Source organism: Paramormyrops kingsleyae, chromosome 4, assembly GCF_048594095.1.
Source record: "Paramormyrops kingsleyae isolate MSU_618 chromosome 4, PKINGS_0.4, whole genome shotgun sequence".
NCBI classification, from domain to species: Eukaryota; Metazoa; Chordata; class Actinopteri; order Osteoglossiformes; family Mormyridae; genus Paramormyrops; species Paramormyrops kingsleyae.
The window spans coordinates 37,181,168-37,240,662 of NC_132800.1; the positions used below are offsets into that span (position 1 = coordinate 37,181,168).

Here is a 59,495-nt window from a genome sequence, read left to right on the forward strand (position 1 = left end):
CTTGCAGCGTGTTCAGTGTAGCACTAAGTGACCTGTGAAAACACATGATGACGTTGATATGTTGAATTTGAGACTTTGGCTCCGCCTCCACACTGCTAGCAACGATGCTAGCAACTTTTGCGATAAAAGTCTCCCCTCTCCTCCACCTCTCCTCCGCCCTGAAAGTGGGCCAGGAGCTGCCTGCGTGGGGGCCGCTGCGGCTCCCAATGACGAGAACGGCTGCGTGAGGGGGATTCTGTTACTGATGTGGGCCAGTACTTTTTGAGGACACCTCCCCAGTGTCACACGAGTGTCACACACATACTAACGAACGGTTGGGCAATTAAGGGACTCCTGGCTCCCTCCTTCGTCAGCCCAAACACTTCTAGCCACATTTATGAGTTTTTTGTGCTCACTGGAGCAGACTGGTCAGGACAGTCTGCGTGTAATAAATGTCTCTACAGAAATAAATGGCAAATGCCCCAGTTGCTAAAAAATTCTACTTCCTCGATGCAGCCAATCAAAATATGGCAAGTAGAGAATAGGATCGTGTTTTGTGACGGAAAGAATAGTCAAGATATTAAATATAAATATGCCTATTGATGCTCAAGGCCTATATAAAGTTTTATAGCTTTTCACGCAAATTCAGCCTCATTTGGGGTTTAAATGACAGCAACACTTGGACAGTGGCTCTAATTGTAGGCAGCAATTAAACTAATTACGGTAATTTGAGAACGAAGTGTTCTCTTTAGAACTCAAAAAGCATGTCATCGTCGAAAAGGAAAATGGCTGAACCACTGGGCTCAGGGGGGCGGGGTAGCTCGCTGCGGCCTCTTCAGAAAAGCACCATGATCCTCTGCTGCACCTCCCGAAAAAGTCTCTGCCCGTAAGGAGCTTCCTCCCCATCTTTGCCTGGTCTCTTGGTGCTCTAATGCACCTCCACCAAGCCGGCAGCCTTTATAGAGGGCGAGGACCAATCAAAGAGCTTCGTGGAGCAGAGTGGGCGGGCCTTCGTAAATCAGCATCAGTGTGCAGGGAAATACACTGAGGTGGACTCCAAATACAGAGCCCACTGCAGGCTGCACATCCAGATCCATTCAGCAAAAAGGTATTTCTCTTTGTTCACTGTGATTACTGTGAGCATCAGCTGGGCTGCATCCTTGCAAGACACTATCACAATAAATGCCTCCTTCTTCACCCACGGCTGGGACCCCGGCAGTCAGCACCAGTTACAGCATGATGAACAGGGACCAAAGGTTTGGCCCAGTTCACCTTTGAGTGCCCACACAGCTTGCCACAGATGTGTCCTGCGGTAGCATGTCAGCGTCCGCTGTGATTATGGAGAACAAACGCATCTCCCAGGAAGACAGGCTCCTACACGGATACGGTTTCACACATAGGACACAGCAGGCCTGAAGGTGCCAGTACTTCTCATGTACCGGATAACAATCTTAGTGTTGTTCTCTAAGCCCATTAGGCCATTTATTTTCATAAGTAGAACAGGGCCAATCGAACTGGCCATGTGTTTCACCAAAAGAAATTCTTGACAGGCATAATAATAATAATTATTTGGTTTTACGGTTTAGGCTGCAGTTTTAGGGAAGAAAAAAAAAATATAATAATCCTAACAAAAACAATAACGTTCCATACCACTACGTGCTTTGGACCCTTAATAAAAATAATATTAATAATAATAAAAATACTGACATAGGGATGCCATCTACTGGAAAACGTGTTTCATTACAATATGTCAGGATCTGAAGTTTACATTCTTAAACGGGATCCGAACTGCGAACTGTTACTAAACAATAGACAATATGTGCATCTAAGAATATAGAAAGATAATATAAGTAGGGTCGTGTCAACGTTTTGTAAAGTTTTGGTTGAACAAAATAGTGTTATAAATCGAACAAATACGCACGGACTCTTGCTCCTTTCACTCTGAGGGGGAGGCGTGGCCACACCCCCCGCCCCGCCCCGGCGTGCTGACGTCACAACGTGCTCGTTTGCGTGCCGGGTGCGTGCCCGAAGCGCAACCTCCGCAGAAGTTCACGAAGTGAAGAAAAGCGGCGGTCTGCGGAGCTGAAGTCGGTGTTCACGAAATCGCGCTAAGGTGAGTAAATAATGCATGGACACGTGAGAGGAATAGCAGCCGCGGGCCTTGGTGCCGCGGGTTTGGCGGCTTCGCTCGACGGCTGCGCATTAGAGGAAGCGGCCGGGTGACATGCCAATTTTTCCGCCGGGAGTGACCGACCTGTGGAGACGCGAGCCCGCTGCTCTTAACGCGTGGCTGAGACCGGGGTGGCTTATTTTGGCGGATGGGAAAACGTGGAGCGGGTAGAGGTCATCAGCCCTGCGCGGAGGAGTCAGCCTAGGGAATACCGGGGTGCTCCGTGTGTGGCGTGCAGCAGTGCGCCGTGACCCGGCAGGCATTTAACGGTGTGAGTGGCTTATAGAGGGAGGGCACATACCCGGGGTTGGGGACTCATCATCGAGGAATCAGAGCTGGTTCCGAGTCCAGCTTCCACTTGACCATGCTGGGTGTGGTAGAGTCGGCTTCTCTTCCATGTGTATAAATAACAGCGGCGAATCCCTGCTGAGGCCTCTTAGCTGGTTTATCTGAGCTGCTCTTTGTGAGTATCAGGTGGGAAGACTACCAGGCTCACCGTTCCCCACTTGTTTCTGCAGTCAGCACAGCGTGCAGGGTGACCCGCTCAGCAGTCCTGCTTGGGGACGATGGCCACGCCTTTCGTTCCGGTTCCGGTCCCCGTGGAGCGAGTCCAGCGAGGCAGGAGCCCCTCGCGAGTCTGGAGGACATCCTCATCTGGAAGCACATCCACCAGCTCAAACTCCCCATCCAGAGTGCAGGGGGATGAGGCGGGACCCTCCCCACAGGCCCAGCCGAACGGGATGGGCTCATCCATACAGGGCTCTGCACCTCTTGAGGTGGAAGAGGGCCCTCAGGGGCCTGGCTGGGAGGAGCGGCCCCTCACCCCAACCCTGCTAGGCTATGAGGTCATGGAGGAACGCGCAAAATTCACCGTAAGACTTAATTCCCGTTTCTCTCAACGCTACCCATGGGCTCAGATTTTGCCCCGCCCTTGTGCCGCTCTTGCATCCCTTTGGGGGGGCGCTGTGTAAGCTGGTATGGTTGGCACGTGTTTGCGCAGGTGTTGTGGTCCGTGGTGGGAAGTTTATGCCTGGGGGTCGGGTGAGTTAACAGGACTGTGTGCTGATTTAGACAGGTGTGTTACATAGTTTTGGTGCAGCTTGCGTTGTGCTGCTTATCAGATACAGCCAAAGGCATCCTGTCGACAAGATGCCACAGATATAAAGCCTTGGCAAGGAGGATGTTGTCATTGTGTGTCACTTCACAGGACAGAAATGTCAGGGAACAATACGGCATGTGAAAAGTACCCAATTAGAATAAAGTGATGTCCAGAGTACCTGTATTATATTGTCATGGATGATGGTTTCGCAGTTTCCCTGGGGGAATTTAGGACACAGATGGACCACGTTTGTTCCTGTTTCCTGCGTCATTCAGCTTTATTCTCATTGGCTGTTCGCTCCATCTCCGAGGCTCTGAATAAAATGGTCGTCTCCCTTGGGCTGCCTGCTTTAGAGCCTCTTCCTCTTCCTGTTGTTCAATAGTCTCACACGGTCCAGAGAGCTACCTGATGGAAAAATCTGAGTCTTTTCTTTATTGTGCCCTTTATAATGCCCATCAGAATTTAACTGGATATGATCAAACCTTGACAAACCGGTATTCGTATTTGTACTGCGTGTTTCACAGGTTAAGAACGGTAAACTGTATTTTATCATGTATGGGTGGGTTGTTGTACCTGGTGGGGTGCTGTGGTCTGTTCTGGTTCGTACTGGCATGTGTGGGGGTTCTGTCGCCTGTCTGGAACTGCACCTGTATCAGGTGAATTACGGTATTTCATTGCAAAGTGCAGCTCCACTTGCTGCTTGTGAAGTTAGCCAGGTCCCCTGCTTTCGAACCTGGTCGTTCACCACCATTCCCTCTGCGTCCCGCAGGTCTACAAGATCCTAGTACGGAAGACTCCGGAAGAGAGCTGGGTGGTGTTCCGGAGGTACACTGACTTTGCAAGGCTTAACGGGAAGGTGAGCTCGCCCTCTGAGGGCACGTGCCTGTAATGGCACCTCACCAAAATGCCCGCTGGTCCAACCTGACCCCAGGCCAGAACGCACCTGCCCCCACTGATGTTTCACTGAGCCCTTAAACTCCGAAGGACAATTAAAATCACATTTCAATGCTGCGTTTATTCATATGTGGAATTATGTTACAGGGGTTCTTCCACAGCTTTTATTGTTTTACTTTCATTATTTATATTTATAGTTATATCATCATCTAAGTGGCAACCGTGGACCAGACAGCACAAGTTGAGTTTTTACTCAACAATAGTTGCTTAAGTGATACTTAAGTGATGCTTTCTGGTATCCAGAAGGTTTGGTTACTGACCTCAACATAGAAACAGGTAATAAAGTATAAAACAATTTCCCACTAAATAGCATGTAGGTATTATAGTTAGACCGGTATTTCTGGATTTGGGAAATGAGAGGGAGACTATTTACACCCTGAGGTGTGGCTGGGGGAGTGAGGTAACCTTTCTTACAGACACTGTTTTCAAAGCTTGCATGTGATCATACAGAAAGCTAACAGATTAACGGAAAGTTAATCATGAAAACGGTATGGGGCATAAAAAAGCCTATGTCCATGTAACGTGGTGACATTTAGCATTTTGTACTGGATCCTTATTTTCTTGGACGCGTTCTCGGAGTCATTTAAGGTAGAACGTGAAAAGGTAGAACGTGAAACCTGAGGCCGTGAACGATCATAAACGAGAGCACATGATTTTGAGTGCGTTTGATGAAAGTCCTCCATTTGTTTGCCTTGTTCCAAAAACCCCTCCCTCCCCCGCCTTGCTCACCTTTGCTCCCTGCTAAATTGTGGAAGTGACCATTACAGAACAGAGAGGCGGTTTTGTACGAAACCTCAGAAAAGTTAAAAGCTCGAAAGATAAACATGGTTGACACTGCCATGACGGAAAGGATTTTAATTTCTGCCGGGTCGTTAGATGGCAGACAGTGTAAGCGATGATGGAAAGAGGACGCAGACCTCTTCCACGACCATGGCCAGTGAGTGTTCGTACTGCTCGTGTTCCAGATTGTTCCGGATGTTTCCTGACTGCCGTACCTGGTGTGTTGTGTCTTTCTGGGTGTCTGTGCTGGCCTTCAGCTGAAGGAGATGTTCCCCGGATTTCGCCTGGCCCTGCCGCCTAAGCGCTGGTTTAAGGATAACTACAACACGAGCTTCCTGGAGGAGCGGCAGCTGGGGCTGCAGGCTTTTCTGCAGAACCTGGTGGCTCACAAAGATATCGCCAACAGGTACGTGTGTGTGTGTGTGTGTGTGTGTGAAAGACCTCAAATAGGGGCACCACCAAATGCTTTTCTTCCCTAAGTCCACTGCTTTCCCAGGCCTTTGAGTGGCCCCGCAAAAATCACTGACCTTAGGCCTGTATTTGAGTGCTGCAGAATAAAGGGCATTTGGCACAGAGCGGTAGGAATGGTCTGTAATCCACACAGGGGAACTTCTAAACCTCTTTGGGCGCAAAGCCGACCGCCATGATCTAAGTGCACAGAATCCCAGCTGGCGTTCTCTGTGGGGGCCGACGGGGTCTGGCCCCGAGAGCGTCGTCTCCTGGTTCAGGGAGTCTGAAGTCACGTGTAAGTGATACTGGGACAGCTAAGCTGAGAGAGAGGACGTTTCAGTTAGCAGGAGGGGTGGCTGAGGGTCATGTGACTGTCATGTGACCTGGCTGAGTCATCCAAGTGAGCACCTGAACATCAAAACGTTACGAGCCTCAATCTACTGGTAACACCGAAAACCATCTAAATTCATCTTAATTTTTTTACAACTATTGAAAACCTTGCTCTCTCTTTGCTGGTTTTTAAAAAAATTTTAATTTATCTTTTTATACTATTTTGTTCTTTTTCTTTGTATTGCGTATTGCCTTTCAAGCACAATCCTGGAGCAGGTGGAAAAAACATTTCACTACACAGATGTACAGTGTATAATTATGTATGTGGCAAATCAAGCTTGAAACGTGAACATTGGTGAGTGGAGGCTGGGTGCTGAGACCCTGCTTTCCTACCCCTGGGCTTTCAGCAGTGACTCCTGTGCTAACTGCTAGCGCCCGTGCTAACTGCTAGCGCCCGTGCTAACTGCTAGCGCCCGTGCTAACTGCTAGCGCCCGTGCTAACTGCTAGCGTCCGTGCTAACTGCCCCTGTTCCCCATCCAGCATGGCTGTGCGGGAGTTCCTGTGCCTGGATGACCCACCAGGTCCCTTTGACAGCTTAGAAGAGAGTCGGGTAAGACCACCACCCTTTGCCCCATGTTCAGTGTTCCCATGTTCCCATTAATACATGGTGGAAATCTCGGCAAAGCTCCTGTATTCATCCTTGCAGCCTTTTTGGTTTCAGAATATGTTTAAAGTTGTGGTGCAGAGCCATATTAAGCACAGTGAATGTTGTGAAGGAGACATAGATTTGTCTTCTGCCTTTGAATCCTTTAGCTTGGGCCTCCATGCCCCTAATCCTCAGAAAAATCTGGGGCACGATGGATCACTTGTGGAATTTTACTCACTTGTGGAGATCGGAATTCCATCTGCTTGTACTCTGGCAGTGGTGTTGGTCCGCTTCCAGGTCCCAAGGGTAGGTTAAAGAGAGCCATTCCTCCTGCCTCTTCTCACTCTCAGGCATTCTGTGAAACCCTGGAGGAGACCAACTATCGCCTGCAGAAGGAACTGATGGAGAAGCAGAAGGAGCTTGAGGCCCTCAAGAAGGTCCTGCTTGAAAAGCAGGTACACATAGATGCTTTGGAGAAGCGGATGAGGTGAGGTCAAACATGGGAGGAGGGGGATGGGTGTGTGTGTTAGCAGCGCAATGAGTGTATGTTCGCCGCATGAAGGGCATGCAGTGCACGTTAGCGCTGTAGTGGGTACACGTTAGCGCCGTAGTGGGCACATGTTAGCGCCGTGATGGGTGCACGTTAGCGCCGTGATGGGTGCACGTTAGCGCCGTGATGGGTGCACGTTAGCGCCGTGATGGGTGCACGTTAGCGCCGTAGTGGGTACACGTTAGCGCCGTAGTGGGTACACGTTAGCGCTGTGATGGGTACACGTTAGCGCCGTGATGGGTGCACGTTAGCGCCGTGATGGGTACACGTTAGCGCCGTAGTGGGCGCACGTTAGCGCCGTGATGGGTGCACGTTAGCGCCGTGATGGGCGCACGTTAGCGCCGTGATGGGCGCACGTTAGCGCCGTGATGGGCGCACGTTAGCGCCGTGATGGGCGCACGTTAGCGCCGTGATGGGCGCACGTTAGCGCCGTAGTGGGTGCACGTTAGCGCTGTGATGGGCGCACGTTAGCGCCGTAGTGGATATACATTAGCGCCACGATAGGTGAACGTTAGCACCGCAGTGGGTACACGTTAGCGCCGTGATGGGAGCATGTTAGCAGCGTAGTGGACACACATGGATGTGCGTTAGCGGCTTAGGTTTTGCGTTAGTGGAGTAGCAGGCATGCGCACAGCAGCATGATAGGCTCACATTAGTGGAGTAGCAGACGCTCGTTAGTAGCTTATCGTGTGCTTTTTAGCGGTTTATTGGGCATACGTTAGCGCCATGATGGATGTGCCTTAGCAGAGTAGTGGGCACACTTTAGCATTGGCGGAGTAGCTGTTGCATATTAGCAGAGTAGGGGGTGCGCGTTGAGGAGCATTCGAGGGCTGTGATCGCCGAGTATGTTGTTGTGCCTTAATGAATGGAGTAGCTGTTTACCTTGCTGATCGCATGTGCATGTATATATGCAGCACAGCCTCCCTGAGCCCCGGCAGCCTGGACAGCCCCTGCCGACTCTCAGGCGTGGGCAGCGAGAGCAGCGCTGAGGTGGACGTGGAGTGTTCAGCAGTCGAGGCCGACCAGGACATGGAGGAACAAGAGAACAGGTACCCTGTTCGCTTCCGCTGCCCACAGTTCGAGCCAGTGCTGGCCCCCGGTGCCGCGCTGTCCTTGGAAAGCTTCAGAAAATCGATTTTAATACCTTGTGGAGATTCTGAGCTCTTAATCGTGAGTCATGCCGCGGATTATATTCCATCATCTCCATAGCAAGTGTAAATGGCAGGTAAGGAAGCTTAGGGTTAGACGAGTCCCGCGCCGTAATGGGACCACTGAACGCTCGTAAGCCGCTTTGCCTTGAGTCGAATCCGCTTGTGTGCGTTTCACCCTGTCGCAGCTGTGAGGTCCAGTTGCCTAGGAAGGAGCATTCAGCCTGCTGGTGCGGACCACCCCCGGGAAGTTCCCCCCCAGTCCTGCAGGTGGAGTCGATGCTGGAGGTGCGGCTGGAACACTGACGGCCCCGCCCGCCTGTGGCCTGCCCTCCTCTCCCACCCTTGCGCCATGGTCTCTCCTGCTATCTCTCCCATTCTGTGGAAGCGATCCTCTGATTTCCTCCGAGGTTCTAGTTCTGGGGAACCTCCCATTGCATGGATGAAGAGGTCGACTGCTCGGCCCCGGCATGGCGCCCCCGTACCTGCTGTTCTCCTCAGCAGGCTGCTCTCTCTGCTCGACAGTCCCAGGGAACGGTCCCCCGTCTGTTCGGATTTCATCACTCGCTCTTCTGGAAGAAGCCGGACGTTCCCTCACAGTTGTGTTCTCCAGCGGAGATGTTTAAGGATCCAAACCTTCTCTGTGACCCGAACTGGAAGGCAGAAGAACCGCTCTGCTTGTCTGAAAAGCCGCAGTGGGAGAGACATTACCTCCATTAAACTGGGCTGTTTCCCCCATGTGGGGCAGCGGAAGCTGGGCCTGGCGTTGAAGCCGTATCACTTTCTCGTTCTGGGGACTGTCTTCCTCGGAGCTGCTCTCATGCTGCTGTTACAGGGACACAGGGCTCCATTTTCTCGCCGGCACTACACAGAACCTCGGTGTACGTTACCCTCCGTGGATGTTTTACGTTAAATATGGCTGCTCTCACTTTATAAACAGTGCGCTAAAAAAAAGGCTGACGGGAGGCCCGGTGCATGCATTTCCCAGTGGTACCACTAGGCGGTGCCTTGGTACAGTGGCACACTGCCACTGACCAGCTTAGGAAGGAACTGCTACCAATCATCTTTCCGTCTCGAGTTTAAATCACAGCCAAGCCAGTGCACAGCACTTTGTGTCATCAGTTGAGTAGTAGGTTTACTCTGGAATATCATTTTTTTTAAAGGATTTATTTTGTGGGATGTTTACTTTTTGGGACATTGAATGTTTTCCTACTTATCGAGGTGACACATCAATGAAGGTGACCCCTTAAACACACTACGGGGCTCTCTGAGTCCCCTTCTTAGCGTACAACCTCCGGTCGACCCTCCTTTGCATCGCGTGACTTTGCTTGTGGTGCCCTTGAGTTCCATATCCTGGAGGTTTCACAATCTGCTTTGGGTTTTACAATCCACAATCGTTACTCATAACTGAAAGTTTCTTTTCCATTTTAAAACACTCCGAGCTGTGGCTCATTCTTGGGTGAAACGCCTTCCTGGGTGTAGGACTTCCCTCACAGTACATGCCCATCAGCTGCTGCCTGTGAGCTCGCTGAGCTCTGTTACTCCCGCTCAGGTCAGACGGCTGCGTCCAGGCTCTCCGGTAGCCTTTGTGGCATACATTCACTCTGTGTCCCGCTTCTCACAATCTCGACCTGCAAAATGAGGTGGCTCTTTAATGAAGTGCCTTAACTGTCTCGTCCGTTTATGTATCGCCACCTCTGTGCCTGATTTATTTTTCCTGGTTTGGCCGTGACCTTTTTCCGGTGATCCTTTGGCCCCCCTCCCTGCTTCTTGCCCTGTTTTTTTTTTGAGTTGGCTTTCTGATAGTAGCTAAGCTGTAGTTTGTCCTCCTAAAATCTGACTGTATGAGTGACTGTATGAGCCAAATCTGGAGATATTTCCACAAAATGCATAGCTGAGGTCTGTTGTGTTGAATTCATTGGAAGGAGGAAAATATGTGAGATTTGTGTTTTAATACCGCGACTCCAATGTGGAGCTGCTGATTTATTTTTAAACAACTTCTTATGCATCATAGTGCCTTCGAGCTCGTTTTCCCAAACGCCCCCTTCTGGTTGAACTTCGTCATCCTTATGTTTTCCGCCACGCATGAAAAGGGGCCCACAGAAGTCAGTGTGCCTTGTCTGACAGTTGGGGGCGCTGCGACAGCCTGGCGGTCTCCGTCTGAGCGGAGTCTCAGTGCGTCATGCTGTCGCCTGAACACGCCTCAAGGTTAGCTTAGGAATGATACGGTGAGACCGTGTGTGGGTGTGAAGTTTGGGGAACACGGTGTACTATCACGCTGTTTTATTTTAACTTCCTCAGGATAGACGATCAATGGGCATGTCTCTGTGTAATAAATTAAATGAACACAATCGGAAAATGTTGTTTGGGGTGTTTTTTTTCCCAATTTAACATGGACAAAATGTGATATTCGTTCAGATGAGTTGGTAAAACAATAAAGCCTCACTGGCCGCGACTAGAGCAGGAGCAAACACGTGTTGTAGCATGTCTTCCCCTAGGTGGCGCTATGCGTAGTGATCTGTCCACCTGCTCAGCAGAAACTTAATCTTTAACACACAGAGCGCAAATAATATTTTAAACCAAAACAAGGGACTATTTAAGGAAGCTTCTCTCGGCTCCTCAGGCAGCTTGGACAGACAACATCCGGAGGCAGGATCCAATTAAACACGCAGCCCCTGGACCAGTTGATGGGTGATCTCATGCTGCCAAGTTTGGCCAGGCCTGGGAGATCCTGCTGATCATTAGAAGGAAGCTCTCAGGATTTCTTGAACGCCAGACTTGGTCCCGCAAGAGGGATGGTAAGCGATCAATCCAGTAGGTTGAAATACTTTAATGAAGCATCAGGTCTCTCAACTTGCGTTTCATTTACCTTTATCTGGCGGAGACGTTTGTACAATGTGACGTTCAGCAGAAGTGCATCTCGACTCCATACTGCTAACACGTTATGAAACGTACTGCTTTTTGTCGGGCTTGATTATGTCAGAAGGTTTGGGACGTCTTTGTACGCAAATCTCAGTACGTGTCGAGCAGACTGTTTACACATAGAAAAGAAACATTACACAGTATGTGGTGTCTCTCATCTGTCAGACTGGGAGAAAGCAGACTCTGCGCTTCTGATTTGTAGCGAAAATGGAAAATGGCTCATTTCAGTTTAATTTCATCCAGTTAGGAAGTGATGGTTGACAGATACTAGCGTGACGTCTCCCTCTATTGGCAGTGAATTCTAATACATCCATTCATTCATCTTTCATATCAACTTTGACAATGAGCCTGGGGCCTACCCCAGGAAGCACAATGCCTTATAGATTCACACCATATTTCAGTCCCCATGTTCAGCAAACGCCCTTGGGAGGAACAGGGCAAACACCTTTGATGGGACATCGGCTCCTATCAAGCCTCTAATTCAGGACGGCTGGCCTACTGTGCCATTTCTACTAGAGAAACAGATAAAAATGAAGCAATAGAATGGGACAACGCAAATAGCTGCAAAAGCGGTCCTAAATGCAGCACTGCTCATAAGACAGGGGAGATCACTGGGAAGAGTGTGTCATACATCGCGAGTCATTAGTGACAATGGAAATTCTGAGGACCAAAGCGGAAGAGTGCAGGCGGATGTCAGCTGATTCCAGAGAGGGGGACATCCCTTCATTTAAAGGCGGGGAGGTCGGGTGTGGGGCAGAAGGCAGCTAGGGACCGCGGGCAGGATGTCTGTGTGTCCGGAGCTCAGCTTCAACGCCCAGCACGGCTACCTGGAGGGGCTGGTTCGCGGCTTCCGAGCGGGCATCCTGAAGCGGGAAGACTACGCCAGCCTGGCACAGTGCGAGACTCTGGAGGGTAAGAGAAAAGCGCCGACATCGCATCCCTCGGGGCAGCATCTCGCCGCCCATTCAGCCCTGCCAGGGTCCTGCTCTCTGACAGGCTGTTTATCCGCTCCGTTGGCCCCCCCGCTCCGATCCCTGGGGTCTGATTGTACCCCATGGGGGGAGCCAAATGCAAGCCGTCCTAGAGGCAGAGGTGGAAAGTTTCGGTTAATCTGTCCTAGAGGCAGAGGTGGAAAGTTTCGGTTAAGCCGTCCTAGAAGCAGCGGTGGAAAGTTTGTGTTAAGAAAGTACAAACCCAGACCAGGATTTTGTTTCAACCAACCAGGTGATTATAAAGGGTCACAGTCGCAGAGTAAGTACTTAGCTGGTTGGTTGAAACAAAACCTTGTTTCAAAATTTGTACTTTCTGGGCCTGAACTTCCCACATCTGCCTAGAAGCACTGTACTTTGACCAGAAAAAAAAAATGGTGACGTGGCAGATTCTGTCCAGGCGCTTTTCTCAAAAAAGAAGAGGGAAGCAGAACCTGTGACAGATGAGTCAGTCAGTCGGATCCTCGAACACGGCCAGCAAGGAACTGCCGGTATAGATAACGAAAGGCTGTTCACGATATTTTGTTGTTATAAGGGAGCATCGTGCATGAAGCTCACCTTACAACTGAAGAAGTGTTTATAGATAAATGTTACTCCCCACTGTGTTTACATTTGAAAATAATTTAAGTTTTTGCTAAAAAAAAAAATAAATCATTTTTAGTGATCAGTCGATTTTCCCTTCATATTTCATGTAATTACGTATATCCAGATCTGAAGGTGCACCTCCAGACCACAGACTACGGGAAGTTTCTGGCCGGCGAGAGCGAGGATCTGACGGTGTCGCTGATCGACGACCGGATGAAGGAGAAGCTGCAGGCGGAGTTCAGCTACCTGCGCTGCCACGCCGTGCGGCCGCTCTCCACCTTCCTGGACTACATCACGTGAGGGAGGGGGGGAATGGGCACGTCACTAACACTGGTACCACATCATATGAATACAGAGTAGGTACGAGTCCCTAAGGAGGGGGCTGTGCTGGGACAGGGCGATCACATGACCACCACCTGGATTTACGGATGCTCTTAGCAGACACCCCCCAGTAAACACCCCCCTCTGCCTTCCTGTCCCTTCCCTGTTCCCTTTTGTTTCCTCTCCTCTCTTTGTCCCCCTATCTCTATTCCTATTCCAGCCCCCCCCCAACCGCCACACGGCCCTGTTTTCCTTCCAGCATCACCCCGAGACCCCCACGCGTCCGTGCTGCTGTAACTCAGTGCCACCGGTCAGACATATTTACGAGTGCACGGCCAAGCGTGTCCTTCAGTCATTTATGGAAGCGGTTCACCCGCAAGCGTTACGGCGTGATGTGAATTTCACGTGAATTCCTGCTGATGGGAGTTATGGCATCAGCCCTCCCACCCCAAAAAAAAAGCTCTCCTATCATAAATGACACAGCCCCCCCTCCCTTACCCACCACCCTTTCAGCTACAGCTACATGATCGACAACGTGATCCTGCTTCTCACCGGGACCTTGCGGCAGCGACCTGTGTCCGAGCTGTTGCCACGGTGCCACCCCCTGGGCAGGTTCGACCAGATGGGGGCGGTAGGCATTGCCCAGAGCCCTGTGGAGCTGTACAGTGCCATCCTGGTGGATACACCCCTGGGTAACACTCAGCTTCTGCTTTCTGCTCCCTCTGGGATGTTTGGCCCAAGCTGGTCTCGTTAGCAGAGTATATAGCATGCTGCTTAAGGTTACAGACCTCGAACCAGAAGGTTAGCGGTTCAAGATCCCCTCAATTATACCCTACAGTTGAACATCAAGGAATAGGACAGTCAGTCGTGCAGCAGTCCCCTGGGCTACTCTAATAACACATATGTTTGTATAAATAACCAAAAACCCCATCATAACTGGGGTGTTGATTGAATCCCAGCTCTAATTATAACTGCCTTAATGTCCCTCGATTCCTATTTATTTTTTTTGTATGATAACAGTTAGTCCCTTAAATAAATTGCATGATAAATTAGATGGGTGTTTTGGGGATAAAAAGTGGGGTTTAAAAAGTGCATAGTCTCATAAAAGTAGGTAAATGAATGTGTGTCTTAATTTAATCCTGATTAAGTTACTTTGATTAGTATTAATCTGTGCTATCACCTGAGGTTAAAGTAACACATTTTATAATCTGTTCACAAAAATACATCCTCGGCTCAAAACAAATCTGATTAATGAAGAGGTTGGTTGGAATTCTTTGATGCTTGTATGAAACAGTGGACATTACTACTGGCATGTTGTACAGCCTTCGGTTCCACGGGGTGTCCTAACACCGCTGGGGAAACTGAACTTCCAAAAAGCCTGCTGATTAATGTTCTGCAGCATTGCGGCTAGAAGTCTAAGTACTGTAGCTGCTATGTGCAGTTTCAGGAGGTTTTTGCACGAGATCTTGGGTAAGATCAAGTCTGTATTCTATGTTTTTCCCCCAATACCAGCTGAGTTTTTCCAGGACTCACTGTCTGAAATGGACCTGGATGAAATGAATGCTGAGATCTTGAGGAACAAATTGTACAAGGTATGGAACCGGAACAAAACCAGAGCTGGATGGAATCATTTCATCAGGGTTTGATTTTGAGGTTCCGCAGTTTAAACCATCACCATTACACCTGAGATGCATACTGTATTCACTTATATCCTGAAATGTTCAGGGATTCAAAAAGAATTTGTAGAATTAGTAGAATGACCTCTGACCTCTGCCCCACAACACCCCCCCCCCCAAGCTCCCTGGCTTAAAGTTCACACACACACGTTTTCACCATGAAGTCGAAGGTGGAGTTGGCGTCCTGGGTCACGAACCACAGCACTGGTCATGCAGGAGAGCACGAGCTGTATTTCACATTCCAGTGAATTTTCATTAGTGTAATTAATTATTTGAAAAAATTTGCATTGAATAAAAGCACGTGTCTCGCATATTTACGGCATTTAAAACTGCTTGTGGGATGCTGCCACCAATCCTGGCTATACTGATTCCTTACTAAATTATATATATTCAGATGGTGTTTTGCATAACAGGGTTTTCACCCCTAAATAAAATGCTTTTAGGCTTATATAGAATCCTTTCACAAGTTTTGCAAAGAAGAAGGTGGATCTACAGAGGAGATCATGTGCCCCATCCTGGAGGTGAGATTGCAGGCTTTTTTGTTGTCAGATGTCCTCTCTTTATGTTTTTTTTTGCTTCGATTTGTCACTGTTTATTTTTCTGCCTTTATTTTGATTCTCAGCCCCCAAAATCTAACATAACTCAGTAAGCTCATCCCCACCAAGTCAATTTTTCCAGAAGTTTCTGTCCTCAGACCGTATCCTGACAAAGACAGTGATACAAAGACCCGTGTGTGTGTGTGTGTGTATGGCAGTTTGAAGCCGACCGCCGTGCCTTCATCATCACCGTGAATTCCTTCGGCACGGACCTGACTCGGGACCAGAGGAGCCAGCTGTTTCCCAGCTGTGGCAGGCTGCACCCGGAGGGGCTCCACCTGCTGGCTGAAGCTGAGGACAACGAGCAGGTCAAAGCGGTGGCGGATTGTTACGCCGTGAGTCTCTCCGGCCACCGCGGAGGGCACTGCGGGGGAGGGAAACAGTATGCGACGGCCTGAGGGACGACGGCCTAGCAAACTGCAGCTGTCATGAGCAGATCGGCCTGATAAACACTCGTTTGTGGTGGGCCGTTAGCGGTTAGCTGCAAGGAGACTGCGGCCCTGAGCAGCCATGTACGCCAAAGCCTTAAAGGGAAGGTTAATTACTGAACTGAGCATATAGCTTTCGGATACTCCAGCACTAAAGCTGTGTAGGTATGCAGCTTGTACTTGCTTCAGTCACGTGGAACGTCCCTTTAATTTATTTACGCTGTTAGTTTGGCAGCTCTGCAGAGAAAGGAAATACGGGGGACCCCATTACAATAGGACACAAAAACTAACTTTTCGAAAAGTACATTTTTGGGGAAACAGCATCTTCTTTCGAGTCCGCCCAGAGGACATACCTACGCTGGCTGGGAACAGAGAGGATCAAATTCATGCAGTGAATATACTGTCTTTCAATGCTCTCTTTTTCCATTAGGAATACAAGCTGATCTTTGAAGGGTCAATGCAGGGATCTGGCGACAAAACACTGGAGGACAGATTCTTTGAACACGAGGTCAGTTTGTTGCATTTATGGATTTATGTGGCATGTTTTGATGGAGCGTGACTGTAACTTACTGTAGGGGTCAGACTCTTGATCACGAGCTGCAGGATAATCTGAAAGACACAAGTTGCTTTCTTGATCTTCCAGGTGAAACTTAACACTCTGGCTTTCCTGGACCAGTTCCACTTTGGGGTCTTCTACGCCTACGTGAAACTGAAAGAGCAGGAGAGCAGGAACATCATGTGGATCGCGGAGTGCATCGCACAGCGGCACCGATCCAAGATAGAGAATTACATCCCCATTTTCTAGGGGGGGGGGGGGGGGGGGTGGCTACAGTGCAAAACAAAAACAACATCAGATGAGTTCTTTGTTCAATCAGAGAGCGGCATGAGGACAGTCAAGGGTGTTTTTGTTCGAAGCGGATTCTCCTGATGGTAATCTGAATGGAATCAGTTCAGTTATTCTGAGAATGTTAATGAGAGCATTCAAGGGACACTTTCATGACCAAAACATTTATCAGTATTTGTCAAAAAGAAATTAGATTAGTCCTTCACGTTTTATTTTGACACCACAGCAGTTGCTGAATTTTATATTATATAAAAATGCCCCCCCCCATGATTATATGTATGATTCTATTATAATCAAAGTATGTCTATAATTTTCAGAAAATTCATACAATTAAGCAGTCTAATACAATGTGATGTCAACCACATTCTATTAGACTGAGGTCTGATTTTTGGAAATAGCTGTAATCATTGCTGAAAAACCTTGTTCTAAATATTACTGGCAAACTCAGTTCCACCTCAAAAACACATACGCCAACACAAAACTAAAAGTTCAGTTATTTACTGAACCGTCCGGCTTTTAGTAATAAATAATAATATGTAGCAATAAATAAAAAATACATATTTATTGTGAGGTATAAATCCATTTATACAGTTTTGCAAGTTAAGAAGGAGCCTGAAGACAGGATTTTCTGTAGGATTGCTGTGCTTGGTGGAACTAACGGCTTCAACGAATAATATAAGTTATTTTGCAGAAGACATCACCCAAAGACTAAGAAAGAAATCGGGTAACATTAAATAATTAAACTTGAACTTCAACTCATGTGCTTTAGAAATGTTCTGAAGGTAAAAGGCGCTCAAAACAACCCGCAATCCGGACTATTTCACCCCCCATCCTGCTATTATTTTTAGTCGCGCAGGCAATGCGATCCGAGCTCGTGCAGGGACGCGCGCGGGGAGCCGGCCGGTCGGGCACGGGCACGCGGACGGGCGCGGGCGCGTCTGTTCCGCAGCCCGCCCGTGGCATGAGGAGCGCGGTCGTGGTCGGACGCGCAGTTAGAGAGTCGCGGCTCCGGGCGGCCGACGTAGAGACAGCCGCTCCTGTGGAGACGAGCGTCGGACAGAGCCGGGCGGGGAGCTGCGGCCGAGGTGAGCGGCGGTACGGCGCCTGCGTGTCGGTGGTCTGCGCCCAGCGGCGCCGTTCTTGTGTCCTCGGAAAGATGGCGGACGCCGGCTAGCGGACGGCGGCCTCGTCTAGCGACGCCAGGGGTGCCAGGGTGCGGGGGGCAGGTCTTGGGCGGGGGATGGGGGGGGGGGGTGGTGCGGTAAACGGGACGTTTTCGGGGGGGGGAGACACGGTCCGGCTTAGCGGGATGACAGCTGCGGGAAACGCGGTGGCTTCGGGGAGGCGAAGCCTTAGTAGTGACGGGACGCTCCGGGGTGCGGAGGGAAGGCAGACGGCGGAGGGGGGTGATTAAGGGGACGTGGAGGGATAGAAATGAAACAGGGACAGGAGATCGTGGACAGCATATGCATATCCGCACAGAAAGGCTCGGGGAGGACATCGTACAACATTATTCACAAGCTGGGAGAGAGTGTCTGTGTACATACAGTGTATATATATATATATATATATATATATATATATATATATATATATATATATATATATATATATATATATGCGCATACAACCATGGAGAGACAGCAGACATCGGAGAGGTATACACAAGGAGGACATGCGGGGACAGAAATTAAAGAAGGACACGAGAGAGGGGACAACATGTTTATATATACAGACATGCATGGAGGGAGAGAAATGAAACGAACAGGAGACAGGGAATAGCATATATACTGCATATGTGTGTGTATATATAAATATATATATATATACAGTCATGCAGGCACAGCAGATTTCAGGGGGTTGTACTCAGTGGGACACAGCAGGTGTACAGGGACAGACAGGGATGGAGAATGAATGAATGAAGGGGCAGAAGTAAAGCTCCACTTTGAGTGTAAATGTTTCTAAGCTTATATAATAAAATTACGTATTAGTTTTGTTAGTTTCAGTGGTTTGGGGAATGGAGGTCTTATCTCTGCTGAATGCGTTACCTTAGCAGGTGCTAGTGAGAGATAAGGTTGTTTTGTATCTGGTTTATGATGATTGCTCTGCAGTAATGCTAATACTTTAAAATATTAAATCGTCCATTTTATTATGACTGCTCTTGCATTTTTTTGTTGGGACTCTCACTTGCTGACGGGAGAGTGATGTCGTGTCCGAATGTGCGTGCTGATTTTACAGACAGCAGGTTAAATGTTCTCTGTATCCCCTTTGCTAAGTCGCCCACGCATAGCTTTTCCTCTCCATGCTAAAGACATGCTGGGGCAGTATTAGGAGCCCAAACATGGCTGCTTAAAATGAAGACATAGTCCTGTGCCCCATCTCCTTGGTTCCTGCTGTTGTGGGAAACATCTCAGTAGAAAGGAGCCTGTTAACGTAATACAACCAGTCACTATCTTTTTTAAAAAAAAAAAAGGTATCAGTCTCAGTGGGCTTTTGCTGATTGCTGTTTTATATCCAAGCCCCGTTTCATCTAACCACACACAAATTAAATGCCACAGTGTCTTTCTCGAACCTTTGCATCTTGCTTGCCCCAAAACAAGACCCTTTGTTTTGTTCGGTTGGCTTGTTTTGAACATAAAGTGAAGGTTCTTTCAACTGCTTTCAGTTGCTGGTCCCTTCCTTTATCTCAAAGCGGAGCCTTCAGAAGCTCCTCTCGACCTCACTGACTGTGCTGCGCAGTGCGAGAGGCCGCGGCCGCTCAGTTTTCGGGGTTTTGATTTCCTTCTAAGGAAGCAGACACGCCTGGTGCCCATTAGAAGCCAGGAGGGGTGGGAGTTTTGCAGATCAGAACTTCCCTGATATTCCCCCGTCGAGCCCCAGGATCTAGAGGCTGCACGACACACCATTTTTCTTTCTCCCTGCTCAGCAGCATGTGCTACGTATTTTAGGTCGTACAGCTTTTATATGCGCCGATCTTCGGCCGCTGCCTTAGACTCTGTCCTCGGGCCGTATCATTTTTGACTTTGTCGACAGTTTTCTCAGCTCAACTTGTTTTGGGTTCTGCTGTCAGAGGTAAGAGACTGAGTGCCCGGGCCTGAACTGCAGTGATGTACAGGCGTCAGAGCATAATAGTACCTCGGCATGAGTCTCTGCGCGTTGTGAAGGTGACTTAGATTATGGGCAATTCGCGGCTCCCCTGGGCCTCTTTCAAAGAGGCTGCTTTGAATAAATATAGTTCCACTATATTCCACCTTTTTATGCTGCTTTATGTTAACATACCGATTGCTCTTTTTAAATAAATCCTTATATCTATCCCCCCTGTTTCACACTGTCCTGGGTTTTCGCAGTTTAAGTACTATGAAACCCTCCTCTTGTCACTTTCTGTTTGTATGTTTCTGCCCCTTAGGTAGCGCTGTGTTTTTCTGTATGCACCTGTATATAGGTGGTATGAAAATGATACAGACCACTTGACTAGACGTTGCACTGATCAGAAGCTATAGTATGTGCTGTATGATCTTGTGATGAATTTGAACAAATCATTTGGCTGCACCTTAGCAAAAGTGGACCTCGAGTTTGTGCCTCCGCTGGTGGCCCTGGACCAGGTGCCGTATCGGCATTTTGTTTTGTTCTCCACACTCAGGCGCCGTTTGGCGTTTTAGTACCTCCCCCATGCAGGGTTTCCCCTGTGGAGAGGGGGGAGCTTCGGGTCGCCCGTGTGCTTTTTTTATTTTGGACTAAACAGCCTTGTTGTTCAGGTGCGTTTGCCAGACGACGGGGGCAGTAATATGGCCGTAATTACAAGCCCCGGAGGCTCCGTTTTGGTTAGTTTCAGTCGGTGTTTTAAAGGTGAGCCTCATTCTCAGCTTTCCCCTGTTGCTTAAACGGTAAACCCTTGGCATGTGGGGCGGTGGATCTCATGTTCCAGCTGGTCAGGCAGCCATGCCCACATGTACCAGGGAGGGGGGTGGGGCGGCAGTGCAGCCTGAAGTTCTTATCGGCTTCTTCATCCTTCGTCTCCATCTTCACCTTTGCACTATAAAACTTTGGTAGTACTGTTTCATGGGGTGATGTACTGGGGTGTCAGCTGGGTACCACTGCGGCCTTGGACTTCCAGGAATGGGGGGGGGGGGGGGGGGTTCAACCTCCACCCCAGTAGCTTGTTTTCTCCATGCTGACTCACAGCAACCTTGCATCAGATAAGCGTTTTTGTAACATGAATGGTTGGTTGGATGGATGCAGCGTGTGTTGCAGTTACTGTAATGCAAGTGCAGGTGAAGCCTGCCTGAGTGTGTCTGTGTTTCGGTATTTGATGCAGCGGCTAAATGAGTACCAATCGAGTATAGCAGGGATACTCTGAATTCCTGTAAAACCCGTATCGGTATGTTGATGGCCTCATCATTCTGCTTGTCCTCCTACTGTCTGTTTTTACCTTGGGGCGTCATACCGGCGAGGAGGGTGGGGCCATAACAGTCAGGGGGTGACATCGTGCCAGGTGGCATTGCTCAGCACGGCTGCCCATGGGGAAGGCTGTCCTCCATGTCACCAGCGTGGCATGAAGACACTGACCTGCAGTTGACCCGGGTACCCCAGCCGGTGCCAGTCGGAAGCTGCCGCATAGTTGCATTCTTTTTTTTAATGTTACTCTTGAAAAACACTGTTGTAACACAGTCATACACTTTAATCCTATTATACATACAGACTAAGGAGTGTTGTATTGTTATTTTAACGCACTGCAATGTCACTGCCGTTATCCGAGTCTTATGGATATTCGATACAGTGCAAGAGATCGTGAGGTAAACAGCGACGGGACAGACGGAAAGACTGAAGTAGGCATACGTATAACTTGTGTAATGCTTTTCTGTATTAATTGTGTTGTTTTTGTAAATGTTTAACAGAATAGTGTTCTTTATTATTATGTACTTCTACTTTGGATTTTGTGTCGGTTATTTGAACGTGTCAGTTGGATAAATGCCAAATTTAAGAGCTTTTACTCTGTCATTAAGTGTATTGACCATGTCTTATGAGGTAGGTGAATAGCAATGACTTGTTTTGGGGGGGCGGTGGTCCTGACTGGTGGAAATCTGTCTCCATGACAACGGTGCATGGCCGATAAGGTATGAATGCTGGGAAGATGCGCCTGAGCGCCTTGGCACTGAGGCTGAGATGTTTGGCTTCTCCTGCGGCGTGCTTTGTAATCTGGAGTCGCGAGGCCCGGTGGGAGTTCTGAATGAGTGCGGTCCAAGGTCACCATAAACGTCGGCACTGATCCGAGGTGGCGCTCCACGTGGGACCTTCTCTCCGTAACCCTGTGGTCGGGATCTGACTAAAAGAGAGAGGGATGCTGCAGATCACGGAGGAGGGATGGCATTACTGCAGCAATGGTGGGGGCTGTTTAATTAGCACATTTTTTTCAATCTGTACTACTTTTTTCCTTCCACAATGTAGTGACAGCAGGAGTTTGTGTCGACATAGTTTTGGAGGAGCGGACGATTAGCGGCTCACGTAACGCGGTAATGGGATATGTTGTGGTGGTCTGGCGGCTTTGGGAGTCTCGGGGTGTGTGTGCGATGGTGTGTGACGTGTCGGGTCGGGTGACGGCCCGCGTTTGGCAGCGCGCTTCGTGTGCCACTGCTCTTGCTCCAGGGCAACCCCCCCCCCAGCACCACCGTTTAAGTACCCCAACCTGTGGTGTTGAGGATTCTTCTGGAGGCATATTCACCTAGGGCATCGCTGAAGAGTCCAAGGAGACAGACAATCCGTGATGGGACGTGTGCCATGCCGTGGGGCCTGATGGTGCTCCATGATGGGGGGTGCCGTCTCGGCTCCCTGTCGAGGTTTGAGTGCAATAGCAGGTGTCCTGTTCCCCTCCCTTGGGCCTGTCAGGTGCCATTAGACAGAGGCAGTATGAACTGGGATGTTCCCTGGCGTGATGTCAGATCAGGTGATAGACTTGGTGGTCAGTTGATTGGTCGCCGTTAGCGACAGGGCGGTACAGGTGACTGGGACACGGGACGAGGTAACGTCTACTCACTTTGGTCCTGGAAGAGGACAGGATGCCCTGGGCGTGCCGAAGAGGGTTGGGTCCGGCTGGTGTCGTGCAGGGTAGCACTGGGAGGTTCGGTAAACAGCGATGCAGTACGTCGTCAGAGATATTCCCTTACCTGTAAAATGAATCCCGTTCACCAGGATAACTCTTCGTTAGTGCCTGAGTGCTGCCGGGTTTGGCCGGGAATGTCTGCAGTTACGAGAGTAATAATGTTGCCTTTGTTTGAGAATTAACTTGAAACGTGAAATGTAATATTTAGCGTGCTTTCTTTTTAAAGCTGGTTGCATGAAGTTGTGCCAGGTGCTGATGACTGTTCTGCACGGATGGTCTTTGACATGGAAGGTGAATCGTGAGCGGTTTGTTTTCATCCATGTTTGTAGCTATGTTTGTTTGCAGCTCTGGCCCCCGTATTTACCTGTATTTGCAGCCGACGTTTGTGACATGTTGTCGGATTGCATTGGATCTCTGTAATTGGTGCATGTCGTGAGTATGAGTATGAGGATGTGATGTCATTGCTAGTGGTCTTGGTATTGGTACTCCTGATCGCAGAGGTGTACTGTATTTGGTGACCTTCCTCATACTCGTTTTACGCAGTGCTTGTGCTCCAGTCCACCGTCTTTAATATCCATTCATCCAGGAGAGGTGGCCTCCCCGCAGCCTTTCTGACACTCATTTGAGCCTTAACCCCACGACACATCTGCATGCGGCTGGCGTGCCCCACGCCTGACTCCACCCCCCTGCAGCGTGCTCAGATGCTCGCCTACGCCTGGTGCGACCAGGTGGGCGGGACCCCGCCGAAGGTGCCCTTTGGCGTTCTTTAATTATTCACGTCTGATAGGAGGAGCTGCTGCTGCATGGAGCCCGGAGGCCCGCAGGGGTGATGGAGTGCCGCGTGGGCCCAGGTTATCGTTTCCGTGACCAGTGATGGTCAGGTCACGCGGTGCGTGAATCGACGGCGGGGCTGCAGGTTTATTCAGAAGAGCCGCCCGCCACCCACGCCCTCCAGGTCCCAGCTTCTGTTCATTAGCTGAACGGCCCGATGGGAGTATCGCACCTGCCTGCCAGGCAAGCATCATGTGGCGCACTGCAGATACCCACACGAGCTGTCGCTAAGCCTCTGGCCCAAAAACCTCGGCCGGGAGACACGGGGAAATGAAACCGGGTGCGTGCTGCTTCCCTGGGGCTTCACATCACCTAGGCACGCAGAGCATCGGCGCGCTGGACCGAGATATCACTGCAGACACGGTGATCTTCTCCTAGCTTTCGGGTCTCTCTCCACAGCTGGAACCGCCCGCTGCATTTCGGCACGCATCCTCCTGGACGTGTTTGTGCCAGCGCTGGGTGGTTCCGGTTAATTATACCACCGAATTTTGTGCCAGGGATGCCTGTCATTTCACGTCCTATGCTGTCACAGGAATGGGTTGTTCCGTCTTTGACCTTATGTTGCCTCTTGAACATGAGCGTCAGCAGCAGGATTAATATTCTATAGCGTCGACGGCTTTTGGGGCTGTTTTCTTCTCCGTACGGCTTGTGGCTGTGACCGTACTGCAGCAGCGTAACCGATGAGCCTGCGATCTGCAAATCTCAGCCTCCGTTCTGATCTCTTCTATATCGTGGAGACCAAGTTGCCTGTCTGTTGATCCCCCCAGCTAACCCCCATGCTCTCCTCACATCAAGGTGTCTCACCAAAAGCCCCCAAAACACCGGCCAGATTTCGGCGCCTTCTTGACACAACTGAGTTGTGAGGATCGTGATCGGGTTGACGTTATTCTGTGCGAGGACATGTATGGTGCCCCTTTCCTGTTTGCGGTCTGTTTTTTTTTTTAATTTTTAACTTCTCAACTTCCTGTTTTGTGTTTCAGGAGAGATATGGGCCACAGTGTGGGCTGAGAGTCTCCAGGGCTTTGTGAACGCACAACTGTAAGTACAGCACGCTCTAAACATGCACTCGCTTGTGAGGGTGTTTACCGTGCACATCTGAGACCCTGAATCTTGTCTTGTCGGCATTGTGGGGCCCCTGTTCATTCCAGGATCTGCTTTGACAGCTTAGTTACAAACGCGGCGCAGAATAAATTCCAGAGCCGCCCCAGCGAATGTCGATAGCATGATGAAACAGCAGATTGTCCTCAGGTGACCTCAGTTCCTGGTCGCTGCTGGGGAACCTCATTCCACGGCTCCCTGCATCTGCTTGTGTGTCTGTCACAGGCCGTAACAGCAGCCTGACATGGCCACAGCCTCCGTGCGTGACAACAGCGACGGCAGCCATGGAGGCAGGTCCCAGCTTCAGGCTGTTGGTGAGTTTAGACGCTCAGCACCACAGCACCTCACTGGAGAGCCCTTTCTAGGGCTGTGTCGGAAATCGCATACTACTTTGCTATGTAGTAGGTGAAATATAGTATGTGAGGTGAGCAGAGTGTCTGAATCCTCAGTATGGATGAGACTATAAGAGAACGATACCCAGACGACATATTACGTTCTGGGAAATTCCGAAGTGTGAAATTGATGGACGCTACACTATCCCACAAGGCTGCTGGAGCTGCAACCAGAGATGAACGTCGCTCGCTCAGAAATTTTTGTCAAGGTGGAGGAGGAAATGCTGTCTCTATACAAATTTAAGTAGAAAACAATGCCTAGTTACGTAAGTTGACTCGGATATATGTATTTCGTTGGTCAGGTAATATGCAAGATGGCAACTGCAGTGTGTCTTGAGTGCACGCATACTGTTGTTGTGCATACTTATAGTACATACTGCATTAACAGTCGAGTAGTAGGCTTCTAACAAAATTCAGTACACGCTGTGCAAGTATGCGATTTGGGACGCATCATAGGTCTGAGTTCATCTGGTAGCTTCCATGAGTTGGTTAATATGTATGGTCAGGAGGTGACTCAGCTTTAATGGACTGGATACCGGGTTTCAAGGCCCAGATGGGCTCCATCCTGACCAGTGTGTCCCTGTGCCCCCCTGTCAGTGTCCTGTGCCAAGCTTAAGAGGAAGAAGAACTGGTTCGGGACGGCCGTGTACGTGGAGCTGGTGGCCGACGGGGAGGTGCGGCGGACGGCCAAGTCACACAGTTCTTCCAACCCCAAGTGGGACGAGCGGTTGACGCTGTAAGAGGACACCACCTTTCTCAGCAGCGCCTCGGCCAACCATACACCCTTTGAAATGGAACTTTTAGCCTCAATATAGTGCGGAGGCCTTCCCGGACCCGACTATTTTAGTTTCGGCTCCTCGCTGCTTCTCTGTCCGTTGGCTTTGATCGCTTGTCTGTAGCTTAACAGGTATCGATCAAATAATGAGGGGGTAGAGTAAATTAAACCCAGGAAAAGTGTCTGGTTGGCCAAGCTTGTGCAAAATGGATGGCAAGCAGATTCACGCAGAATGATTAATAATGGATATCGTGTCCCGGCAGGCTCTCTAAGCGATCCTGCCATGGCCCTTTAGTGTCGCGGAGCTCGCCTTACCGCTGCTCCTCAAATCCCCTTGGCGTCTCGGAGGACATAGTGGGGAAATTGCCAGGCAGTTTCCCCCCCCCCCCGAGCTGGTCCTGGGGGGGGGTACACTAATCACTCTGTAGTATTTAAGTGTAAATGTATACTTAGCACCTAGTCTGGCTGCAGGGTGCCCATGCCGCCCCCCGTCCCTAGACACCATCCCCCCACCCCAAATGAAAAGCAGAGTGTCCTTGAGGTGGCAGCTGGCTTTCTCAGCGTGAGCGCGCACTCTAGCAGGGGCGAGGTGGCGCAGGGGGTGAGCAGCATCACACGCCGGACCCAGAGTCCCTGTGTGTGGAATATTAACGCGGCGACACTGCGGCACGCCGGCGGGATAGCGGGCGAGAGCTGCGGATCGATGAGGACTCGCACCTCGCTGACGGAGAAGCCCGCGGCAGACGGGACTGTCTCAAGACAGGGCGGCGCTCACGTCTTTCCGTATGGCCGTGTAATCCAACTCCGTCCGTCTGAGATCCCCCCCCCCCCCCCATCAGCTAGAGGCCAGGCCTCTGGTCTGCGAAGTCAGGCCGTCTAATGTTCAGCCTCAGGCTGTCTCAACCCCACAGTCCCAGCCTGGCTGTGAGAAACACAGGAGTGCAGCCCCCCCTCCCCCCCCCACACCACGTCCTTGTTTACCCTCTGCCCAGAGAGAGCCACTGGGAGTTGTAGGGACAGTGTGACAGCTGGCCATGCTGCTTGCAGGGTCACCAGCGGGACCAAGTGACAGATCACCCTGAAGCCGCAGACAGAAGCCACCTCATCCCCCCCCCCCCCCCCCCCTGCTGAGACGGCTGTATGTGCATTCATGCTTTAGTCCTCTTGTCCATAGAATGAGTTGGTGGGCGATTACTTGCTGTATGGAATATTCCAGAAGTGGGAATCATCTCCCCCTTCTCGTGCCCCATCTTAGCTATGTGTCTGCAGAATGCCTGGGGGGGTTGGTGGAGTCTTGTCTTGTGGTACCCATGCACGAGTCTGGGGCTCCTGTGGGGGTGGGGTGTGAACGGGGACGTAGCAGAACCTTCCAGCACATACCCGCTGGGCTCAGCTGGCATGGCGAGATGCTTTCCTGTTAGTGTGCAAGCATGACCGCAAGTTTAACCGCTTAATGATTCCATTCAAAGCAGTTTTGGTCCTTCAGTAAGACTCGGGGTTCCTGCGTATTGAACCTGTTTTGTGAATCGGCACACCGGGGGCTTTGAACTCGCTTTCCAGCCTTCCTTGAATCGAAGGGTTATCAGTTTATATCCCCATCTAGATTAATTTCACATCTACTCTAGTTTGGTGCCTCTCCCCCTTTTTGCAGGAATGTATCTCCTCACTCCCAGCTGGACTTCAAAGTGTGGAGCCACCACACCCTGAAAGCCGACGCCCTGCTGGGGAAGGCCACGCTGAACGTCCACCTGGTCCTGGAGCAGCATCACAGGAAGTGTACGTCGAGCACCGCCAGGCCCACCCGCTGATCGAATCCAGCACTTTAAGCTGCCCTGATTGGTGGAATCCAGCACCTTACGTTGCCCTGATTTGTGGAATCCAGTCACTGGATAGCTTATTGGGTATCTGCTAGCCATCTTGAGGTGGGAGTCAGGTGATCTCAAGGCTTGAGCAAGAGGAGGTGGAGAACGTTATACAGGAGCAACGCGGGATGTCATGGCCGAGTAGCTGAGCAGAGAATGCTTCTCACATTCGGCTCGCTGTTCGCTTTTCAAAGCTGAGCTTCAGTGCAGACAGGCCTGCGGCTTTTCGATTTGGGTGAATTACGCTCCAGGAACAGTAGCGGGACCCGCGCTGGGGTCGACAAACATCCCCGGTGACACGCTTCTTCCTCACTATCCTCCTGCAGTGGAGAATGTGAAGGAGGTCATGAAGCTGTACCTGGAGAACAAGTGCGGTGTGCTGGTGCCCACTGGGGAGCTCACTGTCTTCCTGGACGGCCTCTTCCTGGAGCCGGGATCCCTGTCTAATGGGACGGGGACGTCACCTTCTGCCTCTGCCACCAGTAAGTACACCCCCCCAATCGTGATTCCACTTCAGGCTGACGTTAAACCTCACCACCTCCTCATGCTGTTCCTCATCTCTTTATTCAGGTAAGTAGGACCCCTGAATCCGTCGGCTGAGGCGTATCTATCTATCGTTAGTGGTTATCTCATCAAATGCTCGCCCGTACCCATATACTCGGGAAGCGGAGCAAACTCGCCGCACGCATAGGAACAGAGACGAGCCGTCGCCAACGCGACCGCGCGTCTGTCAGCTTTCCGCATCGCTCTCGGTGTCCAGATTGTGGGTGCCGAGTGTGTAAACATCACAGTGAATCAGCCAGTCAGGAAATTTTCACAGGCGGGCTTTTCCCAGAATGCTTCAGGGTGCTTTGCAGCGATGCCATCCCTCACGGTGTACAGGTACTGCCTTACACAGGCAAAATGCAGTAGCTGCGCTCACACTGAGACTTTAAAGTTTTTTGACTGTCCACCTGTGTAGGTAGATAAATGGTAGTGTAACGAATTAATGTGCATTTATGAAGTAAGTAAGATATCTTGTCGTGAGATGAAACAGTGCCTAAAGAGACCCGATTTCGGGTATGACTCAATTTTGATAAAATATGCAGTTATGGTGTTTTGCCTTTCTACTGCAGTGCACTGCATCCCGTGACTGCATCTCTCTCTCTCTCTCTCTCTCTCTCTGTCTCTCTCTCTCTCTCTCTCTCTGTCCTGGCAGAAGTGCAGCAGGACTCGCAGAACGGAGACACTGTCCACGAAAATGGAAGGGGGTCCTCACCGGCTCGAGCTCAGTAAGCACTGTGCCTGTTTCAGGGGACACTAGAAAAAGCGTCCTGTCAGCAATGTCACAGGCGTGGTCAGGGGCTGGCCCCCTGGTGCCCAGTTCCTCTTACTGCGGTTAACTTGTGGTTCTGCACACTAGTTCTGTCTTCCTATTTCTGTTCCTCATAAAGATAAGGGTCACCATTCTGGCTGACTCTGAGGTTTAATGAAAATAGAGACTGCATTTTTGTGTTTGTGTATATATCTGTGTGTCCCTGTGCTCTCTGCTTTCCGTCTGTTTGTCCCTGTGCTATCTGCTTTCCGTCTGTGTGTCCCTGTGCTCTCTGCTTTCCCTGTGTATGTATTCATGTGCTGTCCGCTTTCACTGTGTGTTCCTGTGAACTCTGTTTTCCCTATGTGTGTGTGTGTGTGTGTTTTCTTGTGCTCTCTGCTTTCCGTCTGTGTGTCCCTGTGCTCTCTGCTTTCCTTCTGTGTGTCCCTGTGCTCTCTGCTTTCCGTCTGTGTGTCCCTGTGCTCTCTGCTTTCCGTCTGTGTGTCCCTGTGCTCTCTGCTTTCCCTGTGTATGTATTCAGGTGCTGTCCGCTTTCACTGTGTGTTCCTGTGAACTCTGTTTTCCCTATGTGTGTGTGTGTGTGTGTGTGTGTTTTCTTGTGCTCTCTGCTTTCCGTCTGTGTGTCCCTGTGCTCTCTGCTTTCCTTCTGTGTGTCCCTGTGCTCTCTGCTTTCCGTCTGTGTGTCCCTGTGCTCTCTGCTTTCCGTCTGTGTGTCCCTGTGCTCTCTGCTTTCCCTGTGTATGTATTCAGGTGCTGTCCGCTTTCACTGTGTGTTCCTGTGAACTCTGTTTTCCCTATGTGTGTGTGTGTGTGTGTGTGTGTGTTTTCTTGTGCTCTATGCTTTCCGTCTGTGTGTCCCTGTGCTCTCTGCTTTCCGTCTGTGTGTCCCTGTGCTCTCTGCTTTCCTTCTGTGTGTCCCTGTGCTCTCTGCTTTCCGTCTGTGTGTCCCTGTGCTCTCTGCTTTCCGTCTGTGTGTCTCTGTGCTCTCTGCTTTCCCTGTGTATGTATCCCTGTGCTGTCCGCTTTCACTGTGTGTTCCTGTGAACTCTGTTTTCCCTATGTGTGTGTGTTTTCTTGTGCTCTCTGCTTGTCCCTGTGCTCTCTCTGTCTGTTTCCCAGCTGTTGACATGTTTGCGTGTGGCCTGTGGGTTGTGGGACCTGTGAAATACTAGGGAATCATACTAGGGAGTTAGGAGGACACCTACAGGCCAGGCCTGTCACCGCAGCCTGACACAAGGCTGAGTGAAACTTTGTCTCCCGAAGGTCCAACAGCGGCTCCAACAGTGGAGACAGCCAGGTCCCATCCACCTCTTCCGGCTACAGTGACGGGAGCTCCGCCCCCACTTTGAATGGGGGCAGTGTCTCCTCCCCAGAGCACCGCCCCCCCAGCCCCCAGGGCGTGCCGACACCTGACGAAGGACAGGTCTCCAATGGCACTGGTGAGAGCGCCATGACCAGCTCGCGTTGTGACAAGATTCAACGCCAAGCATGGCTTACCTTCTGCCAGCAACAACACGATTGTTTCATCTCCTGGTGTGTGGTTCAGAGCTGGAGGCTGGCTGCCATTCAGAGAGCAGCCACATGGCATCATGGGAAATTGGGAAATGGGTCGATGACTATATGGAGACTATATGTAGTCTCACGGTATAACATGACAGCATAATGCTGGTATTTGACTGCAATGCAGTTGGTGCCGCCTTTGACATGATGTCGTAGAGACACTGCTAAATTGTGGGTCAGAGGCTGGGTAACGCATCAGTGTTGTTGACACACCGAGCCTTGTTTAGAGAGAGCGGTCCCAACTGCAAGCAGCGGTGGGAGTTTAGAATCTGCCACGTGAGTGTAAGCCGATACCACCCTTTTCGAGCTGCATGGACACTGACAGCGGCAGGCCATTTGACGCAGTCCCGCGGGGGGTCCCCATCAATCCCAGCTATCGGTGTGGTCAGGAGCTTCACGAACTGCTGAGCAAACCAGACTAAGATGGCGAGCCCCCTCTCCCTTAAGTCAGAGAAGGGCAACTGCCTCTCGGATCCAATGAGCACAACCAGCAGACTAAGGTCATTATCAGTAAGCAGTACACATGAAGAATTTCAGCGTGCTGCCAACTGCTTAGAGGCCAGAGGATTAACCGCAGCACTAAACACTATGCTAACCTCAGTGCTCTTAACAGAAACTGGAAAGCTAACCTCAGTGCTAACCACAATGCGCCACACAGAATCTGGATAACTAACCTTAGTGCTAACCACAATCCTAATGTCGGTGTTCCTCACAGAAGCTAGAAAGCTAACCTCAGCGCTGACCACAATGCTAATGCCAGTGCTCCTCACAGAAGCTAGAAAGCTAACCTCAGCGCTAACCACAATGCGCCACACAGAATCTGGATAACTAACCTTAGTGCTAACCACAATGCTAATGCCAGTGTTCCTCACAGAAGCTAGAAAGCTAACCTCAGTGCTAACCACAATGCGCCACACCAGAATCTGGATAACTAACCTTAGTGCTAACCACAATCCTAATGTCGGTGTTCCTCACAGAAGCTAGAAAGCTAACCTCAGTGCTAACCACAATGCGCCACACAGAATCTGGATAACTAACCTTAGTGCTAACCACAATCCTAATGTCGGTGTTCCTCACAGAAGCTAGAAAGCTAACCTCAGCGCTGACCACAATGCTAACGCCAGTGCTCCTCACAGAAGCTAGAAAGCTAACCTCAGCGCTGACCACAATGCTAACATAAGAACATAAGAAATTTACAAACGAGAGGAGGCCATTCGGCCCATCAAGCTCGTTTGGGGAGAACTTAATAGCTCAGAGTTGTTAAAATCTTATCTAGCTCTGATTTAAAGGAACCCAGGGTTTTAGCTTCCACTACACTAGCAGGAAGACTATTCCATACTCTTACTACACGCTGTGTAAAGAAGTGCTTCCTCAAATTTGTTTTAAAATGTTCTCCCGCTAATTTCCACTTATGGCCACGAGTTCTAGTATTTAGACTAATATTGAAATAGTCATTTGGCTGAACGGCATCCAGACCCGTTAGAATCTTATAGACCTGAATCATATCCCCCCTTAGTCTCCTTTGCTCAAGGCTAAACAGATTCAGTTCCGCTAACCTCTCCTCATAAGACATTCCTCTAAGACCAGGAATCATTCTCGTAGCTCTTCGTTGCACCTTTTCCAAGGCAGCAATGTCCTTCTTGAGGTATGGTGACCAAACCTGCACACAGTATTCTAGATGGGGTCTTACCAAGGAATTATATAAGTGTAACATCACCTCCCTTGACTTAAACTCCACACATCTAGAGATATAACCCAACATTCTGTTCGCCTTTTTTATTGCTTCCCCACACTGGCGAGAGGGGGACATGGAAGCATCAACATACATACCGAGATCTTTCTCGTAATCAGCTACCTTTATTTCAGTGGAACCCATGAAATATCTGTACTTTATATTTCTGCTCCCTGCATGGATTACCTTGCATTTATCTGTGTTAAATTTCATCTGCCATGTATCAGCCCATTCGCTAATTAAATCCAGATCCCGTTGAAGCCTCTCTGCTGCTAGATTAGTATCTGCTACCCCGCCCACCTTGGTGTCGTCTGCAAAAAGCTAACCTAACGTCGCTGTTCCTCACAGGAACTAGAAAACTAACCTAAGTGCTAACCACAATGCTAACGCCAGTGGTCCTCACAGAAGCTAGAAAGCTAATCTCAGCGCTGACCACAATGCTAATGCCAGTGCTCCTCACAGAAGTTAGAAAGCTAACCTCAGTGCTAACCACAATGCTAACGTCATTGTTCCTCACAGAAGCTAGAAAGCTAACCTCAGCGCTGACCACAATGCTAACTCCAGTGCTCCTCACAGAAGCTAGAAAGCTAACCTCGGCGCTAACCACAATGCTAACGCCAGTGCTCCTTACAGAAGCTAGAAAGCTAACCTCAGCGCTGACCACAATGCTAACACCAGTGCTCCTCACAGAAACTAAAAAGCTAACCTCAGCTCTGACCACAATGCTAATGCCAGTGTTCCTCACAGAAGCTAGAAAGCTAACCTCAGCGCTGACCACAATGCTAACGCCAGTGCTCCTCACAGAAACTAGAAAGCTAACCTCGGCACTAACCACAATGCTAACGCCAGTGCTCCTCACAGAAGCTAGAAAGCTAACCTCAGCGCTGACCACAATGCTAACGCCAGTGCTCCTCACAGAAACTAGAAAGCTAACCTCAGCGCTGACCACAATGCTAACGCCAGTGCTCCTCACAGAAACTAGAAAGCTAACCTCGGCGCTAACCACAATGCTAACGCCAGTGCTCCTCACAGAAGCTAGAAAGCTAACCTCAGCGCTGACCACAATGCTAACGCCAGTGCTCCTTACAGAAACTAGAAAGCTAACCTCGGCACTAACCACAATGCTAACGCCAGTGCTCCTTACAGAACCTAGAAAGCTAACCTCAGCGCTAACCACAATTGTTGAATCCTGTCTGAATCCTGTGTTTCCCCCCCAGTGAATGGAGAGGCTTCAGCCCTCACTTCTGACGTGGCTCCCGCCATCACAGAAGCTCTTGCCCCTACCAGTGACTTGGAGCAGAGCGGTGATGCCCCCCCCTCCGATTCCTCTCCCAGCATTGCCCCTGCCCCTGCCCCTGCCCCATCTCCTGCCCCTGACCCTGACCCTGACCCTCACCCCGATCCCTCCCCTGCTCCTGTGTCTGCTCCGGAGGAGTCCTCCCAGACACCCGCCATCAGTGCTGCCCCCCTTACCACCTCCTCCCCCTCCTCCTCCTCCTCCACACCTGCTGCGGAGGCCCGCAGCACCAGTCCCAGTACGCATGACGGAGGCAAGCCCAAGCAACAGTCCAGTAACTCCAGTTCTGCTGGGCCCCTTCCCCCTGGGTGAGTTGGCCTGTGGCTCCTCCCACCTGGTTGTTTTTGGCACAGGCCCCGCCCCTTGGATTATGCCCCATACCTGTCCCCCCAGTACTAACCGTGTTGGAAGGTGCTCAGTGAGTAGCAAGCATCCTGACCTGTTCCAGTTCAATCCCGCCGCATTCCTGACGACTGTGTTAAACGCTGTCGCTCGACTCTCTAGATGGGAGCAGAGGAAAGACATTCATGGTAGGACCTACTACGTGGATCACAACACCAGAACCACCACGTGGGAGCGGCCCCAGCCCCTGCCTCCTGGGTGAGTCCCCGTGTCGCCTGGGGCCTCCCTAGGGGCCCGTCCTGGTGCCGAGCCTGTCCATTCATGTGTTCCACCATCCGGAGGGGTTCAGCTGGGAGCGGCGCGTGGACGACCGGGGCCGCATGTACTACGTGGACCACAACACCCGCACCACCACTTGGCAGAGGCCCACCATGGAGTCTGTCCGCAACTTCGAGCAGTGGCAGTCGCAACGGAGCCAGTTACAGGGAGCTATGCACCAGTTCAACCAGAGATACCTCTACTCGGTAACGGCGTGGCACCTCCCGCCTGCCCCCATCATGCCCGGCATGTAAAACCGCCAGCTAAGTGGCTTTAATGATGCCTTTGTGTTCCTGGGCAGGCCTCGATGATGTCAGCAGAAAACGATCCTCTGGGTCCTCTCCCTCCCGGCTGGGGTGAGTTTCCATCTCTTTCTTGTAATGGCTTCATTATTTTAGTTTTTTTTTTTTTGTGAGCCCACCCCCCCACATGCACACTTTGTCAATGCCCCCCCCCCCCCCCCCCCAGAGAGGCGCGTGGACTCCAACGACAGAGTGTACTTTGTCAACCACAACACTAAGACGACGCAGTGGGAGGACCCGCGGACGCAGGGGTGAGTGTGACATCACCGTGACTCCGCCTCTTGCCGTTATTGGCCACGCCCCCTCACTTGCTACCCACCCACCCGCTGCAGGCTGCAGAATGAGGACCCGCTGCCCGAGGGCTGGGAGATTCGCTACACACGCGAGGGCGTCCGCTACTTCGTGGATCACAACACTCGCACCACCACCTTCAACGACCCGCGCACGGGCAAGTCGTCCGTGTAAGTCTGGGCCGCTGTGGGCCCAACCGGCACCTGGGGGTGGGGGGGGCTTCTATTCATACCGCGTTCCTGACGCGTCTGCTCCGATTTCAGAACCAAAGGTCCGCAGATCGCCTATGAGCGCAGCTTCAGGTGGAAGTTGGCCCATTTTCGCTACCTGTGTCAGGTGTGTACCCCCCCCCCTCCCCCACCACACTCCCCGCTTTCATTTCCTCCTTTCGTGTTCTCACTGTTTCATCTTTTCTTCACCTGTCTCAGTCGAACGCCCTTCCCAGCCACGTCAAGATCACTGTGTCCCGGCAGACTCTGTTTGAGGATTCCTTCCAACAGGTGTGTTTGTTTCCAGTTCTAGACGGTCCTTCTCTCTCTCTCTCTCTCTCTCTCTCTCTCACACTCCCTTTCTCGTTTACACCCCTGTGTCCTTCCAGATCATGGCCCTCAAACCGTACGACCTGCGGAGGAGGCTGTACGTCATATTCAGGGGGGAGGAGGGACTGGACTACGGCGGCCTGGCGAGGTCAGTCAGAGGGCCAGGTGTGGACGTCGTGAGTCCTGCTTCTTCGCAGCCCACCCCACAGCTGACCACAAGGTTCCTTCCCCAGGGAGTGGTTCTTCCTTCTGTCCCACGAGGTCCTGAACCCCATGTACTGCCTGTTCGAGTACGCCGGAAAGAGCAATTACTGCCTGCAGATCAACCCGGCCTCGGCCATCAACCCCGACCACCTGTCCTACTTCAACTTCATCGGCCGCTTCATCGCCATGGCGAGTGACTTGCGCACCGTCACACGAGCATGCGGTCTGCCCAGGCCCCGGTTGGCAGTATGGTGCCCCCCCTGGACCCATCACTGAAGACCTGTCTCTTCCACAGGCTCTCTTTCATGGCAAGTTCATTGACACAGGCTTCTCCCTGCCCTTCTACAAGCGCATGCTTAACAAGAAGCTGACCATCAAGGACCTGGAGTCCATCGACCCGGAGTTCTACAACTCGCTCATCTGGATTAGGTACCTTGCCGGGTGGGTTCTGTCACACGTGTGCGGCCACACCTGTGGTCTAATACATCCTGTATGATCCTGCTCACTCAGAGATAACAACATCGAGGAGTGCGGCCTGGAGATGTACTTCTCTGTAGACATGGAAATCCTGGGCAAGATTACCTCACATGACCTGAAACCGGATGGAGCTGATCTGCTGGTGACGGAGGAGAACAAAGAGGAGTACATCGGGTGAGAAGGAGGCAGGACGCCACGGTGTTCTTGAACATGCCTGACACTCTTTACATTCACTACTGTCACTGTCCATTTCTATGTCCCATTCTCTGTCCCCGTCCCCGTCCCTGTCTCTGCCCCATTTTTGTCCCCATCCCTGTCTTTGTCCCCATGTGTCTCTGTCCCTGCTTATGGCCTCATCTCCTTCTCCTTCCCTGTCTCTGCCCCTGACTGTGACTCATGTCTCTGTGCCTGATGCGCTCTCTGTCCCCGTCTCTGTCTCTGCCCCTGACTGTGACTCATGTCTCTGTGCCTGATGCGCTCTCTGTCCCTGTCCCTGTCTCTGCCCCTGACTGTGACTGTCTCTGTGCCTGATGCGCTCTCTGTCCCCGTCCCCGTCTCTGCCCCTGACTGTGACTCATGTCTCTGTGCCTGATGCGCTCTCTGTCCCCGTCCCCCTCGTGTGGCAGGCTGATGGCAGAGTGGCGCTTCTCCCGAGGCGTGGAGGAGCAAACCAAAGCTTTCCTGGACGGCTTCAATGAGGTGGTGCCCCTGCAGTGGCTGCAGTACTTTGACGAGAAGGAGCTGGAGGTGAGGATGGGGGGGGGGGGTTGGTTATAAGGCGGTGCGCCGTCGCTGTGGTTCTGTGGGGGATGGGCTGTGGATTTGTGGCCCCCCGTGACGACCCCCCCCCCCCCATGTGACCGTGGTACAGGTGATGCTGTGTGGCATGCTTGAGGTGGACCTGCAGGACTGGCAGAGAAACACCGTGTACCGGCACTACACCCGCAACAGCAAGCAGGTTATCTGGTTCTGGCAGGTACGGGTCGCCCTTGCCGGACCGCACAGGGTGCGTGTTTACCGTTCCACTGTAAGCGAGAGCACTGTCGCCCCCCCCCGCAGCTTGTGAAGGAGGTGGACAATGAGGTGCGCCTGCGGCTAATGCAGTTCGTCACGGGGACCTGCCGCCTGCCACTAGGGGGCTTCGCTGAGCTCATGGGTGAGTCCAGGAATCGTGTGACCTCCTGACCAGCAGGTGGCGCCTGACGAACGGGGTTCAGTGATGTGCCGGTTTGTGCCGTAGGGAGCAATGGGCCCCAAAAGTTCTGCATCGAGAAGGTGGGCAAGGAGACCTGGCTGCCCCGGAGTCACACCTGGTGAGGGACCCGTATGTGTGTGTATGTGAGTGTCTGTGTATCTGTGTGTGAGCATGTGGTCCAGGTATGCATTACATTGCGGGGACCAAATGTCCCCAGAATGTGATAAAATTTTGATGTTAATTTTATTTTGCATGTGTAGCGAATCTCCCAGCCCTCGGGCAGTGGGGCCTCATTCTGCAGCCTGCAGTGGGCGGGTGGATCAAATTTTTTTGGTCCCCACAAGGGGAAAATCAATTTCCTGAAAATCTGTGACTGCAATCAACAAACTGAAAATGCCAAAGTCTTGTATTTTGTTTAGTTACTTATGGTTAAAGTTAGAGCTGGGTTAGGAGTAAATCGTTTGGATTAGGGTTTTGTCCATAAAAATGAATGGAGAGTCTTATAAATATGAATACAAACATGTGTATGTGTGTGTGTGTGTGTGTGTGTCTGTCTGTCTGTCTGTGTGTGTGTGGGGTCTGAGGAATCACTGCCTCTTTCCTGTCTTTCAGCTTCAACAGGCTGGATCTGCCGCCCTATAAAAGCTTTGAGCAGCTGAAGGAGAAGCTGCTATTCGCCATAGAAGAGACTGAAGGGTTTGGCCAAGAATAGCCAGAGTTCATGTCCACGACGGCGTTCAGCTCCACGACGGCGTTCAGCTCCACGACGGCGTTCAGCTCCACGCCGCTGCTGTGGAGAGTCCCTCTATTACCCAGCCAAGCTAAAGGAAAACAAAAAAAACAACCAAAAACAAAGTGCACAGATAACTACTAAAATATATATATATATATATTTATATATATATATATATGTATATATATATGTGTATGTAAAAAAGCTATTTTATCATTAAGGAGTTATTTTGTCCTTATTTTGCATCATTTCCCTCAGCGAATCCCCTCATTTCTCCCTCATGAATATGCAGCAGGAATCTCAGCTTTTTCTCTTTCGAAAGAGTCTTTATTTTTCATTTTGGTTGGTTTTTAAAAGAAGATCCAGAAAGATGGATTTTATAGTGAATTGTATGAAGAGCTCTAGTTTTATAGAGCTTCCAAGTGACTCTGCTCCGGGCCCTTTCCAGACCCGCCTGGATCCCCATATCGCTGCCTTCTCTGTGTGTGCATGGCTGGCCGTAGAATCACGTCGGAACCGACTCGGACGCCATCATCAGAGCGTCCGAGCCCCTCCTGTAACAGCGCCGGCCCCCTTCTCTAAGTCCACAGCGCCATCCATTAGCCTAGCGCGTTAGAGCCCCCTCTGGGCCGGTCCCGTCTCTGTGGTCGGCATACCAGCCCCCTCGTTCTGCTTCTCCCCCCTCCTACTGCACGCGAGATTATGATTCATGGGGGGAGGGGGGGGGTCATCCAACCAGGGGGAGTTCCTTTAAGGAGTATAGAGCCTAGCAGTCCATTGAGACGTCCATCTAGAGCAGGGGTTTCAAAGATCTGGCCCGTGAGGCGGTTCTATCCAGCATGTGATACGTTTCTATAACATCGCTAAATCTGTCCCGCAAATCGATGTTTCGTTTTCTACAGAGTTTAAAAACAACGTAACTTCGTTCTTCTAATCAGCGGCTGTGAAATCGACATCAAGCTTGGTAAATTTTGCCGTCACCTGGCTGGCTGAAGCTAAAGACGTCCTAGCTAGCGTGGTCTCCGTGTTGCTTGAGTTTGAGACCCCTGGTCTAGACCCTAAGTGGCCAGCGACCCACCGCCCCATGACCAGCATCATAACCGAAGTGGTGACCACGGTCCTCGGCACTCCCCACCCCCCCGCGGACCGAGCTCCCACCGGCCGGCGCTCCGCGTCTCCGGACCGCCCGCTGAAAGCCATATCTCGTACTTGGGCGGTTCCCCGTTCGCTTTCCGTTATATCCAAGGAAAGGCGCTACACTGGGCTCATAGCAACTCCCCAGACTGATGAAGTGTACCTCTAAGGGCACGGCTGGATGGATGTGGTTTTTCTGCTGAGAATCATCAAAAGAGAGCAATTAAAAATGAATGGGTAGAATCTCCACGTCTGGGTGTGTAAGTGTGTGATCCTCTGTGTGATTCTCTTCCCGCCGCTGGCTGGTTTGCGGTTAATGGAAAAAGTGATATACTGACACTCCCTGGGTTACAATGGTCCGTGTTACGATATTTCAGCTTTACGAAGGGTATGATTATTAAATGAAATACATGAGATATTCAACACTTTATAATAAAAAGGCTTTGTGTTAATAATTTTGCCCAACTGTAGGCTAATGTTATAAGCATGTTTAAGGTATGCTAGGCTATGATGTTTGTTAGGTTATGTGTACTATGTTAAAATGCGTTTTTGCTTTACGATATTTTCGATATTTATTGGAACGTAAACCCATCATAACCCTGGGAGCGTCTGTATACGTATATAACAGAGACCTTGTTGGGCAGGGGGCTTCTCAGAGGGACACAGAAACAGGAAGTCTGTTATGACGTTAACATGCTCCAAGCAGGGACTGGTGATGTCATCTTTCTGAAGACTAGGGGTGACATTCCCTCTCGGGCCTGAGTGGGGCAGCACTGAGCAGAGCTCCCGCATAAAGGGGCTACAGTGCGTATGGTGGTTGGAGGAGCGGTCCTGTGTCTGCTCCTGACAGCTTTAGCCGCCCCCACCTCGGTTCATTGCCTCCTGCTGGATCGAGGTAGCTTGACAGTAAATCCCACCCAGCGTGTGTTTGTCCCATATCCCGCCCTCCCCCCTCCCAGCACTAACTCCTCCAAAGGAAGGTTGGTGTTTCTCATGTCACCAGGGGTGTGGGTGAGGACCCACTGACTCCTCAGCGGGGCTCGAAAAACCACGGGACAGGAAGGAGACAGACCCCAGGAGGCCTCGGGAGAAGGTGTCCATGTGTCTTCGGCACAAGATCTAACTGAATCTCTATTCAGCAGGCTTTTGCCTCCAGGCGGTGGTGAGACCACCATCAGGTCACAGGGGAAAAAAACAGTTGTCCTGTGTAGTTTACATTATATCCACCAGGTGGCAGATGTGCTCACTGAAAGTGTAAGAGGCTGCAAAAGTGTATCTCGGTCTCCATTCATGGAAAGCATACACAGGACTCGATTCTGATTTGAGATCAGATTTGACGAGCGTCGTAACACTATTCATCCATCCTTCAATCGTAACTGCTTATCCTGCTTGTTTGCAGGATTACACGTTATTCCGTCCTCGTTTAAATTGTTATGTAAAGCAGAGCAGAGCCATACTGACTTATTGAAACGCTGAGCTTCTTTTAGTCCACTGACACATCTAGGGGGATGGTTTTCTCCTCGCTGCCTTCAGCTCAGTCTGCATCTGCATCTGCATATCTCTAGTGTAAAAAAAAAAAAAATAGTACTCTGAATCTGTGCCAACGGAACATGTACGTGTTTGTAAATTTTACAGATAGATCAGCAAAGCCCTTTGAGAAGGAGCTTTTAGCTCCTGGTGTTTGTAAGTTACTCCAGTGGCAATTTAAGGAAAAATAGTATTGTATGGATTATGTGTTGGGTTCACATTCTAGTAATCGGAATGTGTTTTCTGTTGAATCTCAGAGACACTACATCATAAAATACGGACCTGAGACGGGCCCAGTCTTACAAGTAAGCAGAATGGGAGGTTCTGTCGTGCCCAGATCTCCAGCAGCAAAGCCTGTCTCTATTTCCTATGGATCTCCTGAACAAAAAAACCCAGAGCCTTAACCTACAGCCTGAGGTTTTACCCAGGTGGTTGAGGTTAAGTACCTGGTTTAACCCCCTCGACCTTCTGGCTGTACATTCACTGTCAAGCTGAGCTAGCGAGTGGGCTTCAGACAAAACTCAGTGTCTGTTGGGAGCATCCATTCTGCATGGCCACTAAGGCCTCCCCAAGGTTTGTACTCCTGCCATTTTAAGCATTCCATTGCAAATCCATCACAAACAGGAAGCTTTGCTCGATGATCATTCAGCTGACTGCTTCATGGAGTGTGTAAAGTTCTGTTTGCATCCTGTTCGGCTGTTTTACACGTCATGTAGGGTTCCGTTTGCTCTGTTTTCGTGTGTCAGGTACAGATGTATTCTAATACTCATGACTTATTTAAACCTGTTTTTTTAAGTTGTTGCCCTGCTTTGCTTTGCCTTTTTGGTCCTCTGCATGCCTGTTTTGTTTTTTTTTTTTTTTTATTTTATAATCCTCCTGTCCTCTCCTGTTCCATCCCGTCCTGTCTCTCTCCGTACTGTTCCGGCCTCCTTCCGCGGGCCGCTCTGTCCTTGTACTCTTTCTGAGCCCCCGGCAGGCCGCACTAAATCGGCAGCGAGGCACAGTCTGGCTGCGAGCCCAGCCCGGGCGGTGCCCCCGCCTGCATCCACTGAATGGCCGCGCCACGGGCTCCGTCACCACTCCATACCCCTCCGCGGAGATGAACACCTGTGCCCAGCAGATTAGCTCCCAGTTAGCTGCTGTCGCTCCGAATCCCGGGGCTCGTCGAGGGAGAACGGCCACACTGCCATCGGGGAAGGATTTAACCACATCCCCCCCTGGCCGACTTTAAACAGAAACTTAAAGTATAAATATTAGCACTTATAAAACTTAAATGTATATGTGAGTGAATGCCAGGGGAAGGGATTTTATGTGAATATTTGAGATGGATCCCAAAATAACTAGATCTGCTGCTGGTAAACTTATTTGCCTTTAATCCCAAATATCACATACATACAGTATGTACTGTTTAAGTCGACCATCAGTGAACAGGCAGGGGGGCTGGGGCTCCACAGGACTCCTAGGGAAGACATTACATATACTTGTTTAACATGCACTATTGTGTAAAGCTTAAGGTCAGAGTTGAGAGGGTAGAGGTCATCTGTCAGGGTTAAAGGGCCAGCCATGGAATTTGAAGCTATGACCTTCCAAAAAGGCACATATCACTAACCCACTGAACTACTCACTACCCTATATGATAAACACCAGCCCGTCGTTTCAAGCCGCAGAGAAAAACACCTCAACTGATGTCCATGAGATACCTACCTGTCACATGGAACTTGCATTAATAACAGATAGAGTTACACGTTTGCCTGGACTCTTCATCTTGACACTGTGGGAAGAAACTGAGGAAATCCACACAAAACATATGGAGAGCTTGAGTTTTCATCATGCCCGGAGATTTTGCATGCTTTCTCCAGCAGAGAGCACAGTAGCTGCTCTGTGAGACAGAGTGGCTGAAGTCATCAAATAATAAAGGCCGCAGTGTGTTGTTTTGTTCCCCCACAGTCTGATCAGACAATTACTGGCCAGCTCCAGTTCAGTATCTGGTTCATTCTGAAATTCTGCTCGCAAAAGATAACACAGTTTCCTAGTTTTCTGTAGGTGGGTAGGACAGGTGCCTTTGTTTTTTATTTATTTTATATTTTATACTTATATAATTTTTTTGATCCCTGAAAACATAGAGTGACTTTTGACAGGGAATCCGATTTAAATTCCACACTTTAAACCACACCTTTCTTACCGGTTATCTGGTAAGAAGGTAAAGTGACGAATAGAAAACTTTTATTTTTCTGATTAATCGATTAACTGCCTGAGTTTAGAACTTAGCTAAAATCAGTCAATTGTCCTGCGCATCCACACTCTACTCATCCAGTTGGGATCACTGAGGATGAGGAATTACATAAATCCACACAAATATTGTTAAAAATGTCCTACCATGTCAACTTACTGTGATAGTTGGGTAATCATTTGCCCAGCATGAAATACAATAACATTCTCTTTCATAACGTCTCCTTTTGGTGTTCTTTTGTAGCAGTAGAAGAGACTGTTTTGGACTGGCAACTTGATGAAATTGATGTAACTGCAATTAATAAATAATGCAAGTAGGCAGATTTGTCTCCTCGCTGAACAAAATGGCACCTTTTTCTGACAGCCGCGACGATGGCTTTTGTGGGGCTCGTGTGTGCAGATCTGATACGGAAGGGAGGCTGGTGCTGCGACGCCTCAGAAAAATCGAAGCTCTTGTGGGCATTGACATATGAGTCATAGCCATAATTGGCAGGAATATAGATCCATTCAGTCTGAACATACCGACCTGAAAAGGGCTTTTCGAAGTAATTTTAACTTTCCCGGAAAATTATCAGTCCATAATGAAGACAAACTAGTGGACGGAGATGAGCTTGGTGTTTTCTGGCATCTTCCAGCCCCCTCCTGGAAGCCAGGCCAGCGACCTTCAGGATGTGAGCCCATGTCCTTAATCTCCATGTCACCTGCTGTCGTCCTGTGATTCGCAAAAAAAAAAAAAACATCCATAGCTATGTCATATTCTTTTCACTGGCTACTCCTGTATCCTCTCATAATCCGCAGGCATTCTGTTATCGTATCTGCCCCCGTCTCGTTCCCTGTGCTGCCTAGTATAGCGCCCCCTTCTGATTGGCTACTTTGGATGAGCAGTTAGAAAATGGAACATGCTTTGTTTCTGACAATGGTCAGACACAACTGTCACTGATACCGTCACCTCACTGGATGGATGGATGGATGGATGGAATTTTGAAGGTCACCTGACTTTGTTGACAGGCTTGAGACCCTGGCTGCATTTCCAGGCTCTGACCAGCAGATGGACAGCTTTCCCTTTCAATGAGCTCCCTGCATCACACACTCCCCCCCCCCACACACACACATTATTTCCAACTCAAGAAACAAACACTCCTTTCTCATCACAAGAAGTCACGTGGGACCTTTTGTGAGTTTAATCCTTAACACCTATTCTGCAGGATGATAGGAGATCACCGGGCTGGGGGGTCCTATCCTTCGCCTTCTACCTTGTGACAGGGGGCTCTCACTCTCCTTTATTCTGTCAAGCAGGCACATTTTTAAGTTGACCATATATTCCTCATGAATGTCCTGTTCCCCATTTGATTACAGAATGAGCTTGTGTTTGTCATAATTTGAGCTGAATGGACCGTGACAGAGTTATGGGGGAAACCGTGTAGCCAGCAAAAGCTAAGAGAGTGTGCACAACCTCATCACCCTCCACACAGGACACTTTCACCAATTTGGAGAGAGATGTGGCGATGTATAGAGGGTCCGCGAGTCGCCGATACCAAAGATCTATGCTCAGAAGACTGTTAAAGCGTGTCGCACACTGGTTCTGTCACCACGGCAGTGACACCAGAATTTCCACCACCCTCCCCAACCACCCCGTGTCAAACACATAAGCCAGTTAATCGTGCTTCGTGAGCTCTGATGCATCATCAAGCTGCCTGGTAACATGCAGAATAATCCAGTGCCTTTACACCTACATACATTGATCGTTTTCAGATGTCAGTCACACTCTATTGGATCATTTCATCATCGCCCATGGAGATGTGAACCTGTCATCCATTTGTCAGGAGGTCAGAATATATGCCAGCAGTTGTTTTTTTTTGTCCAGAACAACCCAACCCAACTCAAAAGTCTGTCCAAGATGGTTCTGGATCCACTTGGGCCAGAGCCTTGATTCTGACTTGGACCGCACTTGGAGATCAGAAAAGGTGTTGATTGAGTCATTAACTGCTAAAGCTCTGATAAATCACAAAAAAAACCTATTATACTTCAGGGCTGCCAACTCTCACGCATCTGACTCTCACGCAAGAAATCTTACGGCGAATCTACATTATTCCATTATGAACCTAATATTAGCTACATCAAAAGCGTTGGGTAGTAGTTTGCAAATCCTACAGACTATTTACAAGGTCACAAAGCTGTTACATGCATGTAAATGCGGGCGCAAACTAGTATCCAAAATCTCATACCAGCCAGCTGACCAAAGATAGTAACCCTGATACTTTCCACATATGGTTGTACATCACTGCAGATGGTAGACCTTTAGCGGTATCTAAACTGCACAGTGTTGGTGTGTCTTTCATTATTTAACAATACTGTAATGTATCCCTGTTCTCGTACCTGCACACTGCCTGCCATTTAGGTGGATCTCCATATGTCAGTGTGTGTCTTGGGTTCAGAAGAGACAAGCAGATTTTCCAACCCAGTGGCTTCCACCCCACACAGATATAGATCAGCCCACTGCCAGCAGCTCTGTGATGATGACATGTTGGGGGCGGAAACCCCGACACAAGCCAGCTGAAGAGATGGTGCCACCACAAAGGCCGGGCCGCACAATCTGCTCCATGTCCCTCATCCCTCTTGTTTATCTATTTGTCTCTATGTATTTGCACTTCCTGACCTTACATGAAAATGCTCATCCTCAGAGTCCCAAACCAGCTATCCGTGCTTCCAAATTTCTGCCTGATTTTCAAGTCCGTTATTCACTCGTGGGTCACCCCTCAGTGGTTCAGTTTACTAGCTGTGTTTTATTATTATAAATGTTCCATGTACTTTAAATGGTAATTAGATCATGACTGAGCTTGGTGCTGGAAAACATCAATACCTTTCTGACCTGTCCGACCCACAATGGTCTGTTTACAGAGGAGTGCACTCCTCTGTTAATTAGTGTTAATTACATTGTTTAGGCCTAATGTTGGAATGGTGGCCTGTTTTCATCTGAATATATATGAACTGGTCATTAACAGTAATAGACAGTCATTGATTGTGCTACTTGCTGTAGACCAATTAGTGGGTTTGTTACACAGTCTGGTACTGAGCATGTTTATAGTAACGTGAAATGACCTTCCATAACAAAGCAGAGTCCTTGGATCAGCCAGTAGGATGTACCTTCATAAACCAGCCAGCATGGAGAGGTCAGCCCAGATCAGCCAGTGTGGAATAAACCTCATAGATCAGCCAGCATGGAGCAGCTGGTCCAGATCAGCCAGTGTGGAATAAACCTCATAGATCAGCCAGCATGGAGCAGCTGGTCCAGATCAGCCAGTGTGGAATAAACCTCATAGATCAGCCAGCATGGAGCAGCTGGTCCAGATCAGCCAGTGTGGAATAAGCCTCATAGATCAGCCAGCATGGAGCAGCTGGTCCAGATCAGCCAGTGTGGAATAAACCTCATAGATCAGCCAGCATGGAGCAGCTGGTCCAGATCAGCCAGTGTGGAATAAGCCTCATAGATCAGCCAGCATGGAGCAGCTGGTCCAGATCAGCCAGTGTGGAATAAGCCTCATAGTTTTGCCAGCATGAAGCTGCCGGTCCAGTTCAGTCAGTACAGAATAAACCTCATAGATCAGCTGACATGGAGCAGCTGGCCCAGATTAGCCAGCATGGAATAATCCTCATTGATCAGCCAACATGGAGCAGCCAGCCCAGATTAGCTAAGGTGAAGTAACCGCATAGATCGGCTAGCATGGAGCAGCCAGCCCAAATCAGTCAATGTGGAACAACCTCCGAGGTTCTAGTAGCTAGGGTAGGACAGCTGTCTCAGAACAGCTAGCAAGGATCGTTCTCCCAGGACAGTTAGAATATATTGGTTTGCCTAATCAGTTTGCAAGCTGCAGAGGGCATTCTGGGACATGGGCAGCACAACCTCTGTTTCTCCACGCCCATAGCATGGTCTGGCATGGGCACCCAGCCTTCCACTGGTCCAGTGAAATAATGTGGTTGTGGTGGCCTGCCTACGTAAAGCCAGAGGGACCAAAATCCGGAGGAGAGCCTATGCAGACTAAATCAGTCAGCCGCCTTTCTGTTTTGGAGTCTTGCCGCTCCTGTTCCGTCTCTGTGTAGGTAACCATGCGTCCAGTCTGGTAAAACAGAACCAGTATGGCAAGAAGGTTTCCAGACCATGACAGGGACAAGGTTTGTCCACTGCAGCACCACAGAGAAGCTGTAGCACTGAGCTTTGATGGACTAACCCAAATCCCTCATTATGAGTCAAGCCAAAACACAAGAGCTCATAGAAGTTGGCAGGCTTGAAATTAGGAACCACGGCGGACCTTAATTACAGCAGAGCGGGTTTTAGCAGCGCTGCCGAGTTTTCTCAGGCCACACCTACATCGAGTCTTTTATTGTTACCACTTTCCAGAGACTGCAGGATCACAAAGGCCTCAGTGTAGCTGGCCAGTGTGTAGCTGCCACGTCCGTTTGCTTTGGAAAAGACACCAGGGGAAAAGTGAGGAAGCCCTCTGTGTTTCTGGGCCTGGCCGGCCGACAGCTCCAGGTATTTAACGGGTCAGGGCCGCTATCACGACCACAATATTTTCAAAACGTCGGCAGGTTCGCCGGGGCAGCCGAATGGAACACTGAGAAAGCGAAAAGCTATCCTGTTATTCTGTGGACAAAGGCTCCCGAGGCGTGCAACACTTTTTTCATTTTTCCTGGCATTTGTGCTCCTTTCAAGACAGCTGGGAAGACAGTTTTTGACTGCATGATCTAAATGAAAAGGGTGACTCATCCCAGACAGAAATCCGTTTGTATTTCTTTCCATTCAAAACACATTGGATTTGCAGGTCTAGAAGCTGATGTTGCCATTAATGTGGCACAATCACGTGTCCTGTGATGAAGAACAGCTTTATTGCTCTACTAGTTTGCAGTGTCTTTGAATCTGATGTGCCATTTAACATTGTTACATCAGCGACTTCTGCAATTTATGGTTAAAGGGGTGAGGTTTTTGGCATGGGAAACATTCTCCAGCTTTCCTCCTGTTCAGCTCAGTTGAGGACTGCTGATCACAGCTTATGATGGTTCCTTTAAGGAGATCTCCGGGGGTGCTGTTCTTAAAGAGCTCGACAATACCTTACAGACCATATATTCAAGCTCAGCTCACATGATTACAAAGCCCTTCTCCTCGCTGGTTGCCATATTCTCTTGTTCCTCCTAGCAGTCAGAGAACATATGTATCTAATTATCCTTGCGCACCGTAATGTATTGCAGACTGGTCCTAGGAGAAGATAACGAGATGGTCATGATCATTTGTGCTGTGTCATTATTCATTCTGGGTGACCTGGAACGTGATTCCTAAAAAGGGGGGTGGGGTGTTTGGTGACCTTCGAAGGTGCCTACAAGCTTTGAGATTGTTCTGACAAAACCTAGGAGAATATCAGGAGTGAACAAGTGGCTGAACGCTTCCATAAAATCAGCAGGCATCTATTTGACGTCTGAAATAAATTAAGCATCGACTATTAACAACTGTAGAGTCTTTCATTTATACAGATAATGAATTCCTTAGTTCTTTATCCCTGAAAATAATAACCCCTGAAATTAAGGTGAAAAAAGCTTGACTTCTGTTCAAACTCTTTTTTTTTTTTCCATAAAACCATTTTTATTGCTGTTCATGTTCATCTATCTATCTATCCATCTATCTATCTATCTCTACTCTACTCTGAGTAGCATTTATCAACCCATCTGCTATTCCTTAATGGAAGAGCCTCGTTTTGCTGTGTGGATGAACAGTTAAAGCCAAGTGTCTGAGTCTAGCTAACTACCCTGGAAGAGGGCCGAGCGGAGCCGTGAGAACGAGCTGCCTCTGATCCTTCAAAGGGTCGCTTGAGGCCAGCGCTCTCACCCCTGTGCCTGGGGCTGTTTATGTGGAGTGTATATTCTGCTGTGACTTCCTTTCTGCTTGGTCGAGGAGCACGTCCTCTGTTTCTGTAGGTCTTCTCAACAAATGTTAGATGGTCTAGGGTTTCTGTAGGTGAAAGCTCATCCACATTCCATGTAGGTCTATGGGTTTCACAGCATTTTGTGGGTGGTTTTTGGGAGGACGGGGATTTAGGGAAATCGTTTCCCTTTTTTGTTTCCTTTTTGTACCGCAGAGCAAAAAACACAACAGTGAAAACACTGGAGGCTATCAGCAGCCAGATTTAAGCTCACGGATGAAGCCGATTACCTCAGACGGGTCCTCCACTACCTTCAAAGCAAAGCGGCACTTTGAATTTGAATTAAGTCACCGACAATCGCCTGTCCGCCTAAAAGGCAGGATTTTGTGCCTCTGCTGAAGTTCAGGGCGGCAGAGGGGAGCTGATAAGCGGCATCTCCGCGCTTCATTTCACGCGGTCGACCCAGATGGAGCCTTCGTCCCTCGAGGCTTTCAGAAAAGGGCCTCATGGCCTGATAAGATTGAGCGTGAAGCTGGACAGCAGCTGTAGATGAGGAAGATTATAGTTATTTGCGATGAGGGGACGTGAAGGGCCCTGCCAAGCCTCGGGGGGGGAAGAGGGCCGACAGCAGTCAGGACGATGCTGAACGTGTGGAGGAACCGGAAGGTAAACAATGATGCAGGGATCTGTGAAGGTCTTGAAGGTGGCTGAGTCAAGGCTATGCTGGTCAATCCATTAGATGACATAGGCGGAAGCCTAGGGCACCATCTTCTAAGGGGCACCGGTTCAGCAAACAACTGGCACCGGCCCCCGGCAAGCTTCCCTAAGGCTTCCATGTGGCTTTCGACTGCATGAATGGGTTAAACTTCATTCTTCGAATATAACCTTTGGTTGACCCGGTAAATGCTATGAGTTGTGATCGCGTGAATAAGCAATGATGTTTGACAGTTAAAAAGTAATCCCTTAGTCTGTTAAAGCTTCAAGGCAATTGAAACCTGAATTTCAAAGAGCCAGGCCTACTTGATGGCAAAGAAACTGACGAATGTGCACGCCAGTATCTGATAACGTATGTCGGGTTAAATGGCGCAGTGTAGTGATTAATCTTATGATCCAACACTATATAATTATATAGTTATGTCAGTATTAATGAAATGTAATAAGCATGTTATAAAACAATTTAAAATATTGCCTTAAAACGTGTATCTCTCATAGTTAAGACATGAGAGAGGGAAGGTACTGACCTTATGATGGACTGTATGATCCAGGGATATTTTAATCTGTAATGTGTGAGTTAGTTTTATGAAGCAGTATGATGTGGTTTTAATTTTATATTTAATAAACTTCTTGCTGAAAAACCAGAATGTCAGTGGCAAAAGAAAACAGATTGGGGGTGTAATGATAAGGTTTCTGTAATGTATTATTTACGAGGGAGTCCACGAGAGCCATCGAGCTGATTGCACTTATCGCTCTAATTAAGCGGAAGGGAGGAGGCATTTATCTCGCTGGTGGTACGATTTCGTTTTGGATTCATAATCAGCCGCACATTGATTGTCTGGTAGTCGGAGCATGGGCTAATGTGGGGGGCAGGGGGTGAAATGGAGTGATGAGACGGCTGTGGGGGGGCCACTAATGACAGAGGAATTCTGGGGGGTTGAAGGGGGCAAGAGTTCAAACACCACAAGACACCCAAATTTAGTTTTCTAACTTTAAAGGATCACTATATCAGATATTCAGTCAGGCAGGTAGCATTTTGTGAACACTGAACAGAACACACAACCAGGGCGGGTATTACACTGCCCAGAATACCTGACTAAGGCAGGTACCACACTGCACAGAGCACCTTACCGGGGCAGATAATACACTGCACAGAACACCTGACCAGAGCAAGTACCACACTGCACAGAGCACCCAACCGGGGCAGGTGTTACACTGCACAGAATACCTGACCAGGGCGGGTACAAGATTGCACAGAACATCCAACTGGGGTTGGTATCACAGTGTACAGAACACCCAACCGGGGCAGGTATTACACTGCACAGAGTACCTGACCAGGGCATATACCGCACTGAACACCTGACTGGGGTAGGTATTACACTGCACAGAATATCCAAATGGGGAAGGTATCACATTACACAGAACACCCAATCAGGGAGGGTATTGGATTGTAAAGAACACCCAACTGGGGCAGGTATTACACTGCACAGAATACCTGACCAGGGCAGGTTTCTCATTTTACTCACTGAACAGAACACCGAAACAGGATTGGTATCACCCGGTACAGAGCACTCAACCAGGGCAGGAACCACACTGCATAGAACTCCTGTCTAGGGTGGTTACCACACTGGACCGTATACCCAACAGGGGCGAGTACCACACTGCACAGAACACCCATTGTTGTTATTTATCTGGTCGAAAAATTCCTGCCGCTCTGTTTCTCAGAGATTTTAATAAATATCCTGATGGTTTTCGAGGTGATATATGCATTGGGAGAAATCAATACCAGGCTAATCTGCTCTGTAACAACACGAGATAAGAGGGCAGGTGAGCGTGCCCAGTGACAGTTCTCTGTTTGAGCACGGAGGAAAGATTCATTTTCCGACTCTTATAAATAAACATGGGAGAAAGCGAATGTATGCGGGGCATTCTCCCGTCCCGCCATCTCTCATGCTGCCGTATTTTATCGAGGCCTGGCTTCCAGCCCCCGTGGCAGATGATGAGGATGACATCACCGTGGATATCGAGCCTGGCCTGGTCCTCCAGGGCCATGGTGTTGTGTACAAGTGCCTGGGGCCATTAGGGATGATCCCCATCAATCCTGGTTGTGGTGCACAAATACCATTAGACCACAGAGGATCACAAAGGTCCAGAGACCTAGTAAAGCCATTTTGGCTAAATTACCCATCTAATGTGGGCCCCGTTTAAACCAATTAAAGTGCTTCCACCATGACTGCAGTTTGCCAGTGGCTGCTTCTTGATAACAGGATGAAATGGTTGTAATTGCAGTTGCTCGTTAATGCAGTTGGGGGCCATATTTGAGCCCCGCCGCCGCTGACGGTCACGTCATGAAAACACACGCAGAGCTCTTATGCTCATTTGTATATGTGATACGTATCATAATGCTTGCAGAAGGCCACCTGCCCCTCAGTTATGATCATCTGTGTCTGAGCTTCTTCAAGTTATTCATAAGGAATAATTACTGGGTTGGAGTCATATAAAGCTTAAACTCATATCATTGCGGGGATTTTAAAGAATGTAAAGCAGATTCCTTCCTCCATTTAGCTGCACATCCCTGGCGTTTTTAAAGCCATCTCATTTTTAATTGCTTCTAAGTTGCTGGAAAAATCCCAGCTGGAGAAGAAGGTATGGCTCCCGGCAGAATACAACCTAAATAAGCAAGGGCGTTAATGAAGTCATTCGTACGTTATAGGTCCGTGTCTTTAAGTAAATAACACTCTATTGCTATACAAAACTTTTGTAGGGGTTAAGGGTGTTGTGATTGGATTAGGTTTATGCCCATAGAGAGGAATGGAAGGTCTCCATTTGGATAGGTGTGTGTGTGTATACACTGTGTGGTAATGCTTTGCATGTCATGAACATTGGCTCCCATCCCCGTAATCAGTCGAGTCACAGTCTGCCAGGTTCCTCTACCTTAGGCGTCAATAAAGGGTTAATAAAGGCCAGAGTCAGTCCCCAGTCCCTTATCTCACTTCAGCACTACGTGTTGGGGTGAATTTTAATTTAAAACTGTAGTTACTTGCAGATGATAATTTAACGGATGACAATCTGGCAAGCAAGAAATTCGACTTAAAAAAAAAATATATAGTATTCTTTTATTAAACTTTGTTGAATGATTCAGCACAAGATCAGGGTGATATGTGCTGTTAATAACATTTTTTTAATATTTCACTAAAATATTTTTTTAATACCTTCAAATGAAGAGAAGATCTTTCCCACTCTCTTGTTTACGGTAAACGTGAACGGCACAGTTAGCTGTGACAGTGAGCAGATCATTTTACTTTCGCTCAGATATATTAATAAATGAGCTGAACTGCAACACGGATATTTCAGAAGATGGTGGTGCTCCAAACACTGGTGTGATGTTTCTCCAATACTGCCGGCAAAATCATTCGCAGCTCTGCGAGAAAGAAGCTACCATCAAAAACAAGTAATGATCCTGCATCGGCCGTCTGTTTTCTGTAGATGGCCATGCGCCGTCCACTTCTTCATAATAACTATGTCATTTACCCTCCAGCAGGGACAGTTCTGAACCATTTCATCTGTGGGGGTCAGACTGGGGCTAGATGTTCTGTTAGGACGGCCAGATTGTCATGCCCTGTTTGTCCACCTGATCCTTCTGCCTTCCCCCCTTACCCCCTGGTACTCGTTTGTACCTGCTCTCTTGTTAACCATTCACAGCTGCCTCTTGTTTAGCCCCTTCATTAGCTTGTATTTAAATGCCTCCTAGTCTTCTAGTCATCAGTCTGGTCATTGTCGCTTCTATGTGCCTCAGTTCCTGCGTGTTTGACTTAATAAAGTCCCCTATGGGGGGTTTTCTCACACAGCTTGCCGTGATACAGAAGTATTTGATCTTAAAGTCCCCAAAGTATTACTTACGCTAGATTACCAGCATTAAGAAGCAAAAGATCATTTTGAAAACTGTTATTTATGCAATTCTTTGCATTTTACAGTTTTTACGAATGTGTACCTCACTCTGATTTCTTGTTTAGACTGTCTTGCTTCTACAAGCTTGACTGTTTTTTTGTGTGGTTAACTTTGCTCTTCACCAACTGAAGCGACTCGACCACCCCCCCCCCCCTCCCCCGTTATTAGGCCGGCAAGAAAATGTGCTTACATTTGTGTTTCTCCTGTTCCCATGCACAAAATTTTAGCCCACATAAATAAAAATTATAGTAATAATAATAATACATTTATTTCAGTCCCAAGCAACATACAAAATTAGGGGGGTCCATGGTGGGGGGGGGGGCATGCCTGTTGTCACAGGGGCACTGGTCCCCCCTGCCCGCCCCCCAGAACCACCCCTACCCTTTAGTGCAGTTGAATGCAAAAGAAGGCCACCCAAATGCAGGCAAGCGTTTGATTTGCACACGACACGTGCTGCCTGCGGAAATATCCCGACAAAATCCTGTAGCTGCCAGTTTCCTGTATCGGCTCCATCGTTACCACAGTTGATTCCAAGAGCAGGATGCAAGGGAATAATTTTTATGGGAAAAGAGGTTAGAAAAGGTAAACATTTGATTTCCAGGGCAGCCTGGCGTCATGAGAGTCTGACACTTCAGAACATGACTGCTTGAATACCGTGTTAGGGACCAGTTCCCAGCGATTTGTCAGACTGCACATCATAGGTAAACAGAACTGAGTTTAATGATCAGATGAAATGAAGATTAATTTCAGCAGACAGGCTGGCGAGCTCCATGCTTGGCGCTTGAGGAACACATCATGCGCAGTGTAGAACATGGAGGTGTGTCCAGTCTGGAGTTATTTTGCTTGTTCTTGTGTCCTTCTTGGAACCAAGGGAACTCAAGGGAATTTGAAATTGTACCAGGATATTTTTGTCAATAAATCCTCAGGTACAATAAGGTTAGAGATGGATATTAGAGCATGACAGCAACTCAACTCAGGCATGGAGCTCCACTAACATGGTTAACAGAGTTGTTCTTCAATGGGAAGTTGCAGTTTCCAGATGTAATGTTTGTGGTTTCCGCTGAAGAAAATAGAAAATTAGGGAAACCGGAAATCCGGAGCAGCTGGAGAGGTTTTCCATGGAGGGATGGTGAAAATGCTGAAGAGGAACACGGCAGAATCTCATAAAAGACTGCAGGAAGCTTCTTCTCAGTGGGATGAAAGCGAAAGGTGACTGTGCAGGGCACTGACGTCACGGGCGAGAATGACCTTGCCGTCCCTGCATGGGCATGGCAAAGTATTCTTCACCTATCCACGTTTGTGTTGTGGGTTCAGCTTTCTGTTTATCAAGGCAAAAATCAAATGTTCCAGATTCATCATCCTTTGGTTAAGGGAGCAAGTACGTATGCAGGACCCTGTCAGTCTGAATAGTGGGGTTTCGCTGCTGCTTGGTAAGTTGCAGGGAGGTGACTTCGATGTCCATTGTTCACCTTCTTCTGAATCCGTCTCAAATCAGTTAACGATTATGATGATGGTTCTGTGTTTGTTTGCTTATTTGTTTATTATATGGATTGGATTTGATGGCATGTTTAGCATGATCGCTTCATGTCTCCAGAGACCCGAGTTCAATTCCCTGCCCCAGCTGTACTTGAGTGGAGTTTGCCTGCTCTGCCCAAGTCGTCGGGGGCGGGGGGGTGGTTGTTCCCCCAGGTTCTCTTCTTCCCTACTGCAATCGAAAAATATGCTGTGATTTGACCCACTTGACTTGCATATATGAAGCGGGTATGGAAAATGGATAACTAAATTTTATGGGACAGGTTAGAGGCTCTCAGATACCCCATCCTGGTTAAGACCATCTGTCACTTGATTCTTCCCAGCATCCTCTGCTCGTGGCTGCTAATGCTAACATGTCCGCTGCATAGCTCTCCAGTCATCCGAGGTGAGGTTCCGTGGAGACTCCCTTCCTTTCAAATCTGGGGGAGCTGCGCAGCTTTAAGGCGTCGGAGTGTGACTCAGCGCTGATGACCAATTAAAACATGAGGATGGTTTGGATCGAAAGCTGTGGCCCCCCAGAGGATAAGGGCGTTACATTTAAAAAAGCAGTCCAGGATACCTCCAACGGGGAACAACCCTCCTTCCGATGTCTGCTGTGATCCAATCAAGGGCTCAAATCCACCCCACATGGTACACAAGCATCCAATCGGAGTCTTTTTTATACAAGGTGATCTTAGATTGCCTGTTTATATTCCAACTCAAGTGTCTTGACCAGCTTTGAGCGCGTCCTCTCAAAGAGCCACTCAAACAGCCACGACCAGCGTGCAGCTGACATAGTGCATCTTATTGCCCTCGCAGGGAACCAATCACATTCTTATCTTTTGACAGGTTGGACAGGCAAGATCTGCAGGCAGTCAGACTCTGAGAATACAGATCCGCAAGCAGCCGAAGGCTCAGCCTGCTTCAATAAGCACATTGAGTTCTGTGCTCCCCATGCAAAAGTCTTTTACGCTCTGGTAACGCCACCGTTTCACTGTGCAACTCATCTACGTTTCATGGAAACCCATGTCTTAGAGGTCCTAAATTAAAAATGAGATTAGACCCTCATTTTGCTCATTATGGGCCTTTCTGATTAAAGCTGAGAGCCAGCAGAGACACAGGCATGGTGTGCTGGGTTGGGCCCAGCGGATTCACACCGGCGGGCGCGGCACTTCAGAGGCACGGCGGAAAGTAGACGACGGGCTAAATGAAGGTAGCCTGAGTGAGCTAAAGCGGATTTGAGCGCCTCTTATCGGAGAGGCACACGCGAGGGATTGCCGGGGCGAGGGCATTAAAACCTGAGGTGATTAGCGACGGCGAGAGATGGAGCGAGAGAGAGGGAGAGAGCGGAAGACAGAGGGGAGCTGGCGTGCAGGGCCTTGGCAGGCGAGTGAGAGAGAGAGAGACAGAGAGAAGCTGATGGGCGGGTGAGAGAGAGAAGGCGAGCGAGTGGAGGGTGAGTGGCGGGAGAGAGGCGAGCGAGTGGAGGGTGAGTGGCGGGAGAGAGGCGGGCGAGTGGAGGGTGAGTGGAGGGTGAGTGGTGGGAGAGAGGCGGGCGAGTGGCGGGCGAGTGGAGGGCGAGTGGAGGGTGAGTGGTGGGAGAGAGGCGGGCGAGTGGAGGGTGAGTGGCGGGTGAGTGATGGGAGGGAGGCGGGCGAGTGGCGGGCGAGTGGAGGGTGAGTGGTGGGAGAGAGGCGGGCGAGTGGAGGGTGAGTGGCGGGTGAGTGGTGGGAGGGAGGCGGGCGAGTGGCGGGCGAGTGGAGGGTGAGTGGTGGGAGAGAGGCGGGCGAGTGGAGGGTGAGTGGAGGGTGAGTGGTGGGAGAGAGGCGGGCGAGTGGAGGGTGAGTGGTGGGAGAGAGGCGGGCGAGTGGCGGGTGAGTGGTGGGAGAGAGGCGGGCGAGAGGCGGGCGAGTGGAGGGTGAGTGGAGGGTGAGTGGTGGGAGAGAGGCGGGCGAGAGGCGGGCGAGTGGAGGGTGAGTGGAGGGTGAGTGGTGGGAGAGAGGCGGGCGAGAGGCGGGCGAGTGGAGGGTGAGTGGTGGGAGAGAAGCGGGCGAGTGGAGGGCAAGTGATGGGCAAGTGGCGGGTGAATGGCGGGTGAGTGGAGGGTGAGAGGCGGGTAAGTGGGTGTAAGGAGCCATCCACTGATTTCAAGGCAAATTTCACCCCCCCCCCACTTCACAGCCCCTTATTATCCAGACACACAATCGCTCTTGTCACATGCAGACAAGTAACGGAGCATTTCACTTCCGCTCTGTCAAAATGGCATTTGCCTCAGAACGCTTTCAGAACGCTTTCAGAACGCTTTCAGAACACTCTCCAGATTTACGTTTCTGTCTGGCGGCCTGTGAAGTGGCGTGTCTGTCGCTTATACCCTCTGTGGCATTCACATGTGCCCGGGCTGATGAATATGGCTGCTCTGTAGGAAACAGCATAACATGGCAAGTGGGTGTGGTGTGGATGGGGGCGGGGGGGGGGGTGGCGCTTCCCTGATCGATCGGGCCGTCTCCGTAGATGCCTGTGCAGAAAGAGGTCCCTGTATCAGCCTCTTCACTATGTAGTAAACAGAAGCCCTGGGTCGGTGTGTGATTAATCCTCATGACATCTGGCTTTACAGGGACTTTACTAATACAACATGATCATGCGGTAAAAGTCAGCTATGCGGCACCATAGACAAGCTTTATCGCCGGCGCCCCCTATCTGACTCAAAGTGAAAAAGATGGTACCCTAAGCAGCCGCTTCTGCTGCCAACTGAGTTGATCAGCACTTGTCTTATCCTATGTAGTGTTTTTGTACGAGTAGAGCAGGGGTGGCCAATCTTATCCGCAAAGGGCCGATGCGTATGCGGGTTTTCGCTGCAGCTCCCTAATTATATTACTAATTAGAGGACTGATTGGCTGAGAAGTCCTCACACCTGGGTTTGAACAGCTGACCTAAAGGTCACCCCAAAAACCTGTGTACACACCGGCCCTTTGTGGATAAGATTGGCCACTGCTGGAGTAGAGGATCCTAAGGCATCCCAAAATTCACCTTAAAACAGCAACACAGATAATTCCGCTGGATTGCACCATATCCCCATCTTGCAGCTATCTGGACATTCACAGTGCTACGGAATTTGCTGTCAAGGGTGCAGTCGTGCTACATAATTTTCTGACACCTCTTCTGAGCATGGTTTCAACTCAGTGCATGTGGACTTATCTTCCACTCAGTTTATTTTCCTGCTTTTTTTCCAGAAACATCCAGCGTGGCACAGTTCAAGCAAATTATTTAGTTAAAGGATTAAAGTGGAACGATTGGCTGAATGAGTGTGTTACGTGATAGGCTGCTGTCCCGGCCGGGTGGGGCACACATGCCACGTCATTCTCCAGGACATTCAATTGGGGCTGTCCAGCTGATTTCCTGGGGAACCTTCGGTTAGAAGCAGGAGCTATCCCAGTAGACGTACTGGTGAGAAATGCAGCACCGACTGCCATGAGAGCCCCGGGATTCAGGGTAGAGACTCTGCTCAGCCTGTCCAGGTGTGGAGTTGGGATTTAGGGTGGTGTTCCTGTCCGGGGAGCTTCAGCGGTGCTATCAAACCAAGCTCCTGTAGGGAGCTCCTATATGAGGACAGGAGGAGGTGCTTAATGAGGAGGACCAGCAGGAGAACATCTGTGTGGTTACGAGATTATGTTTCCCAACTCCCACACAATAAAAAAACTATTTCACCACCATAGACAAATTATTAAATAAATTATTACATTAACCTGAATGTATATTTTAATGTCATATGAATTATTTTATGAAGTATATCCTTACAGATTCAAATTGAATCTAAATTAAAACATCAGTCCCTTCCTGGATGCATTTAATCCACGGATGATATGAAATTGAGAGAAATCTCTGTTCTTGTGATACCTTGGACTGCAGCTCAGTTTTCCTTCAGCTGTCTGGGAGGTGCATCTTGTTTACATGTGTGACATAAAGAACAGCCAAGCCCCACAGTCATGGCACCAAAGACACACGTGAATATATCCACTCGAATCCATACGCAGAGGGCTGTGGCCAGACTGCCGTTAAGCCTAAGGGCCAGAAAATACCCTCATTAGCAAAATAAATCCCCCGTTGGCCGTGGCCAACCCAACCGTCAAATAGCTCCTTTTAAGAGGAGGCTGGCTCTCTCTTGAAGTGGTCACTCGTGGAGCTGAATCGTAACTATACATCACGTCACGGCTATTGCGTCAGTGTGGTCAGACTAGCGAAGCATAGGGCTTAAACATGGCAGTAAGTGATAGAGGGAAATGCTATTAGCCAGCTAATTCACTGCTGGGTTTTGTTTCAGTGACACTGAGGGAGCATTCCATTAACCTCTGCTTGCTCTCGATGGACAAGGAGGAGGGAATAGGAAGAAAACAGTTTTAATTGTCCTCGGATGGCCGGCAAAACTCCCACAAATCCTCTGCGGGTGCCGACACTCCCCTCGGCCCAGGGGGAGAACGCGGACGGGGTGGAGAAGCAGCTGCAGTGAGGGGGGATTTATGAACACCTGTCAGCCATGATGTACCATGTTTTCTCGGTGGGTGGAGGTCCTATAAATCAGAAAAATGCTCAGGACTTGAATGACGGCCATGAAGAGCCAGACACATGGGTCTGAGGCCTGGGCCGAAGTAGAGGATCTTTCATTGGTCAGAATTAGTCTGCTTTGTAAGTTAACAGTC

General features: G+C 49.6%; 3 protein-coding genes across 7 annotated transcripts; all 3 read left to right on the forward strand.

Annotated features, from left to right (window-relative positions):
- The first annotated feature begins 1,982 nt into the window (after positions 1-1,982).
- Positions 1,983-10,466, forward strand: LOC111846224 (sorting nexin-16). Its single transcript, XM_023816239.2, has 8 exons — positions 1,983-2,092; positions 2,668-3,021; positions 4,018-4,104; positions 5,240-5,388; positions 6,304-6,373; positions 6,760-6,896; positions 7,874-8,008; positions 8,296-10,466. Exons 2-8 carry the CDS (start codon positions 2,716-2,718, stop codon positions 8,411-8,413), a joined length of 1,002 nt encoding a protein of 333 aa, XP_023672007.2. The 5' UTR covers positions 1,983-2,092; positions 2,668-2,715; the 3' UTR covers positions 8,414-10,466.
- A 235-nt stretch (positions 10,467-10,701) lies between these two features.
- On the forward strand, positions 10,702-16,898 carry LOC111846205 (V-type proton ATPase subunit d 1-like). The gene is made up of 8 exons (XM_023816192.2): positions 10,702-11,941; positions 12,728-12,899; positions 13,438-13,616; positions 14,437-14,516; positions 15,044-15,121; positions 15,355-15,531; positions 16,055-16,132; positions 16,268-16,898. Exons 1-8 carry the CDS (start codon positions 11,812-11,814, stop codon positions 16,427-16,429), a joined length of 1,056 nt encoding a protein of 351 aa, XP_023671960.1. The 5' UTR covers positions 10,702-11,811; the 3' UTR covers positions 16,430-16,898.
- Positions 16,899-17,312: 414 nt separating this feature from the next.
- On the forward strand, positions 17,313-39,207 carry LOC111846204 (NEDD4-like E3 ubiquitin-protein ligase WWP1). 5 transcript variants are annotated; one of them, XM_072711261.1, is made up of 25 exons: positions 17,472-17,553; positions 24,377-24,434; positions 24,720-24,808; positions 25,484-25,622; positions 27,313-27,437; positions 27,850-28,005; positions 28,722-28,794; positions 30,102-30,277; positions 33,348-33,735; positions 33,932-34,027; positions 34,119-34,293; positions 34,389-34,443; positions 34,556-34,640; positions 34,722-34,850; positions 34,944-35,016; positions 35,109-35,180; positions 35,279-35,367; positions 35,453-35,612; positions 35,719-35,852; positions 35,934-36,074; positions 36,527-36,647; positions 36,772-36,876; positions 36,960-37,056; positions 37,141-37,213; positions 37,708-39,207. In XM_072711261.1, exons 3-25 carry the CDS (start codon positions 24,739-24,741, stop codon positions 37,805-37,807), a joined length of 2,832 nt encoding a protein of 943 aa, XP_072567362.1. In that variant the 5' UTR covers positions 17,472-17,553; positions 24,377-24,434; positions 24,720-24,738; the 3' UTR covers positions 37,808-39,207. The 5 variants fall into 5 exon arrangements, with proteins under 5 accessions (XP_072567361.1, XP_072567362.1, XP_072567363.1 ...); XM_072711262.1 differs by lacking the exon at positions 17,472-17,553 and adding an exon at positions 19,339-19,540; XM_072711260.1 differs by lacking the exons at positions 24,720-24,808; positions 25,484-25,622 and having other exon boundaries at positions 17,313-17,553.
- Positions 39,208-59,495: the final 20,288 nt, after the last annotated feature.

Excerpts from the sequence above, each read along its gene's own strand:
- LOC111846224 (XM_023816239.2), top strand. The coding sequence starts at position 2,716 with ATGGCCACGCCTTTCGTTCCGGTTCCGGTCCCCGTGGAGCGAGTCCAG. Across the intron at positions 3,022-4,017 it reads AGGAACGCGCAAAATTCACC|GTCTACAAGATCCTAGTACG; the intron begins GTAAGACTTAAT and ends TGCGTCCCGCAG. Across the intron at positions 6,374-6,759 it reads ACAGCTTAGAAGAGAGTCGG|GCATTCTGTGAAACCCTGGA; the intron begins GTAAGACCACCA and ends TCTCACTCTCAG.
- LOC111846205 (XM_023816192.2), top strand. The coding sequence starts at position 11,812 with ATGTCTGTGTGTCCGGAGCTCAGCTTCAACGCCCAGCACGGCTACCTG. Across the intron at positions 14,517-15,043 it reads TGAGGAACAAATTGTACAAG|GCTTATATAGAATCCTTTCA; the intron begins GTATGGAACCGG and ends AAATGCTTTTAG. Across the intron at positions 16,133-16,267 it reads ACAGATTCTTTGAACACGAG|GTGAAACTTAACACTCTGGC; the intron begins GTCAGTTTGTTG and ends TTGATCTTCCAG.
- LOC111846204 (XM_072711260.1), top strand. The coding sequence starts at position 17,328 with ATGCGATCCGAGCTCGTGCAGGGACGCGCGCGGGGAGCCGGCCGGTCG. Across the intron at positions 27,438-27,849 it reads GGAGCAGCATCACAGGAAGT|TGGAGAATGTGAAGGAGGTC; the intron begins GTACGTCGAGCA and ends ATCCTCCTGCAG. Across the intron at positions 34,641-34,721 it reads GAGGACCCGCGGACGCAGGG|GCTGCAGAATGAGGACCCGC; the intron begins GTGAGTGTGACA and ends CACCCGCTGCAG.